General features: G+C 37.5%; 1 protein-coding gene and 1 pseudogene across 2 annotated transcripts; both read left to right on the top strand.

Annotated features, from left to right (window-relative positions):
• The first annotated feature begins 29,663 nt into the window (after positions 1–29,663).
• On the top strand, positions 29,664–33,887 carry LOC140837921 (callose synthase 9-like). Of its 2 annotated transcripts, XM_073204001.1 has the most exons (7): positions 29,664–29,738; positions 30,278–30,479; positions 31,392–31,489; positions 31,788–31,951; positions 32,191–32,314; positions 33,151–33,261; positions 33,339–33,887. In XM_073204001.1, exons 2-7 carry the CDS (start codon positions 30,281–30,283, stop codon positions 33,474–33,476), a joined length of 834 nt encoding a protein of 277 aa, XP_073060102.1. In that variant the 5' UTR covers positions 29,664–29,738; positions 30,278–30,280; the 3' UTR covers positions 33,477–33,887. The 2 variants fall into 2 exon arrangements, with proteins under 2 accessions (XP_073060102.1, XP_073060103.1); XM_073204002.1 differs by lacking the exons at positions 33,151–33,261; positions 33,339–33,887 and adding an exon at positions 32,578–32,722.
• Positions 33,888–38,039: 4,152 nt separating this feature from the next.
• Positions 38,040–47,838, top strand: LOC140839465 (protein NRT1/ PTR FAMILY 7.1-like; annotated as a pseudogene).
• Positions 47,839–72,089: the final 24,251 nt, after the last annotated feature.

Here is a 72,089-nt window from a genome sequence, read left to right as displayed (position 1 = left end):
ACAGTCGTTTCAGTATCCTTCAGAATCGACGATTGGAATGACTGAAACCTCCTCATCTGTATTTCCATCGGATTTTCTGACACATCCATCGTATCAATCAAGATACTACCCTGTTCAAGGATTCTTTGAGGAGATCAATCTGATTATCAAAAGGGTTAGTAACCAGATACAACAAACCTGTTTCAGCCCTCCTCTGATCATCTTACTGCTGATCAAGAATCGGTTCTGATTCATTTTCAATAATACACATTACCATATCAAAATCAGATAATCAGGTAAACATGTATTAAATCAGTAGATCATGCTAGCAATCAAAAGCAAGGAAAGAAAACATCAATCTATCTCGCTCACTAGCTTCTATCTCAGTCTAAAGGATCTATCGCTCTGATACCACCTGCTGTGGGGACCCGGACGCTAATTCATGTCTTAATCATTATTAATGTCAAATATAACAATTAAGAAAAGTGGGACTAAATTTTTTTCTTTTTAAAATACAAATGCGGAAACGTAATTGTAATCTATTTGATATATATATATATATATATATATATATATATATATATATATATATATATCAATATCAAATTACAAATCATGTATTACATGTCTCTATCTTAACTAGGTTCAACAGCTATACATCAAGTGTTGAATCCTATTCTGCTTCTGGGCCCGAATCTCCACGCTAACTATAATCTCTCATCATCTTCCTGATCCTGATCCTGTCCCACATGTTTTCATGCACACATACAAATAAGACAACATCCGGATACTCCAGAGAATTATATTCTCAGTATAAATCAAGTATACATGCATCTCATATTAACAAGTATAAAAGCATAAAACAGATAGTCATAACATGTATCAAATCAGAACATGAAACACACTCTGTGACTCTTAGACTCCGACTCAACTCGTCCTAATCTAGGGATCCCGAGTTGTGCAATCCGCATCAACATCAATTTATACCTTTCATTTCGTTCTGTCGATCTGACTCTGTCGACGTCTCGAACTTACTGTCTTTCAATACTCAATCTGGCAATGACAATATCAAATATATTGTATCAATATACAACTCAGTTCAAGACCTGTTCTGATCAATACTCATATCAAGACATAATCTGATCAATGTCAATGTCATAACGATACAATCTCAATCAATACTGAATCTGATCAATATCAATTTATTGATGTTTCGACGGCATAACAACACAATCTCGATAACCCCGTCAATCTCAACATCACAGATATAATACCACAACTCATAATCGATATCAATACAACTCATAATCTTAACAATAACAGATCATAATCTCAAATCTGTACAATCTCAATCAATATAATCTGAAAAATCATAACAATTCCAAAATCAATCTTTTCTTCGATCCGATTTCGGTTATACGATATCTAGTATCACAAGAACACCATATATGAATTATATCCAATTCCATCAATGTCATAATTTCAATAGATATCAGAAATCAATAAGACTTACGTCCTGTAGTAGCTCGTGTCGAGAAGATCTCAGAACTGTGCTCGGATTAAAAATCGGATAATCGAATCGTATAAAATCACAATTCTAGTGCAAGGTAGAGCTTTGAAGATTTCTTGGAAGCTTTCCTCGTTTCTGCTGAAGAACTAAGGGAGGAAAGATGAAGGTTATATATATCTCGAGCATTCCAAAACCAAGTGGCTTATTTTCATTATGCATGTCGCGCGCATATGTGCGCCCAAGGCCCGCGCATATGCGCCGGAAGTTCTGTCCAGCGCTTCTCTTCTCGGCAGCTCGCGCATATAAGCGAGACCTACTGTCTCGGCGTACTACAGCTTGCGCATATGCGCGCCTTTACTCGGCGCATATGCGCCAAATTCTCTGGACTTCCGCTTGGCTTCTCGCACATATGCGTGCACACTTCTCGCGCATATGCGGGAGTTCCTCTGCCGCTGTCGCGCATATGCGCGGCTCTTTGTCGCGCATATGCGCGAGATGTTCTGTCCTCGTACATATCTCGTGTTTTCTTCCATCTTTTCTGGTCCAATCATTTCCGTCAATAATTACATCTCAATTATCGACAAATCATATCAGATTACAATTATTGAAATCTCGGGCCTTACAAAAGTTGTCTCCAAATTATATCGGTCCGTATGAGATTTTTGAGAAGATAGGTGATCGTGCCTATCGACTCGCTATTCCTCCGTCTCTATCTGGAAAACATGATGTCTTTCATGTTTCTATGCTACGGAAATATCTTCCTGATGCTTCTCATGTTCTTCAGCCTGATGAGGCCGAACTCGATGAAACTTTGAGTTATTTTGAAAAGCCACTTCAGATTCTCGATCGTAAAGAAAAGCAGCTCAGAACGAAGACTATTCCACTTGTGAAAGTTCAGTGGAGTCGTCATGGCATTGAAGAAGCTACCTGGGAGACTGAATTAGACATGAGACAGAAATTTCCAGAATTGTTTCAATGATGTGAGTTTCTTATTTAGCTTCTGTTATATATTCTTATTGTATGTGAGTTGATTGTCTGTGATTTCGAGGACGAAATCATGTCTCAGAGGGGGAGAATTGTAGGGCCCGAGATTATATTGTGGTAATCCGAGATTATTTATGTAGAACCCATAAATTGGAATGCGTATAAGCCATGCATAATTTCTAGTATTCAAATTAAAATGATTTTTATTGCACAAGTATTTAAATTCTTTTCTTTAAATTTATTTATTTTACGCAGTAGTTTAATAGTTACCTGTTCAGTTAAATAAGTGAGACCGGACTGGAGATGGAGTATTGAGATAAGTTAATAAAGACTTATTTAAGAAGTGGTATTTTAGCATATTTATTTCATTAATTTATGTTTAATTATTTTATGCATTTTAGGCATAATTCATGCATGATAGGATTTGTTTCATGAAATTTTAAAAGTTCGTGCATTAAGATTTTTAAGTTACATTTCACGTTCGTACGAGGATCGGAGACTGGATAATTTTCAGAAAATTATTTTTAATTACACGATTTATTTTTATAAATTAATTTAGAGCATTTTAAGTGTATTTTTCAAACATGGGAATTTTTGGGTATTTTTACCCGCAGGATTTTTAACGTTACGCTAATTCAGCACCAAGGCACGTCGTGTACATTCTTTCATGCATCATACACGTCAGTTATTTTGTGTTTTGTACCATGTCTTATTGAAATTGTTCGGATTTTTGCTTATACACAGTCAACCTTCTCGGTTATGCCAGGAAGCTCACGGTTTCAATTCAAACTCACGTTTTTCTTGTCTGTGTGCAAAGGGGCTGCCGATAGGTGGTTGTCTAAGGGTGATCTTGCTGTGTTAAGACGATAGTATGAAATGGGACCAGAGAATAACCGGCTGTAGGTGAGAGCCGAAGAGTTCACGTGTGATGCTAGGATATCGGGTGGTTCGAAGGTGAAAAGGCAAGGGCTGCGGCTGTGCATGGGCTCGACCCCAGCCGTGTATCAGCCTTTGTTATGTCTGGTAGGAGACTAGGAGAGGACTAGGGGCACTTGAACGAGGGAGAAGTTCAGAATCTTGGAGGTGTAGATCGATAGGGAAGAGATGCAATATCTTGCTCGGGTTTTCGTATGGTAGCACGGCAGCATCTCGCGTTGGTTTTGGCCTAGTTAAGGAGGTCTGTTAGAGCCTTAAGAAGAGATTTAAAGGGGTGGAAAGGTGCTGAGATTAGAGGGGACCGAAAGGGAGTGAAAGTGGGGGGGGGGGGGGGGGGGGGGGCGCATGTGTTGCAAGAAATATGGTTGAGGTGTTGGCCGAGAGTTTTGTTCATGTTATTAATTAATAGCTGAGAGTTTTGGGTCTAATATTGTGGTATTAGGAGCTTCATAGTATTTTTAAGATAATATAGTAAGTTGGGAAAATTTCGGGTAAATTTCGAGCCGTTTCGGATTAAAATCGGGACCCGGTCCAAGTTTTAAAACAGATCGATTAACTTTGGTTTTGGGCTCTAATTACATCTAGGAATATTTTTAATTATGTTTTGGGATATTTTAATGAGTTTGGTAAGCTTCGGGTCAATTTTAGAGGTCCAGGGGTAAAACGGTAATTTTTGGGTTATAGGGGCAAAATGGTCATTTTGCACCCGGGGTGAGGTTTTAGTCCTAGCAGCGCCCTGAGAACAAATCATGATATTTTTAAATGTTCATGCATCACGTTTATGATTTTTACGCTATTATAATAATTATGGTGCATGCTTAATTTAAAGGAATTAAATGAGAAAGTGAAGAGCACTCCGTCTCCGCCGCGCCGCGTCGTTGTTTCGTTTGTTTTCTGTCAGAACAAACCAAGGCATGTTTATATCTTCTTTCACTCTTCAATCTAGTCATATAGGTATTTTTAAGTATCGCAAGTAAATGATTTTAATGCAAGAAGATCGAAATTGTTCATATTTAATGATGTTATTTAATTATATTACGTGCAAAATATTCATTTTTGAGATTTATGCGATATTGCTTGTGGCCATTTCACTATCATGGGAGCATTATTTTACCCGGTCGTCAGTTACCGGTCATGGGAGCATTATTTTACCCGATCGTCAGTTACCGGTCATGGGATCATTACTAAACTCGGTCGTCAGTTACCGGTCATGGGATTATTACTTCATCCAGTCGCCAGTTACCGGTCAGTTCATTTCAGTGCAGGGGCCACTTGCGTAGACCATAATCTCAACAGAAAATTATAACATGCTATTTCAATACAGGGCTCCGAGGAGCAAACATTTTCACTATGATTTTCAATTCAGTTATGCACGTATTATAATTGCTCATGATAAATTATTTTCACGATTATGCCTCATGACATGATAATTTTACTCCCATGCAAATTTTATTATATTAATTACTCGTTATTTACGATATATGCATGCTGAGTCTTTAGGCTCACTAGACTTGATTGTTGTAGGTACTGATGAGGTCAGGGCCGAGGGCGGGGACCAGTGAGCTAGCTTGGGTCGGCAGTAGTGGAACCCGAGGACCTCATTTCAGCATTTATTATTTTTAATTCAAACCAAGTTTTTATGTTGCTGAATTATTTTAAGTCATTATTTTGCAAACATTAGATTTCTTCCGCTGCTATTTTGAATATCAAACATTTTTACCAGTTTAACTTATGATTGAGACATTTTAATTATTTAAAAAGAAAATTTTTAATTTTCCACAAATTTTCAAGCACAAATTTTGGGGCCTTTAGAGTTGGTATCAGAGCCAGGTTCTTGTAAAGGGTTACACTACTACTGACCACGAGAAGCTCACGAATCCACATCTTCGGTCTGTAAGTTTTACATTTCAGCATTTTATTTAAAGCATGAATTATTTTAACAGCATGCCTCCATGAAATATTTTACATTCAGATTCTTTAATTATTTCAGTGTTTATTTAAAATAAATTATGGAATTATGCATGTTAGTTACGTATGGGTTTTATATGGAACAGTATGCCTCCTAGACGCCAGGTTGGACGCCCGAGAGGTGGTGGTGAGCACCGTCATGAGGACGGGAATGATCAGAGACAAGAGAGGCAGGGACCTCCACCCCCTCCTCCGGATATGAATGCCCAGATGTTAGCTGGGATGAACCAGTTCTTCGCACAGTTTGCGGGGAACAATGCCGATGTGGCAGCTAGGCCGACCGGGCCTGAGGCTAGTTATGAGAGATTCATGAAGATGCGTCCTAAGGAGTTTTCAGGGACGACGGACCCCATGATTGCCGAGGGCTGGATCAAGTCTCTCAAGGTTATCTTTGAGTTTATGGAGCTTGGAGATGCAGACAAAGTACGATGTGCCATCTATCTGTTCAGTGGAGATGCCCGCTTATGGTGGGAAGGAGCGTCAGTAGCCCTGAACTTGGATACGCTGACTTGGACACGCTTCACAGAGGTATTTTACTCCAAATATTTTACTGATTAGGTGCGTTCACGTTTGACCAGGGAGTTTATGACCCTGAGACAGAGAGAGCTGACTGTTACGGAGTTCATCCTTAAGTTTGAGAGGGCTGTCACTTTGTGCCCTTGATTGTGAATGATGCAGGTGCCAAGCTGTAGTGCCCAAATTTAATACACGTATAACCCATGCATTCATTTAATTATTAAATCATTTAAATTAATTTTAAATGAGTTTTAGCGATGCATGATTTATTTAAATGCATTATTTTAAATTATTCATGATTATGTAATGCACGTTAAAATGTCTTTCGAGTTTCATGTTTCAGGCGATTATTCGAGGCGGGATTAAGGAAAAGACCCGGGGACGATTTTTTTGGCAATTTTAAATATGGTATTTTATTTTAAGTTGAGTTTGGGGGCATTTTAAATAATTTAGTGAGTTTTAGCATTTTTGAGCCTAAATAATCATTTAGTGGTTTTAAGAGTTTAAAACTTTTAAAATGTAGTACTTTGTGAGATGTTAGTATTTTGAATCCTAAATTTAATTATTTTTGTGAGTTTTTGATTGTAGAACTTTTAAAAGTCTAGTTTGGTGTGTTATATTTTAATTATAGAGTTTCACTTAAAAGGTATGGGGAAGTTAGTGTTTGATTAGTAAATAATTATTTTAATTAAGCAATTAGTCTCCTAATTTATCTAAAACACACGCCACACACACACAAACACACTTTTACACACACTAACTCACGCCTAAACACACACACACAAGTTTCATTCTAGTTTTATTATTTTAAAAGAGAAAACTAGGGTTCTTCATTAGCCTAGCAGCCGCCCCCCTTCCCTGTATTTCCCAGCAAGATTTCGCTCAGTTTATCGCAAGAAAACGGTGCCACGTTCATCCCGGATCAACCTCGCATCCTTCGCCGCTTCGATATCGCCGGTTCGGTAACGTTTATCATTAAAAAGGCACGTATAATCTGTTCTTTCTGTATCGATCAAGTCATATTATGCGTTGCGTTGTTTTTATGCGTAAAAGTTATGTATGATGCTAGTAGTTTGAGCGGATCATGAATCGGATCAATTTCGAAGGAAAATTTTTAGATCTAAAACTCGTTTTTACTGTTCATGTCAAAACTGCGATTTTTCTGTTCATATTTTGGGAAAACTTTCAATGGAAAAAACGTAGAACTTTTCGATACCTTCGATTTGATATATGATTCGAAATTTTTGGACAAAAATTGAGGGAGTTATGGCGTTTTTCGTGGGACTGCTCAAACTGCGTTTTCAGAAAAGTTATGATATTGATGTGTTCTTCAAGTTTAATTGTTGCAGGCTTCGTTGGGGATCAATGGGTGACCGTGGCTGCGTATAGGTATATTATTTATGATGTTGGGATGTTTATTGAAGCGTCATTTCTATTCGTTAGGTGCTTGGGGGATTGAATGTCGCATAAAACCGTTTTGTGTCAAAAAGTCTGGTTCACGGGTTTTGTTGGGTTGATTGTGATTTGGTTGTTTTGGGACAATTGTTTAGGCTTGGGTCATTGAATTAGTAGCCTAAGATGAGCTCGTAGTGTTGATTCTTGGTCTGTGCAGTCGAGTCGAGAGAGTTAAGCATATCACGTTCAGAATTTTCGTAAGTTTCGAATCAACGAGCGAGCACGGACCCAGACACGGACCCTGGCACGGGGTCCGTTCCTTGTTTTCTTCGCGGTGTCAAATTTGCGCACGGACACGGACCCTTACACGGATGCAGGCACGGGGTCCGTGCCTTCCCCTTCCTTCGAGTCACATAATTCACGCACGGACACGAACCCGCACCCGGACCTTAGCACGGGGTCCGTGCCCATTCCTCCATCCGAGTATCACAGCACCGCACCTAGACGGACCTGTACACGGACCCGGGGTAGGGGTCCGTGTACTCACGTTTTTGGGAAAATTAATATTGTTGCTTTTAAGATTGATGTCCTGGTTTAGTGCAAGGGTTATCAAGGTCATGTCATGGGAAATTATAGAATGTCCTAAGTAATGATTGAACTCGAGAGTAAGTATGATTTCTACGTTAAGTTATGCAAGTTAAGTATGCAACTTCAAGCTAGTATGTACCGCAGCGATGGCCCCATTCGAAGTCCAACGAATCCCTCAACGCCAAGTAAGTGTGTATGACGTGCAAGAAAATATTTTAAGTTTTGAGGTATGCTAAATGTCTTGTGACCAAATTATGTTTAGGATTGGAAAGCGTTAAATTATGAACGGGGACCAATCCGCCCGTTAAATTATGAACGGGTTAGATCGTGGTTGTGAAGCGTTAAATTATGAACGTGGATCAACTGGCCTGTTAAATTATGAACAGGGATCTTATGTATGCGGCAGTGGATACGTCCCTGTCAGCCCAGTACTGTGGTATAGTCTGATCAGGCTCATTTATGTTACGGGTCACTTGCTTTGAAACATCCTCTACGCAAAATGATGAAGTTATGTATGTTTACGTATGCAGTATGTTTATGAAAGTTTAAGTTATGGCACGTCGAAGTATGTATGTACGTATGTTCAAGTTTTTATGCGCAAGTTCAAGTTTCAAATTATGTATGTCCTATTTTAAAGTTGCATGCGACCTTATTACTTAGTACTAGTTATCCCAGTTTATACGTGTTGAGTCTTTAGACTCACTAGACTTGATCGATGCAGGTGAGTACGATGAGCAGGAGACAGGAGGTGGCGACCAAGGGGCAGGCTTGGGCTGAGCGGCAGGCTAAACCCGAGGACCGCAAGTTTATGTTTATGCAATCTTTTAAAATACTCTGATGTTTTGATTTGAATGTGAGACGTTCTGAGACAGCGTTCATTTAGCAAACTTTTATTTGGTGATGGACTACTTTAAAGATATTTTATGAATGTTGAGTGACGACCGTATGAATGTTTTTATTTAAGAAAATTTCAAATTTTTCCGCAAATTTTAAGTAGTGTAGAATACGGTTCGTTACAGTTGGTATCAGAGCCAGGTTCTTGTAAAGGGTTACGCCTACTGCCAGTCGCAAGAAGCTCTCGAAGTCACACCTCAAGTCTGTAAGTTTTAAAGTTTTGAGTTATGCTATGTATTATGCATTAAGTCAGGATTTCAGCATGTATATGTTTTCAGTTCAAAGTACGTGCATCTTCTGATATTGGTATTATAATCATGCATGTTGGGTTTACGTGTTGGGTAAATTATTGGAACAGTATGCCTCCGAGACGTATGGTTAACCAGGAAGATAGGACTGAGGACTTGGAGCACCGGGAGGAGGAAAGAGCCAATCCTCCGCCACCACCACCTCCAGACATGCAGGCACAGATGCTTGCAGGCATGACGCAGTTCTTCGCACAGTTTGCGGGGAACCAGGCTGCAGGAGCAGGTGCAGGGGCAAGGCCCCAACCAGAGGCCGTTTATGAGAGGTTTAGGAGGATGAGTCCTAAGGAATTTTCAGGTACCACCGACCCGATGGTAGCAGAGGGATGGATTAAGTCCATAGAGGTAATCTTTGACTTTATGGAACTGACCGACGCAGATAGGGTCAGATGTGCCACGTTCCTTCTGACAGGGGACGCCAGATTGTGGTGGGAGAGTGCATCAGTGGCAGTCAACTTACAGGTACTGCCATGGAATGGGTTCAAGGAGGTCTTTTACTCCAAGTACTTCACTGAGGAAGTACGAACCAGACTCACCAACGAGTTTATGACGCTGCGACAGGGAGACAATAGCGTGGCAGAATTCGTGAGGAAGTTTGAGAGAGGGTGTCACTTCGTGCCCCTCATTGCAAATGATGTGCAGGCAAAGTTGAGGAATTTTCTGAATGGTCTGCGGCCGATTCTGCGCTGTGACGTGAGGGTAGCTGGCCCTACTTCTTATGCAGTTGCTGTCTCTAGAGCTCTGGCTGCAGAGCAAGACCAGCGGGATATTGAGGCGGACAGACAGGGCAAGAGGCCCTATCAGGCTCCACCGCAGCCACACCATCAGCAGCAGAACCAGCGACCCCACTTCAAGAAACCGTATCAGGGGCCGCCAGGAAAGAAACCTTTTCAGGGACCGCCGAAGGGCAAGGGTCCAGTTCAGCAGCAAGGGGCGCCTCAGAAGCCCGTTGCCTTCCCCGTGTGTCCTAAATGCAACCGCCAGCATCCGGGACAGTGCCTATATGGGTCAGGCAAGTGTTTTAAATGTGGAGCTACGGACCACATGCTGAAAGAGTGCCCACAGTGGAAGCAACCAACCCAGGGCAGGGTATTCGCCATGCATGCCCAGGAGGCGGATCCAGACACTACTTTACTGACAGGTAACCTTTCTACCTAAGCTCGATTTTTCGCCGCCTTGCATGTGGAATTTTATTTGGGATAAGTAGGATGCTAATATTGTTTGAATATATTTGGGTTACTATCTTGTTAGTGTTTTGGGATATAAGCTGTGTTGTGCTAACGCATCTCAGGGAATATTTTCATAAAGAGATTAGCTACAACTGCACTGATAAATTCAGGAGCCACTCACTCCTTCATATCGGAGACTTTTGCTAATCACTTGGACCTCAAGTCCATAGGCCTCGACGTGAACTTTTCAGTGACAGTCCCGTCAGGGGAAGAGTTGTTGGCTACCAGCATGATCAGGGATATTGATCTAGAACTGCATGGCCACCTAGTATACGCAGATTTAATCCTATTGCCGATGCCAGAATTCGACATCATATTGGGAATGGACTGGCTGACTAAGAACAGAGTTCTTATCGACTTTCAGAAGAGATCAGTGTTAGTCAGACCGTTAGGCATGGAGCAATTTCTTTTTGAGCCAGCCAGATGGAGAAGCTTTTCTCGCATGATTTCATGCTTGCAGGCGAGGAGTTTGATCTCCAAGGGATGTCAGGCCTTTTTGGCTAGTATTATTTCAGCACCTGACGTGTCCACTCCATCCTTATCAGAGGTGCCAGTAGTCAAAGAATTTCCAGACGTCTTTCCTGATGACGTCACCGGTCTTCCACCAGAGAGAGAGGTGGAGTTTGCAATCGATCTCGTGCCAGGCACAGCGCCAATCTCTAAGGCGCCATACAGATTAGCTCCAGCTGAGATGTTAGAGCTCAAACAGCAGATTCAGGAGCTCCTCGACAAAGGATTTATTCGCCCTAGTTTCTCACCGTGGGGCGCACCAGTGCTCTTTGTAAAGAAGAAGGATGGGAGCATGAGGCTGTGCATCGATTACCGTGAGCTGAACAAGGTAACGATCAAGAACAAATACCCGTTGCCTAGAATCGAAGACTTGTTCGATCAGTTGCAGGGAGCTACCGTGTTCTCTAAGATAGATCTTCGATCAGGGTATCATCAGCTGAAAGTGAAGGATGCAAATGTTCATAAGACAGCTTTCAGGACCAGATACGGGCATTACGAGTTCTTAGTAATGCCGTTTGGATTGACCAATGCTCCAGCTATTTTCATGGATCTCATGAACCGAGTATTTCAGCCGTTTCTCGATCAATTCGTCATAGTATTCATTGACGACATTCTTATTTACTCGAAGAGCCATGAGGAGCACAACCAGCATTTGAGGACAGTTTTGCAGACCTTGCAGAGTCGCAAGTTATTTGCGAAGTTCAGTAAGTGTGAATTTTGGCTACAGAAAGTTGCATTTTTGGGGCATATAGTATCCAGCAGTGGTATTGAAGTGGACCCATCGAAGGTGGCAGCCGTTAAAGAATGGGTTGAGCCAAAGAACGCATCCGAAATCCGCAGCTTTTTGGGTTTAGCAGGCTACTACCGTAAGTTTATTAAGGGATTTTCGTCCATAGCAGTGCCGCTCACCTCACTAACCAAGAAAAATGCAAAGTTTGTGTGGAGTGAGGAATGTCAGAAGAGCTTCGACACCTTGAAGCAAGCTCTTATTTCAGCGCCAGTGCTAGCCATGCCGACAGGGCAAGGCGAGTTTGTGCTTTATACCGATGCATCCAAGCTCGGATTAGGCGCAGTGCTGATGCAGCAAGGTCGGGTGATAGCTTATGCTTCCAGACAGTTAAAGGTGCACGAGAAGAACTACCCGACGCACGATCTTGAGTTAGCCGCCGTCGTCTTCGCACTGAAAATTTGGAGACACTATCTATACGGCGAGAAATGTCAGATTTTCACCGACCACAAGAGTCTCAAATATTTCTTCACACAGAAAGAGTTGAATATGAGACAGAGACGGTGGTTAGAACTTGTGAAAGACTATGATTGCGAGATTAGCTACCATCCGGGAAAAGCTAACGTCGTGGCAGACGCTTTGAGCAGAAAGGTGGCAGTCATAGCACAATTGTCAGTTCAGAGACCACTTCAGTCTGAGATTCAGAGGTTTGGTCTAGAGATTTATCTTAAGGGCAGAGCTCCTAGACTGTCTAATCTGACAGTCAAATCTGATTTACTAGACCGCATTCGATCAGGACAGTCTTCAGATGAACAACTACAGAAATGGAGACTGAAAGACGAAGCCAAGGGCAGTGTGCTGTACACAGTTTCAGACGGCATTGTGAGATACAGAGGTAGAATGTGGGTGCCTAGTGTTGGTTCGATCAGACAGGATATTTTGACAGAGGCACACGCATCTCCGTATTCCATTCACCCAGGAGGCACCAAGATGTACAAAGACCTTCAGTTATTGTATTGGTGGCCAGGGATGAAGCGAGACATCCGTAGGTTCGTATCAGAATGTCTCACTTGTCAGCAAGTAAAAGCTGAACATCAGAGACCAGCAGGGTTGGTAAAGTCACTCCCCATCCCCGAGTGGAAGTGGGAGAACATTACTATGGATTTTGTTGTTGGGTTGCCGAGATCAGTCAGAGGATCGAATTCCATTTGGGTTATAGTGGACCGACTCACTAAGTCAGCGCATTTTCTGCCAGTGAAGACGACTTTCTCCATGACGCAGTATGCGGATCTTTATATCCAGGAGATCGTCCGGTTGCATGGTTTCCCAGTCTCTATTGTGTCCGACAGGGACCCGAGGTTTACATCGTCCTTCTGGAAGAGCTTACATGCAGCCATGGGGACGAAGTTGCTGTTCAGTACAGCTTTTCACCCACAGACAGATGGCCAGTCTGAGCGAGTAATCCAGGTTTTAGAGGACTTGCTAAGGGCGTGCATGATTGATTTTCAAGGAACTTGGGAGTCTAGACTACCTCTAGTGGAGTTCACATACAACAACAGCTTCCAAGCATCTATTGGTATGGCTCCCTATGAGGCGTTGTACGGGAGGAAGTGCAGATCACCAGTTCATTGGGATGAAGTTGGTGAGAGGACAGAACTTGGTCCAGAAATAGTTCAGCAGACTGCAGACGTGGTGGTCAAGATTCGTGACAGAATGAAGACCGCTCAGAGCCGACAGAAGAGCTATGCAGATAAAAGGAGGAGAGATCTCGAGTTTGCCGTAGGAGATCACGTTTTTATCAAGATAGCACCTATGAAGGGTGTTATGAGATTTGGAAAGAGAGGCAAGTTGAGTCCGAGGTTTATTGGACCGTTTGAAATCTTGGACAGAGTTGGGACGCTAGCTTATCGTGTAGCCCTTCCGCCGAATCTGGCCGGGGTGCACAATGTGTTCCATGTCTCGATGCTGAGAAAATATTTGGCTAATCCTTCTCATGTGCTGAGTTATGAGCCGTTACAGTTGACTCCAGACCTGTCTTACGAGGAGAAACCAGTCCAAATCCTAGACAGACAGGAGCGCAGACTTCGGAACAAGACGACTAAGCTGGTCAAAGTTCAATGGCTGAATCAATCGGTGGAAGAAGCCACTTGGGAGTCAGAGGCCGACATGAGACTTCGTTACCCGGAGTTGTTCGGTAAGACTTAATTTCGAGGACGAAATTTTTTTTAGTGGGGGAGGAACTGTAGTGCCCAAATTTAATACACGTATAACCCATGCATTCATTTAATTATTAAATCATTTAAATTAATTTTAAATGAGTTTTAGCGATGCATGATTTATTTAAATGCATTATTTTAAATTATTCATGATTATGTAATGCACGTTAAAATGTCTTTCGAGTTTCATGTTTCAGGCGATTATTCGAGGCGGGATTAAGGAAAAGACCCGGGGACGATTTTTTTGGCAATTTTAAATATGGTATTTTATTTTAAGTTGAGTTTGGGGGCATTTTAAATAATTTAGTGAGTTTTAGCATTTTTGAGCCTAAATAATCATTTAGTGGTTTTAAGAGTTTAAAACTTTTAAAATGTAGTACTTTGTGAGATGTTAGTATTTTGAATCCTAAATTTAATTATTTTTGTGAGTTTTTGATTGTAGAACTTTTAAAAGTCTAGTTTGGTGTGTTATATTTTAATTATAGAGTTTCACTTAAAAGGTATGGGGAAGTTAGTGTTTGATTAGTAAATAATTATTTTAATTAAGCAATTAGTCTCCTAATTTATCTAAAACACACGCCACACACACACAAACACACTTTTACACACACTAACTCACGCCTAAACACACACACACAAGTTTCATTCTAGTTTTATTATTTTAAAAGAGAAAACTAGGGTTCTTCATTAGCCTAGCAGCCGCCCCCCTTCCCTGTATTTCCCAGCAAGATTTCGCTCAGTTTATCGCAAGAAAACGGTGCCACGTTCGTCCCGGATCAACCTCGCATCCTTCGCCGCTTCGATATCGCCGGTTCGGTAACGTTTATCATTAAAAAGGCACGTATAATCTGTTCTTTCTGTATCGATCAAGTCATATTATGCGTTGCGTTGTTTTTATGCGTAAAAGTTATGTATGATGCTAGTAGTTTGAGCGGATCATGAATCGGATCAATTTCGAAGGAAAATTTTTAGATCTAAAACTCGTTTTTACTGTTCATGTCAAAACTGCGATTTTTCTGTTCATATTTTGGGAAAACTTTCAATGGAAAAAACGTAGAACTTTTCGATACCTTCGATTTGATATATGATTCGAAATTTTTGGACAAAAATTGAGGGAGTTATGGCGTTTTTCGTGGGACTGCTCAAACTGCATTTTCAGAAAAGTTATGATATTGATGTGTTCTTCAAGTTTAATTGTTGCAGGCTTCGTTGGGGATCGATGGGTGACCGTGGCTGCGTATAGGTATATTATTTATGATGTTGGGATGTTTATTGAAGCGTCATTTCTTGTCGTTAGGTGCTTGGGGGATTGAATGTCGCATAAAACCGTTTTGTGTCAAAAAGTCTGGTTCACGGGTTTTGTTGGGTTGATTGTGATTTGGTTGTTTTGGGACAATTGTTTAGGCTTGGGTCATTGAATTAGTAGCCTAAGATGAGCTCGTAGTGTTGATTCTTGGTCTGTGCAGTCGAGTCGAGAGAGTTAAGCATATCACGTTCAGAATTTTCGTAAGTTTCGAATCAACGAGCGAGCACGGACCCAGACACGGACCCTGGCACGGGGTCCGTTCCTTGTTTTCTTCGCGGTGTCAAATTTGCGCACGGACACGGACCCTTACACGGATGCAGGCACGGGGTCCGTGCCTTCCCCTTCCTTCGAGTCACATAATTCACGCACGGACACGGACCCGCACCCGGACCTTAGCACGGGGTCCGTGCCCATTCCTCCATCCGAGTATCACAGCACCGCACCTAGACGGACCTGTACACGGACCCGGGGTAGGGGTCCGTGTACTCACGTTTTTGGGAAAATTAATATTGTTGCTTTTAAGATTGATGTCCTGGTTTAGTACAAGGGTTATCAAGGTCATGTCATGGGAAATTATAGAATGTCCTAAGTAATGATTGAACTCGAGAGTAAGTATGATTTCTACGTTAAGTTATGCAAGTTAAGTATGCAACTTCGAGCTAGTATGTACCGCAGCGATGGCCCAGTCGAAGTCCAACGAATCCCTCAACGCCAAGTAAGTGTGTATGACGTGCAAGAAAATATTTTAAGTTTTGAGGTATGCTAAATGTCTTGTGACCAAATTATGTTTAGGATTGGAAAGCGTTAAATTATGAACGGGGACCAATCCGCCCGTTAAATTATGAACGGGTTAGATCGTGGTTGTGAAGCGTTAAATTATGAACGTGGATCAACTGGCCTGTTAAATTATGAACAGGGATCTTATGTATGCGGCAGTGGATACGTCCCTGTCAGCCCAGTACTGTGGTATAGTCTGATCAGGCTCATTTATGTTACGGGTCACTTGCTTTGAAACATCCTCTACGCAAAATGATGAAGTTATGTATGTTTACGTATGCAGTATGTTTATGAAAGTTTAAGTTATGGCACGTCGAAGTATGTATGTACGTATGTTCAAGTTTTTATGCGCAAGTTCAAGTTTCAAATTATGTATGTCCTATTTTAAAGTTGCATGCGACCTTATTACTTAGTACTAGTTATCCCAGTTTATACGTGTTGAGTCTTTAGACTCACTAGACTTGATCGATGCAGGTGAGTACGATGAGCAGGAGACAGGAGGTGGCGACCAAGGGGCAGGCTTGGGCTGAGCGGCAGGCTAAACCCGAGGACCGCAAGTTTATGTTTATGCAATCTTTTAAAATACTCTGATGTTTTGATTTGAATGTGAGACGTTCTGAGACAGCGTTCATTTAGCAAACTTTTATTTGGTGATGGACTACTTTAAAGATATTTTATGAATGTTGAGTGACGACCGTATGAATGTTTTTATTTAAGAAAATTTCAAATTTTTCCGCAAATTTTAAGTAGTGTAGAATACGGTTCGTTACACAAGCTGAGGCACTTTCTTGATGGACTAGGGCCGATCTTACCCCGCGATGTTAGGGTTGCTGACCCTACTACTTATGAAGTTGATGTTTCTAGAGCTCTGGCTGCAGAGCAAGATCTTATTGATATTGAGAGAGATCGCTTTGGGAAGCGACCAGTTCAGGTACCACACCGCCCTCCTCCTCCGCAGCAGCAGCAGCACCAGAACAAGAGGCCGTATCACGGCCCGCCCAGGAACAGAGGAGGACCTCAGCAGCAGCAGCAGGGATGCGCAGTCCCGAGGCCATTTGAGCGCCCAGTCTGTCCCAAGTGCTCACGCCGCCATCCTGGAGCATGTAGGTTTGGCTCCGAAAATTGTTACAAGTGTGGCAGTCCAGACCACATGTTGCTGCAGTGCCCTCAGAGGAATCTGCCTACCCAAGGCAGAGCTTTTGCTCTCCATGCCACGGAAACGAACCCGGAGACCATGCTTATGACAGGTACATTTAAGCCTTAAGTTTATATTTGAATTTCAATATTTTGGGAACCGAGATTAAGATTTTTGAACTTAGAACTGCGATAGGATTGCATGCTCTACTCAGTATTATTTTGGGAATATAAGTTAGAAAAACTTTGGCCTCTGCATGTCTATAGGGTAGTTCTTGAGATTTTTGGTTTCAGCTTGATGTTCCAAACTTTCAGGAAGAATTTTTATAGCGGGGTCAGCTACGAAAGCCCTGATAGATTTAGGGGCTACTCATTCCTTCATTTCAGAGACCTTCGCTAATTTTCTCAAGGTCAAGACCATCGGGCTAGACATAGCCTATTCAGTAGTGTTGCCTTCAGGCGAGGAGATGGCAGCTACCAATGTGATCCGAGATATAGACCTCGAGCTGCATGGAAATCTTGTTTATGCGGATCTTATCGTGTTGCCGATGCCAGAGTTTGACATTATCCTAGGGATGGACTGGCTATTGAGGAACAGAGTGTTGATAGACTTCCAGCGGAGATCTATTCTAGTCCGACCGTCTGGAATGGAGAAGTTCTTATTTGAGCTAGACATGTACTTTTCTTTACCGCGCATTATACCATATGTTCAGGCTAGGAAGCTCATGCATAGAGGGTGTCGGGCATTTTTAGCAACTTTTATATCTGTCCCCGATGCACCCAGTCAGTCAGCCGCAGATGTTCCGATTGTTAGAGATTTCTTAGACGTTTTTCCCGAAGACATATCTGGTATGCCACCCGAGCGAGAGGTGGAGTTTTCTATTGAGCTTATGCCCGGTACGGCTCCGATATCCAAAGCGTCGTACCGATTAGCGCCGACAGAGATGGCAGAGCTTAAGAAGCAGATTCAGGAGCTACTTGACAAGGAGTTCATTCGCCCGAGTTTCTCACCTTGGGGCGCGCCAGTCCTGTTTGTTAAGAAGAATGATGGCACGATGAGGCTTTGTATTGTCTACCGGGAGTTGAACAGGGTTACAGTGAAGAACAAATACCCACTTCCGAGGATTGAGGATCTGTTTGACCAGTAGCAGGGAGCTTTGATTTTCTCCAAGATTGATCTGCGTTCAGGTTATCACCAGTTGAGGGTGAAAGACGCCGATGTTTCAAAGACAGCTTTCGGGACTCGTTATGGCCACTACGAGTTCATTGTGATGTCGTTCGGTCTGACGAATGCGCCAGCGATCTTCATGGATCTCATGAATCGCGTATTTCAGCCGTATCTTGACCAGTTTGTGATAGTATTCATAGACGACATTCTCGTCTACTCCAAGAGTCAAGAGGATCACAGCAGACATCTGACCACAGTGCTGCAGACCTTGCAGAAGCATAAGTTATTCGCAAAGTTCAGTAAGTGCGAATTTTGGTTAGAGAAGGTGCCGTTCTTAGGCCACATTGTTTCTAGCAGTGGTATTGAGGTAGACCCAACGAAAGTTGCCGCAGTCAAAGATTGGATTGTGCCGCAGAATTCATCAGAAATCCGCAGTTTTCTTGGGCTAGCAGGATATTATCGGAAGTTCATTAAGGGATTCTCATCTATTGTCGTCCCACTCACATCATTGACCAAGAAGAATGCTAAATTTGTGTGGAGTGAGGAGTGTCAGAAGAGCTTCGATACTTTGAAGCAAGCTCTTATCCCAGCGCCAGTTTTGGCCATGCCGTCAGAGCCCGGTGAGTTTGTTCTGTACACCGATGCTTCAAAGCTCGGTTTGGGCGTAGTATTGATGCAGCATGGGAAGGTGATATCATATGCTTCTCGTCAGCTGAAAACTCATGAGAAGAATTACCCTACCCATGATCTAGAGTTGGCCGCCGTAGTTTTAGCCTTGAAGATTTGGAGGCATTATCTGTATGGAGAAAAGTGTCAGATCTTTACCGACCACAAGAGCCTCAAGTATTTCTTTACGCAGAAGGAGTTGAACATGCGTCAGAGGTGTTGGTTGGAGCTTGTGAAGGATTATGACTGTGACATTAGCTACCATCCGGGTAAAACTAATGTAGTTGCGGATGCATTGAGCAGAAAAGTTGCAGTGATGGCTCATTTGACGATATAGAGACCTCTTCAGACTGAGATGCAGAGGTTTGATCTAGAGACTTATCCTCGAGGTAGAGTTCCTCGTCTATCTACCTTGACTATGCAGTCCTCTCTTCTAGACCGTATTCACAGTGACCAGTCAGCAGATGAGTAGTTAGCAAAGTGGAAGCAGAGAGATGTGGCCAAGGGCAGTGTCTTGTATTCAGTTAGCGACGGTATTGTGAGATACCGAGACAGGATGTGGGTTCCTAGCAGTGGTTCTATCCGAGCAGATATTCTATCAGAGGCCCACATGTCCCCGTACTCCATTCATCCAGAGAGTACGAAGATGTACAAAGATCTGCAGTTGTTGTATTGGTGACCTGGGATGAAGAAGGACATCAGACGTTTTGTATCCGAGTGTCTGACTTGTCAGTTAGTGAAGGCGGAGCATTAGAGACCAGTAGGTTTGCTCAAGCCTCTTTCTATTCCCGAGTGGAAGTGGGAGAATGTTACCATGGATTTCGTGACCGGATTGCCGAAGTCAGTCAGAGGATCAAATGCCATCTGGGTGATTGTTGATCGTCTCACCAAATCAGCGCACTTCTTGCCTATTAAGACGACTTTCACCATGGTTCAGTATGCAGAGTTGTATATCCGGGAGATAGTCCGACTTCATGGTATTCTAGTTTTGGTCGTATCTGACAGAGATCCTAGATTCACTTCCTCGTTTTGGAAGAGTTTACATTCGACCATGGGTACGAAGTTGCTGTGCAGCACAGCTTTCCACCCACAAACAGATGGTCAGTCAGAGCGAGTCATTCAGATCTTAGAGGATCTTCTCTGTGCTTGTGTGATTGATTTCTCTGGGAGTTGGGAGTCGAATTTGCCGTTGGTAGAATTCACATATAACAACAGTTTCCAATCTTCTATAGGTATGGCTCCGTATGAAGCACTGTATGGCCGTAAGTGTAGATCTCCTGTTCATTGGGATAAAGTAGGAGAGAGAGCAGAATTGGGTCCAGAAATTATTCAGCAGGCCGCCGATGTAGTAGTCAAGATCCGTGACAGGATAAGGACTGCTCAGAGTAGACAGAAAATTTATGCAGATCAGAGGAGGAGAGATCTAGAGTTTGCCATTGGCGATCATGTCTTTGTGAAGATAGCACCTATGAAAGGTGTTATGTGGTTCGGAAAGAAAGGAAAGCTCAGTCCGAGATTTATGGGACCGTTTGAGATCCTTGACAGGGTTGGGACGTTAGCTTATCGTGTTGCCCTTCCGCCGAATCTGGCCGGAGTACACAATGTGCTCCACGTCTCTATGCTGAGGAAGTATATGGCAAATCCTTCGCATGTTCTGAACTTCGAGCCGTTGCAGCTTACTCCAAACCTGTCTTATGAGGAGAGACCGGTGCAGATCTTAGACAGACAGGAAAAGAAGCTTCGAAACAAAATGGTACAGCGAGTCAAAGTCAAATGGCTTAACCATTCAGAGGAGGAAGCTACGTGAGAGTCTGAGCCAGAGATGAGGAGTCGCTATCCAGAGATATTCGGTGAGTTTTAATTTCGAGGACGAAATTTCTTTTAAGGAGGGAGGATTGTAGAACCCATAAATTGGAATGCGTATAACCATGCATAATTTCTAGTATTTAAATTAAAATGATTTTTATTGCACGATTATTTAAATTCTTTTCTTTAAATTTATTAATTTTACGCAGTAATTTAATTGTTACATGTTCAGTTAAATAAGTGAGGCCGGACTGGAGATGGAGTATTGAGATAAGTTAATAAAGACTTATTTAAGAAATGGTATTTTAGCATGTTTATTTCATTAATTTATGTTTAATTATTTTTATGCATTTTAGGCATAATTCATGCATGATAGGATTTGTTTCATGAAATTTTAAAATTTCGTGCATTAATATTTTTAAGTTGCATTTCACGTTCGTACGAGGATCGGAGACCGGGGAATTTTCAGAAAATTATTTTTAATTAAACAATTAATTTTTATAAATTAATTTAGAGCATTTTAAGTGTATTTTTCAAACATGGGAATTTTTGGGTATTTTTACCCGCAGGATTTTTAACGGTACGCTAATTTTATCGAGTCGGGAGACTTTTTAAGAGTTCGGCTAATATTTTCAAAAATTTTTCAACACGAAATATTTTTCGAGAGTGTGTTTGAATTTAATGGGTCTATTTTTAAGCTCGTTGGGCTAAAACGCTAAAACTCTTTTAAGATTTTGATTAATCAAATTTATGGCCCATTAACTACTAATTTATTTTATAATTAGGCACCTAAATCATTTTTAATCTAAACCTAAAGCATCTAGCCGACACCTCCTCCACTCACAATCCACCCTCGTGAATGGCTGCTGCAAGTTGTCGGTGACTTCATCCTTCCCCTTCAATCAAAAGCTTTTCCCTTCGGTCGTGTATTTCTCGATCGTTGGTTCAAGATTCAGCACCAAGGCACGTCGTGTACATTCTTTCATGCATCATACACGTCAGTTATTTTGTGTTTTGTACCATGTCTTATTGAAAGTGTTCGGATTTTTGCTTATACACAGTCACCCTTCTCGGTTATGCCAGGAAGCTCACGGTTTCAATTCAAACTCACGTTTTTCTTGTCTGTGTGCAAAGGGGCTGCCGATAGGTGGTTGTCTAAGGGTGATTTTGCTGTGTTAAGATGATAGTATGAAATGGGACCAGAGAATAACCGGCTGTAGGTGAGAGCCGAAGAGTTCACGTGTGATGCTAGGATCTCGGGTGGTTCGAAGGTGAAAAGGCAAGGGCTGCGGCTGTGCATGGGCTCGACCCCAGCCGTGTATCAGCCTTTGTTATGTATGGTAGGAGACTAGGAGAGGACTAAGGGCACTTGAACGAGGGAGAAGTTCAGAATCTTGGAGGTGTAGATCGATAGGGAAGAGATGCAATATCTTGCTCGGGTTTTCGTATGGTAGCACGGCAGCATCTTGCGTTGGTTTTGGCCTGGTTTAGGAGTCTGTTAGAGCCTTAAGAAGAGATTTAAAGGGGTGGAAAGGTGCTGAGATTAGAGGGGACCGAAAGGGAGTGAAAGTGGGGGGGGCATGTGTTGCAAGAAATATGGTTGAGGTGTTGGCCGAGAGTTTTGTTCATGTTATTAATTAATAGCCGAGAGTTTTGGGTCTAATATTGTGGTATTAGGAGCTTCATAGTATTTTTAAGATAATATAGTAAGTTGGGAAAATTTCGGGTAAATTTCGAGCCGTTTCAGATTAAAATCGGGACCCGGTCCAAGTTTTAAAACAGATCGATTAATTTTGGTTTTGGGCTCGAATTACTTCTAGGAATATTTTTAATTATGTTTTGGGATATTTTAATGAGTTTGGTAAGCTTCGGGTCAATTTTAGAGGTCCAGGGGTAAAACGGTAATTTTTGGGTTATAGGGGCAAAATGGTCATTTTGCACCCGGGGTGAGATTTTAGTCCTAGCAGCGCCCTGAGCACAAATCATGATTTTTTTAAATGTTCATGCATCCCTTTTACGATTTTTACGCTATTATAATAATTATGGTGCATGCTTAATTTAAAGGAATTAAGTGAGAAAGTGAAGAGCACTCCATCTCCGCCGCGCCGCGTCGTTATTTCGTTTGTTTTCTGTCAAAACAAACCAAGGCATGTTTATATCTTCTTTCACTCTTCAATCAAGTCATATAGGTATTTTTAAGTATCGCAAGTACATGATTTTAATGCAAGAAGATCGAAATTGTTCATATTTAATGATGTTATTTAATTATATTACGTGCAAAATATTCATTTTTTAAATTTATGCGATATTGCTTGTGGCCATTTCACTATCATGGGAGCATTATTTTACCCGGTCGTCAGTTATCGGTCATGGGAGCATTATTTTTTACCCGGTCGTCAGTTACCGGTCATGGGAGCATTATTTTACCCGGTCGTCAGTTATCGGTCATGGGATCATTACTAAACCCGGTCGTCAGTTACCGGTCATGGGATTATTACTTCATCCGGTCGCCAGTTATCGATCAGTTCAGTTCAGTGCAGGGGCCACTTGCGTAGACCATAATCTCAACAGAAAATTATAACATGCTATTTCAGTAAAGGGCTCCGAGGCGCAAACATTTTCACTATGATTTTCAGTTCAGTTATGCACGTATTATAATTGCTCATGATAAATTATTTTCACGACTATGCCTCATGACATGATAATTTTACTCCCATACAAATTTTATTATATTATTTACTCGTTATTTACGATATATGCATGATGAGTCTTAGGCTCACTAGACTTGATTGTTGTAGGTACTGATGAGGTCGGGGCCGAGGGCGGGGAGCAGTGAGCTAGCTTGGGTCGACAGTAGTGGAACCTGAGGACCTCATTTCAGCATTTATTATTTTTAATTCAAACCAAGTTTTTATGTTGCTGAATTATTTTAAGTCATTATTTTGCAAACATTAGATTTCTTCCGCTGATATTTTGAATATCAAACATTTTACCAGTTTAACTTATGATTGAAACATTTTAATTATTTAAAAAGAAAATTTTTAATTTTCCGCAAATTTTCAAGCACAAATTTTTGGGCCTTTAGAATGTAATTGACGTATTGATGTGATCATGGAAGGACAAGCCCCGAGGAAGACATGGGATACGTGTGAGGCCATAGTACGTCGTGCATATGCGCGGTGATGAGGCGCGCATATGCGCGAGCAGCCAAATGCGGATGCAGAAGACCTCACACATATGTGCGAGACGAGGCGCGCATTTGCGCGAGCAGGTGAGAGTTGGTCCAGAAGACCTCACGCATATGCGCGGAAACGGGGCGCGCATATGCGCGAGCAGGTGAATTGCCAAGTGCTGAGACAGAAAGTCTCGCGCATATGCACGAGCACCAGGCGCGCATATGCGCGAGAAGTGCTGGATAAGAAAAAATGACACATGTCTTGCCATGCATTTAAACATGTAGACAACTTCTTCCTCCATTTCATTCAGATTTCAGCCAAGAGACCGAGACAACCCATGGAAATTCTCAATCTTTCTTAGATCTTAGATTGTTGATTGTGAACGATCCGGCCATCCGATTTTCAATCCGAGTTTAGTTTTGTGCTTCTCTTGTGAAGAGCTTCGAAGGGATGTAAGTTTTCTTACTTTCCTGTATGGTTCGAAAATTTGGTGTGGGAGGAATTATAATTTGATTGGTATTATGTGTTCTTGAGATTATGATAAGAGTATAATTCAAAAACTGATCGAAGAACGGATAGTGTATGCAATTGTTATTATTTTCCAGCTTATGTTGAATGGAATTGTGCAGATTATGGGAATTATAGTTTGTGTTTGTTATTGGTTATGAGTTGTGGTTTGTATCTATTGATGTTTGAGTTGCCGGATATCTCGAGATTGTGCCGTTATGTCGTCGAAAGTAATTAGATTGAGTATTGATCAAATCAAGTCTTGTTTTGAGTCGTATATTGATGTTATGCCTCTCGAATATGTCATTCCAGATTTGGTATTGAAGGCTTCGAACTCGAGAATTTGACTTCAGAACTGATAGAAGAACGAACAAGCAATATTGAGATTGGTTGCGTCAAACCAAGAACTACGAAAAGAAATGTATAAATCAATGTTAAACCGGGATAGATAACTCGAGTAAGATATAACTTGAGTTTCCCAAAACCACATACTAAATTGTTATTGCTTTGATGTGTTCGAAATTCTTGAGATTAATATGCTTAGTCTATTGAGTTATAGAAAAGCATATATTATGAGATAGACATCTTGAATGAGTCTTTGGCAGAGGTGCCAAGTCACTGGACGTTTTGTTTATATCGATGCGCTTAGCAGAAGATCGACTCCTATTGTAGATACTCGATATAGTGTGCTGAAATCCGGGAATAAGAACGTACCACCATCTAGAAGGGGAGAGTAGGTGGGAGACTTGTTACGTTTTTTTTCAAACCGGGATCCCTAGATAAGAGTCGAGTCAAATATTAAGAGTTCAAGAGTTTGATTTTAAGTTTTGTATCGATTTATGTTTTCCTAGATTATAATACATGTTGTTTGACACATATTTTATGCTTTTATATATGCTTGTATGAAATGCATGTATATATTGGTTATACTGAGAAATATATTTCTCACCGGAGTTATCTGGATGTTGTTGTGTTTGTATGTGTGCATGACAACAGGTGGGACAGGATCATGGTCGAGAAGATGATGAAAGATCAAGATTAGAGTGATGATCCGGGCTTAGATGTAAAACTGGTGGTTCAACACTTGAGATGTAGTTGATAAACACTAGTTTGTTATGACTTTATTTTGAACAAGTTTTGTATCTTTGATCATGTTGTAGATATTGCACTTGATCTTGTAAATTGAATAAAATGGAGCATAACTTGTTGTAATATTTTGGACACTTGTTTAGAAGGTGCTCAACTTTAAAAAAAAAAAAAATCGACCTAACTTATTTAATTGATCCATTTAATCCCAACGATGAGTTAAGAAAATGAGTTACCGTCCGGGTCCCCACATTGTATGTATGGATTGTAATCTTTTCAAGATAAATAGATCATGACTACTTTTGTAAGGTCCAGGAAATTTAGATTTACGTAACCTAAATGCATGCAATCTAGGGTTTTTTTATTTAAATTATGTATTTAATGCTTTTATGCATTTCATGCATGTTTATTGCCTGCATTAAGATTTAAGTTGTTTTCGCGCTTGATCGAGGAATGGAGACCGGGGATTATCAGGAAAAATATTTTTATGAAATGATTAATTTTAATTAATTAATATGAGGTGTTTTTAAGGGTGTTTTTCGAAATGAGCTTTGATGGGTATTTTTACTCGTCGGATCGTATTTTAATCAGTACGCAAATTTTATCGATTCAGATGACTTTTTGAGGGCTCGAGGAATATTTTAAAAAATGTATAAAAACGAAATATTTTTCGAGAATTTTTTTGGGCTTGATGGGTTGGTTTTATTTTAAATAGGCTCAAAACCCTTTTAATTTTTAATTAGGGTCCATTAGTGTAATAACCTTTGTCTTAAATTTTACTAAACCTAACCCTAACCCTACTTATGTGTCTCGGCCGCCCCTCCCCTCACATAGCAGCCTCTCCTTCGGTTTTACAGAAACAAAAACAGTAGCCACCTTGTTTCCTCCATTAAAATTGAAGCAAGCTCCCTCCCCGCTCCTCCGGTGCCTCTCCGACGCGTACATCTTCACGTTTGTAAGCATAAAAAACGATAAGGCATGCCTTGTAAACCCTTTTCTCATCATTCACATTGTATAGCTGCTGATATGAATATATTTGCATGAGGATGTTTCGATCTAGTATGAAGCATGAATCTTTTTCAGTTTTTACATGATCTCATGCATTCTTTTGATCACAACTCATGTTTTTCATGTACATGTGCAAGGGACTGTCGGTTGCTGTTGCTATGGGGCTGAAACATGTCAAGGTTTAAGGAAAAATAGGCTGGAGTCGAGTGAAAAGTCCAGGTTTAGGTTGAGGGACGTGCATGTTTCTTGTGGTTGTCTTTGGGCGAGGCTAGCTTGGAGGGTTGTAGGGTGCCGACTGCGCAAGGGTTGACCCTAGTCCTGAACCAGACCCTGGTGGGTTTGAACCATGGCCTAGGGTGGCTCGAAAATGGCTGGGACTAGGTTAGAGGCCGCTTGAGCGAGGGGCGCTAGGGTTGGCTCGGGTGTGCTTCGAGTGGAGCTAGTGGGTGTGTGCATCGTGTGGGTTGCATGGGGCAGCAAGTCACAGTCAGGTGGGTTCAGTAGGGTCTGGTCTTAGTCTTGGGTGGTCTGGTTCAGGTCTGGTAGGGGTGGTGATTGAGCTAGGGCCGAGAGTTGCACCTAGGGTTTCGAATGGGAGTTGCAAAAATTTCCAGCAGATTTTTGGGCACTTTCATGAGCCTTAGTGGGTCGGTTGTGGGAGGTTTAGGGGCTGTTAGAGTGTGTTCTAGGTATGTTAAGTTCTGAGAAAAATTTGGTTAAGTTTCGAGTCGATTCGGGTTTAAACTGAAACCCCGGTTCAAGTTTTAAAACGAATCAGTTAAGTTTTGAAACAGACTCGATTTTACGTATAAGAAATACTTTTAATAATGTTTTGGGATGTTTTAAGGAGTTTGGTAAGCATCAGATCGAAATATAGAGGTCCAGGGATAAAATAGTCATTTTGGGTTTCCAGGAGCAAAATAGTTATTTTGCACTCGAGTCGAGATTTTAGTCCTGGCAGTGCCCTGAACACAAATTGATCATGTTTTTAAATGTTTACACAACATGTTTATGATTTTTATGTAATTATGAAAAATTCGGTGCATGCTTGGTTTTAAGAAAAATTACGTATATGCATGCTTTTATTAAGTGATGAATATAATGACACGTTTTTAAGAATGAGAGTTGGTTGTGACTAATACGATGACATGATGATGAAAAAAGATTTACATAGTTTATAAACACGAGAAAAGATCATCATTACTTTAAAATTGAATCCTTGAAACTTATCAAAAAAAACTCACACAAAAATGTTGAGTGATCATAATTACATTTTATTATTTAAACTTTTCATTTTTCAAAAAAGTATTTTTCGAAAAATTGATATACTCGTGGTGGGGAATATTTAGGAAAATTAATCTGGTCAATTTTTTTTTTTAAAATGACGTCTCAAGTGTATTTAAAATATATTATAAAAGATCATTTTTATAGAATAACAATATTGGTCTTAACAATAAATATAGAATAAGTCTTTTGAATATATAGATTTGTTCCCTTTTTACAACATCTATAGAATGAAGGCATTTAAATATTTCTATATTTAATATTTTCACACTGTTTCACTACAATCCACTTTAGTGGTTAAGTATTCTAGTGCTTTTTGGCCGTGTGTCAGTGGGATTATATGGATTATATATATATTTTTATTTTTAAAAATAATATCGCGTTCACTGTGCGTGCAATTAGGTTCAAGATAATTACGTCGATTAAATTTTTGATTGACCACAAAATATAAATATTAAAAAAGAATTCAACAAGGGAATAATATTTCATTCTAATCCGAAAAAAAAATACAATTCTAACATAATAAACTACACATTAATAAATCTCTTCATGCCATTCTTGCATGGCGTATCCCACATGCATTGCACAATGTCTGCACGTACAATTAAAATTAGATACGATTTCATAAAAATCTAAAAATATATATATTTATAAATACACACATACATACATACATACATATGTAATTATGTATACATGTATATGTTATTACTTACTCGTGGGTGTTTGATATATCTGCCACATACTAGGCCTGTTTTTACCCCATCCACAGGGTTTGCCGGAGGCCTGTCCTACAGAAGCTCAGATTTGAATGGGTTGTTCACCTTGTACCAATAATTATTAAATTATATGAGCCAGATTATTTTAACTTATTGGAATACTATAAAAACACGATACTTATATTAATTGTAGTACCTGGCCTTGTTGTATTCTTCCATTGTTATCTTCTAATCTTAGCCTATCGTAGTTGGGAAGACCCAATCTTAACGAAAGATCGATGTTGTTACCTGTGGCAATGTTGCTGGGGATTTGGTTTCTGTTGTTCTCCATTGCTTGTAGTCAATTAGGATTGAGGAATTACCTGCATGAAAAATTATATATAAAAATAAATATATATTAATTTTGTTAAGTACTTTGGTGCATGGTCTATATTGTTATATATGGGTAGATGAAGGATAAAAAATTAATTAAAAATAAAATTCAGATCAGGTAATTTTTTCGTTCATGTAAACAAAATTTGGATTTGAAAAAAAAACTGGTAATAAAATTTTCTACAAATATTTTGACCATATTGCATGTGACAACAAAAATAATAACATGAAATCCACAAAAAAATGTATTGGAAAACAAATCAATAAAAAACAAGTTCGCCGACATAAATCGACCAAAACAAGTGCCGACAATTTCAGATCGATAAACGTTCGAGTATCAAACTTCCATATAGATTTTTCAATTATCAAGATCAAGAAAAAAAATAGATACTGATCATGTATAGATCATACATATAAATGAAAAGAAGTTGTATTTATGGATTGTAAACTTTTCAAGATAAAAATATTATGACTACTTTAACTTCTACACTTTTGAAAAAAAGATTACATAGTTTATGGAGTGGGTCTCATGTGAGACCGTCTCACGGATCTTAATTTGTGAGACGAGTCAACCCTACCCATATTCACAAAAAAAAAGTAATACTCTTAACATAAAAAGTAATATTTTTTCATGGATGACCCAAATAAGAGATCCGTCTCACAAATACGATCCGTGAGACCGTCTCACACAAATTTTTGCCTAGTTTATGAACACGAGAAAATATCGTCATTATTTTAAAATTGTGATCCTTGAAACTTATCAAAAAGAACTCTCACAACAAAATATTGAGTGATAATTTAATATAATTATATAAACTTGAGAGTTATATATTTTGTTACTTCTTTGTTAATTATATTTTATTATATAAAATTTTCATTTTTCAAAAAATTGATATACTTACATTGGCATTTGAGTCTGTAATAGAGAAATTCGTTTGACGTAGTGGTGAATCGCCCGCCAGATCCCCCCCGGTGAGCTTAATTAATATCCTCAGTTCTAGGGTTTCTTTTTTTTATCCATATTTGTACTTTCGTTTTTTCTAATGCGCGTCTAGTCGTTTATTTTATGATGTTCTTTTTGACAATGTTACAGGCGCTAGGTGTTTAGAGGCGTTTAGTTTCAAGTCGAATTAGTAGTTTGGTTGGCTGGTTTTTAGAGATGATGCCGCTGATTGGGCAAGCAATTGAAAAAATTGCGGCTTAGTGTTATCTTTTTGTAAATTTGGAACGTGCTTTGTTTATTGGCATGTCGATCTTTGATAAATTATTTTGTCGATTGAGCTGGTTTTGTAATTCTGTGGTCTGATTATAATTGTTGGAACTGGGATTATTGTTTTCACTCAGTTCATTAGGGCACACACTATAGGAATGTCTTATTCTGTATGCTGACGAGTGTTCTTTTGTCCGCATCAGCGTTTGATTTTATTTTTCGGCCATTAGTTTTTTGCAAATTTTATTCTACTTGAACAATGACTCATTAAGATTCTTCTTTAATTTTTGACGTCATGTAGGACATGTCTCGAGTGGAGGGATTGTGGGAGCGGTTGGTGCGTGCAGCACTACGTGACCGAAGAGTGAGCGGGGATGTATTTGGACAGCCTGACACAGGTTTTGTTGCAAATGTTCCATCGTCACTTGGTAACAAAGACATAGACGACATTCTAAGGACCGCAGATGAAATTCAAGCCGATGATCCTAATATTTCTAGAATTTGTATGTGTCGTTATTTGTTTTTCTTTTATCATGCTGAGACATATTCTTTTCATTCTGAGACGATTATTTTTTTTATGCAAACTAGTTAGATAATTTTTGACTCGGGACTTCCATTTCATCTTAGGAGTATCTCCTTTAGAAGTCAAACCTCCCTCAATATCTGCTTTCCATCTCTTATACTCCTCCGATGTTACTTCCTTTAGAAGTCAAACCTCCCTTAGTATTCCCTTCCCATCCCTTACGGGGTGATGCCTTACTGCTTCGCATACTTCTACCAATTACCAGGAATTGACATCAAATGGTTTCTTGGACTCAAGTGCTGGTGCCAACGAGGACTATATATCTAAATGTGGGCTTGTGAAACCTTTAAATTTTGTATTCAGGAATATCTTTTAGTTCTTTTCCTTTTAAGTTGCATTTATTTAACATTACTATAGGGAAACTGTTTGAAATGGAGTCCTAACTGTATCTATCTGAATTACAGTCATACACGCGATCATTTTGAACTTTTTTTTTAATTTTCACTAGTTGTTTTTCTTGGGTGCCCAATTTGTGTACTTGGCTCTGTATGAGTGAGAATTTACGCTACTAGAGTTGATTGCCTTGTTAAGTAAGTTTGTCACTGAATAACACTCTTGACTTTGTTATGCATTAAAACTGCTGTCATAATTTGAATTTGAGATGGTATCTAGGGATTCCCAAGTGGAAAATTCGCCGAGTCATGCTAGACTGTTAGCTTGTGAGAGAATAATATCATTAAAAAGGCTCGATTAAACCTTGTTGAAGAATGAGTATGCTTCTAACAGCTAGATGCTTAATAAATATAAATATGGATGTCCGTTGCTTAATGGCTTCCTGTTTCTTTGACTTTTTTTTTCACCCTGTATTTTTTTCTTCCTCTGATCTTTTCAGTATGTGAGCATGCATATTCATTGGCTCAAAATTTGGATCCGAATAGTGAGGGAAGGGGTGTACTACAGTTCAAGACGGGTTTAATGTCTGGCATCAGGGTATCTCTAAAGAGGAATGTTACTAATGCAACACTTATACGCTCATTCAATGTTTTCCATGTTGCAAAATTGAATAGTTTGATCATTAATCATAGTACTTTATTTGTGCTCCTACATGTATTGATGTATTTGGAATTTCTATGACTTGCATTTGAGAAATTTATGGTCTGTGATAGGCATGGTTGCGATAAATAGAGCTGTTGACTTTAACATTTTTCTAAACTTGTACTTGTGTAGATTTCTTTTATTATACATATGTGCTGCATTCTCCTTTTGTGATGTTTATGAAATCTTGCAGCAAAAGCTAATGAAGCGGGAAGGTGGAACCATAGACAGAAGTCAGGACATTGCCCGCTTACAGGAATTTTATACACACTACAGAGAGAAGCATAATGTGGACAAGCTTCGAGAAGAGGAGATGAAGTTGCGGGAATCTGGTTTCTTTAGTGGTAACCTTGGAGAGTATGTGTTCTTAAACAAGGCACTTTTTTCTAGTTGCTATCAGATGTTTGTTTGTGGTAGGGTTTTTTGGCCTTGTTTTTTGTGCTGTTTTCGAATTAGGCAGCATGCTTGTTCTTGAGCACTTTTATCTCTTTGTACTCTTGCATACAATTGGTTTTAGTAAAAACTTGGTTGTTAGTTTCATATTTTGGCTGTCTTTTAATTTTTTCTCGACTATTGTCTTCCGCCATTTTTATCAGGTTGGAACGTAAAACACTGAAAAGGAAAAGAGTTTTGGCTACTCTTAAAGTTCTTGGACATGTTTTAGAGCAGCTGACAAATGAGGTTTCCCCTGAAGAAGCTGAAAGATTAATTCCTGAGGAGGTTTGTCTATCTTTTAAAATTTTTGTTGCTTGTGTTCATATAGACATATGAATTTTGACGGAAGGTATTTCTATCTTTTGTTATTTTTAAAAAAATTATAAGCATGGAGAATTTGGTATTTGTTTTTTTTTTATAGTCATACAAAGTAACTAAATCATACATATACTTAAATGAGTGTACTTGAATTATGCATTAGTTTCTTTGTCTCGTATTAAGATGTTACCTCCTATCATAGTCCATTTATATGTGTATTTGTTTTTCAGTTTATTTTAAATAATGAGGCACATGACCTATCTTGGCGAAGCCCACAAGATACTGTGATTTTGCTCAGTGGCAGGATAAGCTATTTCACAGTTTCACCATTTTAAAATTTTTATATTTTCCTTTAATTTTTTGTGTTTGTATTGACCAAAAAGGAGATGCATGAGTTCACGTGAAACTTATGACTGCTGAAACCACAGGAACGCCCATGTTCTTTTTCCAACTTTGTTTTCACTTATTCTGAAGCCAGCTGCTTACAGTGATGAGATATTTTTCCACTATTACTTTTAATTTATTTTGTAACTTTGTTCAGCCCGTGTTCTTAAGATGGATAAGGAGATGCTTTTAGATAGGGTAGGGGTCCATGCTAAGCGCTTGCATGTCTTTGGATTTATGGAGTGTGTAGTTAATTGGTTCTCTTAATGGATTCTATCTGTAGTGCTTCATCAAGATTCAACTCCAGATTATATCCCAGGCACCTACTGTGTTGAATTATTTTCACTCTTTTCCCTGGATTGCCCCCGTTGTCAAGTTGATGAAATTTTAGTTTTCCTCATGGTTGCTCTCTACTTCAGCTGAAACGAGTGATGGAGGTGGATGCAGCTATGACAGAAGATTTAGTGGCCTACAATATAATTCCTCTTGATGCTCCGACTCTTACAAATCCCATTGTGTCTTTTCCAGAGGTGACAGGTTATGTTTCTGTATCTAATTACTATTTCAATGGTATACAGTCGTCTGGAGTGGTTGGATTTTAAATCAGGTACGGGCAGCGGCTTCATCTTTGAAGCACTTCATGGGACTTCCAAAATTACCTGGAACTTTTCCCGCACCGGCGACGAAGAGTTTAGACGTGTTCGACTTTTTGCAATATACTTTTGGCTTCCAGGTTAGTGCGTAATCATCTATATCTATAATTTTTAGTTGTTATTTCTCACCAGCATGTGATTTGATCTCCATTGTCGTTTGTTTCTGCAAACTTTCTTGTCAACTTTTCTGTTCTCTGTCCTATCCCGAAAAGAAATGTTATGAGAAATCTAATTAATTGCTTGCACTAAAAAATCGGTTTTTCTGCTTGCACTTTAATTTAAAATTAACTGCATTTGTCAGAAGAAGGGGTGAGAATGCACTCATTATAATGTGGACCATAATGCTCGGTTAGTATGTTAGTCAATGAAGTTGGAAAATTCGGTAAATACTTAGTGTTATAAGAGGTTTATTTGCATGTCATCTTGGAGAAGCTGAACAATTAGATGTCATGGTAATTAGGGCCTACTGCAACTTTAGAAAAAATCTTGTTTGCTGATATCAACAGACATTCATTTATATTTGGTGTACCATTAACTTTGAAAACCTTTACGATAAGATTGATATTTTAAAGAGTTTTCGATATAACAAAATTCTTATCAAGCTCCTATCTTCACTCAGCTTCCCAGGTTCCAGTGTGAATCTTTCAAACTCTTGGTGACACTTGGACTCAAGAAATAGGAAATAACAAAGTTAAAAGAAAAACAAATTTATTTGAATTTACACATATGGAAAACTATGCAATAAATCGAAATGAACTATATTTGTAAAGAGAACTTTTTAATGTTTTATAAATATCATATTATCATACAAGAATACCGAAATTTAATATTCCAAAACATCCAATTTCTTCGTGGAATACATTTATATTCAGTGTACCATTTACATTCATTTACATTCTTATATATATATATTTACTCGTATATATCTTATTCTTAACTTATATACATTTACTCGTATATATCTTATTCTTAACTTTTCGAATAAAATAAGTAGTACTAATTTTAAAAATAATTAAACATAGTAGATAGATGATACGAGCCACCACTTGGAGACCATGCAATTGCAACCACTTCCATACTCCATGCAATTGGAGTGAATCAAAGATTTCTCTGTAATAATGGACATGAAATAATTATTAGATATATATGCAGTGTCAAATCATAGATTACTAAGTTTTCAACAAATCAAAATATTCGGTCAGATGAATATATATGTTACATGGAGTTTTGTCGTGCCTTGAATGGAAAGAAGCAGGAAACTGCTCTTGAAGAAGCTTGGCAAACAAATGCACATTTATACACAAACATAGCAGCAAGATTGGAATTTGGGTAATTTTCATTATTATATTTTTTGTGGAGACATGATAATTTTTTACCTAAACAAGGAGATGCTGATGAACGAATACAAGGTTAAGAGTTCAACAGGAGTTGGGGCCATAAAATGTGTCACTTTCTTGAATCGTTTTCGAATATTTAAGTGGATTTACACAGTTTCATGAAAAGGAAACCACTGTGTTTCTCATCTTTTATCTTCTTTCAAAGGATCAACAAAACACATATATTGTTTGCATGTTTTACTTTATATGTATGTTATGTTATGTAACTCATATTTTAGGGAAAATAACCAATTTGATATGTTTTCTGTTTTCATCATCTGACTTGTCGTTGTTAGACTTATTCCTGTAATTTTGCTTTTTTGGTTTTAGTTTCTGACGCAGAAAGTAATTAACTTGCATAAAAAAACTGTATTCTTGAAAATTGAAACCCAAAATAAAAAAATAAAAAAATATCAATGTATTTATTTTGAAGGATATTTCTAGTAACACCTCAACATATCAAAGTAATTACTCTGCAACTCTTGCCTAATAATATATATATTCAGCATAAATACTAGCAGTCAAATATAATACAAATTTCAATCGTTTTTATATATCATAAGCACTGTCATGCACGGTTTTCTTACAATATATCCAACAAATATTTAATTTTTACAAATATGTGGCAGAAAAAAAATTCAATATAAGATTGATTTACATTTTCCTGAATTTGACGAGAGATAGAACAAGGAGCTCTGGTATGGTACCGGATTCGAGGGAAGGTGAAGATCTCGCGTCGATGATCCACGGTGGTGATGTTGGCCGTAAAATCGCTCCACTCAACACAAAGAATTCAAAACCAGTGATACTTGTTGTCATTTGTGGTGCAAAAGAGAGAGAAAAGCAACTTTTTTTTACTTAGCTAGTTGACGTAGACAAATTCTAAAACTTTAATATTAAATGTATTGTTGAATCCAAATATCTCAAAAAGTAGTCGAAGAGAAAGAACTCTTTCGTCTGGAACAATTTTCAGAGCAAGTATATTACGAACCAGAATATGAATGAACCTTTATAATAAGATCGGTATTTTATAGAGTTTTCGATATAACAAAGTTCCTATCAAGCTCCTGTCTTCACTCAATTTCTCAGGTTCCAGTTTGAATTTTTCAAACTCTTGGTGACACTCTGACTAGGACTTTACAAAAAATAGGGAATAACAAATTTAAAAGAAAAACAAATTTATTTGAATTTATACATATGGAAAAATATGCAATAAATCGAAATGAAATATATTTGTGAAAAGAACTTTTTAATGTTTTATAAATATCATATTATCATACAAGAATACCAAAATATAATATTCCAAAACATCCAATTCCTCGAGGAATACAAATATATTGGATGTTTTGACATTGAATATAAATATATTCCTCGAGGAAAAATATATTGGATGTTTTGACACTGAATATAAATGTATTCCTCGAGGAAATTGGATGTTTTGGAATATTATATTTTTGTATTCTCGTATGATAATATGATATTTATAAAACATTAGAAAGTTCTCTTTACAAATATATTTCATTTCGATTTATTGCATATTTTTCCATATGTATAAATTCAATTAAATTTGTTTTTCTTTTAACTTTGTTATTCCCTATTTCTTGTAAAGTCCTAGTCCAAGTGTCACCAAGAGTTTGAAAAATTCAAACTGGAACCTGAGAAACTGAGCTTGATAGGAACTTTGTTATATTGAAAACTCTTTAAAATACCGATCTTATTATAAAGGTTCATTCATATTCTGGTTCGTAATATACTTGCTCTGAAAATTGTTCCAGACGAAAGGGTTCTTTCTCTTCGACTACTTTTTGAGATATTTGGATTCAACAATACATTTAATATTAAAGTATCAGAATTTGTCTACGTCAACTAGCTAAATAAAAAAAAGTTGCTTTTTTCTCTCTTTTGCACCATAAATGACAATAAGTGTCACTGGTTTTGAATTCTTTGTGTTGAGTGGAGTGATTTTACGGCCAACATCACCACCGTTGATCATCGACGCGAGATCTTCACCTTCCCTCGAATCCGGTACAATACCAGAGCTCCTTGTTTTATCTCTCGTCAAATTCAGGAAAAGGTAAATCAATCTTATATTGAATTTTTTTCTGCCACATATTTGTAAAAATTAAATATTTGTTGGATATATTGTAAGAAAACCGTGTATGACAGTGCTTATGATGTATGAAAACGATTGAAATTTGTATTATATTTGACTGCTAGTATTTATGCTGAATATATATTATTAGCAAGAGTAATTGCTTTGATATGTTGAGGTGTTACTAGAAATATCCTTCAAAATAAATACATTGATATTTTTTATTTTGGGTTTCAATTTTCAAGAATACAGTTTTTTTTATGCAAGTTAATTACTTTCTGCCTTAGAAACTAAAAGCAAAATTACAAGAATGAGTCTAACAACGACAAGTCAGATGATGAAAACATATCAAATTGGTTATTTTCCCTAAAATATGAGTTACATAACATACATATAAAGTAAAACATGCAAACAATATATGTGTTTTGTTGATCCTTTGAAAGAAGATAAAACATGAGAAACACAGTGGTTTCTTCTTCATGAAACTGTGTAAATCCACTTAAATATTCGAAAACGATTCAAGAAAGTGGCACATTTTATGGCCCCAACTCCTGTCGCACTATTAACCTTGTATTCGTCCACCAACATCTCCTTGTTTAGGTAAAAAATTATCATGTCTCCACAAAAAATATAATAATGAAAATTACCCAAATTCCAATCTTGCTGCTATGTTTGTGTATAAATGTGCATTTGTTTGTAAAGCTTCTTCAAGAGCAGTTTCCTGCTTCTTTCCATTCAAGGCACGACAAAACTCCATGTAACATATATATTCATCTGACCGAATATTTTGATTTGTTGAAAACTTAGTAATCTATGATTTGACACTGAATATAAATATATTCCTCGAGGAAATTGGATGTTTTGGAATATTAAATTTTGGTATTTTTGTATGATAATATGATATTTATAAAACATTAAAAAGTTCTCTTTACAAATATATTTCATTTCGATTTATTGCATATTTTTTCATATGTTATTTCAAATAGATTTGTTTTTGTTTTTCTTTTTAACTTTGTTATTCCTTATTTCTAGTAAAGTCCAAGTGTCACCAAGAGTTTGAAAGATTCAAACTGGAACCTGAGAAACTGAGTGAAGATAGGAGTTTGATAGGAATTTTGTTATATCGAAAACTCTTTAAAATATCAATCTTATTATAAAGATTTATTCATATTTTGGTTCGAAATATATTTGCTCTGAAAATTGTTCCAGGCAAAAGGGTTCTTTCTCTTAGACTACTTTTTGAGATATTTGGATTCAACAATACATTTAAGATTAAAGTTTCAGAATTTGTCTACGTCAACTAGCTAAGTAAAAAAAGTTGTTTTTTTCTCTCTTTTGCACCATAAATGACAATAAGTATCACTGGTTTTGAATTCTTTGTGTTGAGTGGAGTGATTTTACGGCCAACATCACCACCGTTGATCATTGACGCGAGATCTTCACCTTCCCTCGAATCCAGTACCATACCAGAGCTCCTTGTTCTACGTCTCGTCAAATTCAGGAAAAAGGTAAATCAATCTTATATTGAAGTTTTTTCTGTCACATATTTGTAAAAATTAAATATTTGTAGGATATATTGTAAGAAAACCGTGCATGGACAGTGCTTATGATGTATGAAAACAATTGGAATTTGTATTATATTTGACTGTTAGTATTTATGTTGAATATATATATTATTAAGCAAGAGTTGCAGAGTAATTACTTTGATATATTGAGGTGTTATTTGAAATATCCTACAAAATAAATAAATTGATATTTTGGCTTTTTTTTTTATTTTGAGTTTCAATTTTCAAGAATACAGTTTTTTTATATAAGTTAATTACTTTCTGCATCAGAAACTAAAACCAAAAAGCAAAGTTATAGGAATAAGTCTAACAATGACAAGTCAGATGATGAAAACAGAAAACATATCAAATTGGTTATTTTCCCTAAAATATGAGTTACATAACATACATATAAAGTAAAACATGCAAACAATATATGTGTTTTGTTGATCCTTTGAAAGAAGATATGTGCATTTGTTTGCCAAGCTTCTTCAAGAGTAGTCTCCTGCTTCTCCTTGTTTAGGTAAAAAATTATCATGTCTCCACAAAAAATATAATAATGGAAATTACCCAAATTCCAATCTTACTGCTATGTTTGTGTATAAATGTGCATTTGTTTGCCAAGCTTCTTCCAGAGCAGTTTCCTGCTTCTTTCCATTCAAGGCACAACAAAACTCCATGTAACATATATTCATCTGACCGAATATTTTGATTTGTTGAAAACTTAATAATCTTTGATTTGACACTGCATGTATATCTAATAATTATTCTATGTTCATTATCACAGAGAAATCTTTGATTCACTCCAATTGACTCCCTTGCCGTGATCATGGAAACTGCACTAAAGGTTATAACAGCATCCCTTTAATGATCTTTTTGTCTAAATTTTAAGTATATGTTATCATTAATTTATATTCTGATCTTTCAGGGAACTCGAGCACCAAAAGTTCAAGAGTCGCGTCCCCCTGTAAATAGCGAAGATAATGGAAAAAAGGCTGGTTGTTATAAACTTTTTATCAGCAAGAACACTTCAAAAAGAGGCTGGGGCATAACATTTATTTTGCTAGGTTAATTTTCTTTTCATCGAATCCGCGGATTTTACCTTTTTTTTCTACTATCTTAATTTTTTTCGATAAATTCGACTCTTTCGGTGGTGCAGCAAATCAAAGCCTCGCAACTCTAGCTTTCTTTGCTGTTGGGGTTAACTTGGTCTTGTTCTTAACTCGAGTTCTTGAACAAGACAATGCTTCTGCCGCAAATAATGTCAGCAAATGGACCGGCACTGTTTATTTGTGCTCTTTAATAGGAGCATTTCTCAGCGATTCATACTGGGGCCGTTACCTCACTTGTGCAATTTTTCAATGCATATTTGTCGTGGTAACATATATTATTATCATTGGAACAAAATAATTCATTAAAAAAGTTTTGATTTATCAAAAAAATTTCGAAATTCCAGGGTTTGGTGCTTGTATCCGTGTCATCCTGGACTTTATTGCTAAAGCCTGAGGGCTGTGGAGATGGCAAGCAAATCTTTGTGCCGGCCGTTACATACGGTTCTGCTGTATTCCACTTGCTATATACATGGTAGCATTTGGCTACGGTTGATGAGTCAAACCCGTTGATGAGTCAAACCCGAAACAGAGAAAGTCTAGAGCCTCTTTCTTTTGCTACTTCTACTTTGCTCTCAACACCGGCTCTCTGTTTTCAAACACTGTAGTGTATTACGAGGATACTGGGAACCAAGTGGCTTCAGCCGTTTTGGCACTGGCAGGATTTCTTCTAGGTTCGCCTTGTTACCGGAATGTCAAGCCGTGTGGGAACCCGATACCGCGAGTTCTGCAAGTCTTGGTTGCTGCAACAAAGAAATGGAATGCTACTCTTAGAGAACGTGAGGTTTTATATGAGGTTCAAGGGACTGAATCTAGCATCAAAGGAAGTCGAAAAATTTGTCATACCGATGATTTTGCGTAAGCGTCATCGATGGCCAAAATTGTTAAACCTGATCTCACTAAGATTTTTCAAACACTCATATTCTTGTTGGCTAGAATCATTTTATACCTCTAGAACTTAAAAGTTTTATACATCTGCAGCGTGCTCGTCTGCACAGGAATATACAGCCACATCCTGGTCCCTTTGGCCGGCAGACTGGGCGGAAACCCCAAAGGCCTAACTGAGCTCCAGCGCATGGGCGTAGGACTCGTGATCGGCATGCTAGCCATGGTCGCTGCAGGCTTAACAGAACTCGGCAGGCTCAAACAAGTGATACCCGGAGAGCATATCAGCTCAATGCACATATTCTGGCAGATTCCGCAATACGTTCTAGTCGGGGCCTCGGAAGTTTTTATGTACGTGGGGCAGCTGGAATTCTTTAACGGGCAGGCCCCGAATGGGATCAAGAGCTTCGGGAGCTCTCTGTGCATGGTGTCGATTTCGTTAGGGAACTTCGTGAGCAGCATGCTGGTGAACATGGTAATGGGAATCACTGCAAAAGATAACAAGCCTGGTTGGATTCCAGAGGATTTGAATACGGGGCATATGGACAAGTTTTATTTTCTGATTGCAGCGCTAACTGTTGTGGATTTTGTGGTTTATGTGATGTGCGCCAAGTGGTATAGATGCGTGGATGTTGAGGCAAGTACTGCTGGTTTTGATGAACAAGAGGGGAAGTTGAATTTCAAGGGTGAAGTTGTGAATAAGGTTTGAGTAATTATAGGGACGATTAATCCGTATGATTTATAATTTTAATTAATTAGTTATCTTTTTGTAAATTTGGAACGTGCTTTGTTTATTGGCATGTCGATCTTTGATAAATTATTTTGTCGATTGAGCTGGTTTTGTAATTCTGTGGTCTGATTATAATTGTTGGAACTGGGATTATTGTTTTCACTCAGTTCATTAGGGCACACACTATAGGAATGTCTTATTCTGTATGCTGACGAGTGTTCTTTTGGCCGCATCAGCGTTTGATTTTATTTTTCGGCCATTAGTTTTTTGCAAATTTTATTCTACTTGAACAATGACTCATTAAGATTCTTCTTTAATTTTTGACGTCATGTAGGACATGTCTCGAGTGGAGGGATTGTGGGAGCGGTTGGTGCGTGCAGCACTATGTGACCGAAGAGTGAGCGGGGATGTATTTGGACAGCCTGACACAGGTCTTGTTGCAAATGTTCCATCGTCACTTGGTAACAAAGACATAGACGACATTCTAAGGACCGCAGATGAAATTCAAGCCGATGATCCTAATATTTCTAGAATTTGTATGTATCGTTATTTGTTTTTCTTTTATCATGCTGAGACATATTCTTTTCATTCTGAGACGATTATTTTTTTTATGCAAACTAGTTAGATAATTTTTGACTCGGGACTTCCATTTCATCTTAGGAGTATCTCCTTTAGAAGTCAAACCTCCCTCAATATCTGCTTTCCATCTCTTATACTCCTCCGATGTTACTTCCTTTAGAAGTCAAACCTCCCTTAGTATTCCCTTCCCATCCCTTACGGGGTGATGCCTTACTGCTTCGCATACTTCTACCAATTACCAGGAATTGACATCAAATGGTTTCTTGGACTCAAGTGCTGGTGCCAACGAGGACTATATATCTAAATGTGGGCTTGTGAAACCTTTAAATTTTGTATTCAGGAATATCTTTTAGTTCTTTTCCTTTTAAGTTGCATTTATTTAACATTACTATAGGGAAACTGTTTGAAATGGAGTCCTAACTGTATCTATCTGAATTACAGTCATACACGCGATCATTTTGAACTTTTTTTTTAATTTTCACTAGTTGTTTTTCTTGGGTGCCCAATTTGTGTACTTGGCTCTGTATGAGTGAGAATTTACGCTACTAGAGTTGATTGCCTTGTTAAGTAAGTTTGTCACTGAATAACACTCTTGACTTTGTTATGCATTAAAACTGCTGTCATAATTTGAATTTGAGATGGTATCTAGGGATTCCCAAGTGGAAAATTCGCCGAGTCATGCTAGACTGTTAGCTTGTGAGAGAATAATATCATTAAAAAGGCTCGATTAAACCTTGTTGAAGAATGAGTATGCTTCTAACAGCTAGATGCTTAATAAATATAAATATGGATGTCCGTTGCTTAATGGCTTCCTGTTTCTTTGACTTTTTTTTTCACCCTGTATTTTTTTCTTCCTCTGATCTTTTCAGTATGTGAGCATGCATATTCATTGGCTCAAAATTTGGATCCGAATAGTGAGGGAAGGGATGTACTACAGTTCAAGACGGGTTTAATGTCTGGCATCAGGGTATCTCTAAAGAGGAATGTTACTAATGCAACACTTATACGCTCATTCAATGTTTTCCATGTTGCAAAATTGAATAGTTTGATCATTAATCATAGTACTTTATTTGTGCTCCTACATGTATTGATGTATTTGGAATTTCTATGACTTGCATTTGAGAAATTTATGGTCTGTGATAGGCATGGTTGCGATAAATAGAGCTGTTGACTTTAACATTTTTCTAAACTTGTACTTGTGTAGATTTCTTTTATTATACATATGTGCTGCATTCTCCTTTTGTGATGTTTATGAAATCTTGCAGCAAAAGCTAATGAAGCGGGAAGGTGGAACCATAGACAGAAGTCAGGACATTGCCCGCTTACAGGAATTTTATACACACTACAGAGAGAAGCATAATGTGGACAAGCTTCGAGAAGAGGAGATGAAGTTGCGGGAATCTGGTTTCTTTAGTGGTAACCTTGGAGAGTATGTGTTCTTAAACAAGGCACTTTTTTCTAGTTGCTATCAGATGTTTGTTTGTGGTAGGGTTTTTTGGCCTTGTTTTTTGTGCTGTTTTCGAATTAGGCATCATGCTTGTTCTTGAGCACTTTTATCTCTTTGTACTCTTGCATACAATTGGTTTTAGTAAAAACTTGGTTGTTAGTTTCATATTTTGGCTGTCTTTTAATTTTTTCTCGACTATTGTCTTCCGCCATTTTTATCAGGTTGGAACGTAAAACACTGAAAAGGAAAAGAGTTTTGGCTACTCTTAAAGTTCTTGGACATGTTTTAGAGCAGCTGACAAATGAGGTTTCCCCTGAAGAAGCTGAAAGATTAATTCCTGAGGAGGTTTGTCTATCTTTTAAAATTTTTGTTGCTTGTGTTCATATAGACATATGAATTTTGACGGAAGGTATTTCTATCTTTTGTTATTTTTAAAAAAATTATAAGCATGGAGAATTTGGTATTTGTTTTTTTTTTATAGTCATACAAAGTAACTAAATCATACATATACTTAAATGAGTGTACATGAATTATGCATTAGTTTCTTTGTCTCGTATTAAGATGTTACCTCCTATCATAGTCCATTTATATGTGTATTTGTTTTTCAGTTTATTTTAAATAATGAGGCACATGACCTATCTTGGCGAAGCCCACAAGATACTGTGATTTTGCTCAGTGGCAGGATAAGCTATTTCACAGTTTCACCATTTTAAAATTTTTATATTTTCCTTTAATTTTTTGTGTTTGTATTGACCAAAAAGGAGATGCATGAGTTCACGTGAAACTTATGACTGCTGAAACCACAGGAACGCCCATGTTCTTTTTCCAACTTTGTTTTCACTTATTCTGAAGCCAGCTGCTTACAGTGATGAGATATTTTTCCACTATTACTTTTAATTTATTTTGTAACTTTGTTCAGCCCGTGTTCTTAAGATGGATAAGGAGATGCTTTTAGATAGGGTAGGGGTCCATGCTAAGCGCTTGCATGTCTTTGGATTTATGGAGTGTGTAGTTAATTGGTTCTCTTAATGGATTCTATCCGTAGTGCTTCATCAAGATTCAACTCCAGATTATATCCCAGGCACCTACTGTGTTGAATTATTTTCACTCTTTTCCCTGGATTGCCCCCGTTGTCAAGTTGATGAAATTTTAGTTTTCCTCATGGTTGCTCTCTACTTCAGCTGAAACGAGTGATGGAGGTGGATGCAGCTATGACAGAAGATTTAGTGGCCTACAATATAATTCCTCTTGATGCTCCGACTCTTACAAATCCCATTGTGTCTTTTCCAGAGGTGACAGGTTATGTTTCTGTATCTAATTACTATTTCAATGGTATTCAGTCGTCTGGAGTGGTTGGATTTTAAATCAGGTACGGGCAGCGGCTTCATCTTTGAAGCACTTCATGGGACTTCCAAAATTACCTGGAACTTTTCCCGCACCGGCGACGAAGAGTTTAGACGTGTTCGACTTTTTGCAATATACTTTTGGCTTCCAGGTTAGTGCGTAATCATCTATATCTATAATTTTTAGTTGTTATTTCTCACCAGCATGTGATTTGATCTCCATTGTCGTTTGTTTCTGCAAACTTTCTTGTCAACTTTTCTGTTCTCTGTCCTATCCCGAAAAGAAATGTTATGAGAAATCTAATTAATTGCTTGCACTAAAAAATCGGTTTTTCTGCTTGCACTTTAATTTAAAATTAACTGCATTTGTCAGAAGAAGGGGTGAGAATGCACTCATTATAATGTGGACCATAATGCTCGGTTAGTATGTTAGTCAATGAAGTTGGAAAATTCGGTAAATACTTAGTGTTATAAGAGGTTTATTTGCATGTCATCTTGGAGAAGCTGAACAATTAGATGTCATGGTAATTAGGGCCTACTGCAACTTTAGAAAAAATCTTGTTTGCTGATATCAACATACATTCATTTATATTTGGTGTACCATTAACTTTGAAAACCTTTACGATAAGATTGATATTTTAAAGAGTTTTCGATATAACAAAATTCTTATCAAGCTCCTATCTTCACTCAGCTTCCCAGGTTCCAGTGTGAATCTTTCAAACTCTTGGTGACACTTGGACTAGGACTTTATAAGAAATAGGAAATAACAAAGTTAAAAGAAAAACAAATTTATTTGAATTTACACATATGGAAAAATATGCAATAAATCGAAATGAACTATATTTGTAAAGAGAACTTTTTAATGTTTTATAAATATCATATTATCATACAAGAATATCGAAATTTAATATTCCAAAACATCCAATTTCTTCGAGGAATACATTTATATTCAGTGTACCATTTACATTCTTATATATATTTACTCGTATATATCTTATTCTTAACTTATATACATTTACTCTTATATATCTTATTCTTAACTTTTCGAATAAAATAAGTAGTACTAATTTAAAAATAATTAAACATAGTAGATAGATGGTACGAGCCACCACTTGGAGACCATGCAATTGCAACCACTTCCATACTCCATGCAATTGGAGTGAATCAAAGATTTCTCTGTGATAATGGACATGAAATAATTATTAGATATATATGCAGTGTCAAATCATAGATTACTAAGTTTTCAACAAATCAAAATATTCGGTCAGATGAATATATATGTTACATGGAGTTTTGTCGTGTCTTGAATGGAAAGAAGCAGAAAACTGTTCTTGAAGAAGCTTGGCAAACAAATGCACATTTATACACAAACATAGCAGTAAGATTGGAATTTGGGTAATTTTCATTATTATATTTTTTGTGGAGACATGATAATTTTTTACCTAAACAAGGAGATGCTGGTGAACGAATACAAGGTTAAGAGTGCAACAGGAGTTGGGGCCATAAAATGTGTCACTTTCTTGAATCGTTTTCGAATATTTAAGTGGATTTACATAGTTTCATGGAAAGGAAACCACTGTGTTTCTCATCTTTTATCTTCTTTCAAAGGATCAACAAAACACATATATTGTTTGCATGTTTTACTTTATATGTATGTTATGTTATGTAACTCATATTTTAGGAAAAATAACCAATTTGATATGTTTTCTGTTTTCATCATCTGACTTGTCGTTGTTAGACTTATTCCTGTAATTTTGCTTTTTTGGTTTTAGTTTCTGACGCAGAAAGTAATTAACTTGCATAAAAAAACTGTATTCTTGAAAATTGAAACCCAAAATAAAAAAATAAAAAATATCAATGTTTTTATTTTGAAGGATATTTCTAGTAACACCTCAACATATCAAAGTAATTACTCTGCAACTCTTGCCTAATAATATATATATTCAGCATAAATACTAGCAGTCAAATATAATACAAATTTCAATCGTTTTTATATATCATAAGCACTGTCATGCACGATTTTCTTATAATATATCCAACAAATATTTAATTTTTACAAATATGTGACAGAAAAAAATTCAATATAAGATTGATTTACATTTTCCTGAATTTGACGAGAGATAGAACAAGGAGATCTGGTATGGTACCGGATTCGAGGGAAGGTGAAGATCTCGCGTCGATGATCAATGGTGGTGATGTTGGCCGTAAAATCACTCCACTCAACACAAAGAATTCAAAACCAGTGATACTTGTTGTCATTTATGGTGCAAAAGAGAGAGAAAAGCAACTTTTTTTTACTTAGTTGACGTAGACAAATTCTGAAAATTTAATATTAAATTTATTGTTGAATCCAAATATCTCAAAAAGTGGTCGAAGAGAAAGAACTCTTTCGTCTGGAACAATTTTCAGAGCAAGTATATTACGAACCAGAATATGAATGAACCTTTATAATAAGATCGGTATTTTAAAGAGTTTTCGATATAACAAAGTTCCTATCAAGCTTCAGTCTTCAATCAATTTCTCAGGTTCCAGTTTGAATTTTTCAAACTCTTGGTGACACTTGGACTAAGACTTTACAAGAAATAAGGAATAACAAATTTAAAAGAAAAACAAATTTATCAGAATTTATACATATGGAAAAATATGCAATAAATCGAGATGAAATATATTTGTGAAGAGAACTTTTTAATGTTTTATAAATATAATATTATCATACAAGAATACCAAAATATAATATTCAGTGTCAAAACATCCGATATATTTGTATTCCTCGAGGAAATTGGATGTTTTGGAATATTATATTTTGGTATTCTTGTATGATATTTGTCGTGGTAACATATATTATTATCATTGGAACAAAATAATTCATTAAAAAAGTTTTGATTTATCAAAAAAATTTCGAAATTCCAGGGTTTGGTGCTTGTATCCGTGTCATCCTGGACTTTATTGCTAAAGCCTGAGGGATGTGGAGATGGCAAGCAAATCTGTGTGCCGGCCGTTACATACGGTTCTGCTGTATTCCACTTGCTATATACATGGTAGCATTTGGCTACGGTTGATGAGTCAAACCCGAAACAGAGAAAGTCTAGAGCCTCTTTCTTTTGCTACTTCTACTTTGCTCTCAACATCGGCTCTCTGTTTTCAAACACTGTAGTGTATTACGAGGATACTGGGAACCAAGTGGCTTCAGCCGTTTTGGCACTGGCAGGATTTCTTCTAGGTTCGCCTTGTTACCGGAATGTCAAGCCGTGTGGGAACCCGATACCGCGAGTTATGCAAGTCTTGGTTGCTGCAACAAAGAAATGGAATGCTACTCTTAGAGAACGTGAGGCTTTATATTAGGTTCAAGGGACTGAATCTATCATCAAAGGAAGTCGAAAAATTTGTCATACCGATGATTTTGCGTAAGCGTCATCGATGGCCAAAATTGTTAAACCTGATCTCACTAAGATTTTTCAAACACTCATATTCTTGTTGGCTAGAATCATTTTATACCTCTAGAACTTAAAAGTTTTATACATCTGCAGCGTGCTCGTCTGCACAGGAATATACAGCCACATCCTGGTCCCTTTGGCCGGCAGACTGGGCGGAAACCCCAACGGCCTAACTGAGCTCCAGCGCATGGGCGTAGGACTCGTGATCGGCATGCTAGCCATGGTCGCTGCAGGCTTAACAGAACTCGGCAGGCTCAAACAAGTGATACCCGGATTGAATCTATTAAAAAAATTTATTCGAATTAAAACCATGAAGATTGAAGATAACAAAAATAAAATACCCAAGAAAAACAAACCTAAAAAATGATGTGCATTGTGTTTGCAATTAAGACTAATCTCATCTTCTAGTCTTCACAAGTCATAAAAAGGCAAACCTAGTCTCAAAGAAAGATCGATTTTATCATATATCTTGCGCTTTGTTGTTCGTATCACTTGCAATTGATTGAAAATTGAGAAATAAAATACACATATAATTACATATTTTTTGTTGTGCCTTAATATTTTTGTTAGGAATTATGCATATGATCTATATCAATCAGCAAGTGAAAGTAGTTTTGATTTATTCTTTCTTTTTCTTTTCAAATAGAGATCAATCAAAATTTTCGTAGAAATTAGGGCAAGTGACAATAACCCATCTATAAAGATTATTTTAATTAAAATCAGGTTAAATAAAAGGAAAGATCAATACCCAAACATGATATTATAAATTGGCATATATTTTTATAAGTTGGCATGTATAAAATAATGCCAAACTTCGGCTATTGAATCAAAAAATGAATTAAAAAATAAAGTTAGATATGTTGGATATGTTCAAATAATTAATATTACGAATTTATTAAAACTAACCATATCAAAACGATTTTACACACTAAAGTATCAAAAATTATTAAATATATAAGGAAGTTATATAATAAAAAAAAAAGTGAAGAAAAGTATACCAAGGTGTGCAAAAATGCAAGGAGTCGTAGAAGTATGAACCGAGTGTGGTGATCGGGGATCTTGCAATGGTGAAAATACAAAGAGATGATGAGTTTTTTAAAATGAAAAACATTTTGTACGACGACTCACTTTCTTATTCAAACAAGTGTAAATAAACTTAAAATTCCCTTCCGAGGCTTTTTGGAGTCTAGAAAGAATCAGCCATTGAATGAGTTATAGTAAAAACCAGTTTAACCAATTTTTTCTTAAGGAGATATTAACTTTTCGTTCAAATTCGAACCATGAAAAAAATAGCAATCAATCGTCGTCTAATTTTAGCCTCTCATAAAAGGGCCAACCTAGTCTCAAAGAAAGATCGACGTTATCATATACACGTTATTGTTGGGAATCTGGTTACCGTTGTCGTTCGCCATCACTTGCAAATTATTAAGATTATGAAATTGTCTGCATAAAAGAATTAAAGGAATAAATACATACGGTTATGTGATTATTTTGCATGCATTAATATTTTTGGGCATATATCATTGGCATAAATGGAAATAAGTAACATGCATGGAGTTTGTAATCATTAATTTAAAGATGTAGAACTAGAAAAATTTATACTGCTTTTGAAATAATTTATGTGATCAGCGAATGCAACCAAGATCACCATTTCCTTAAACTTGCAATCCTTCACTTGAAAATGAACATAAAGATATCAAAAGATTTTTCGTATAATTAAAAGTAACATTCTTAATTATACAAGGGATATTGTTAAAAAAAAAATAAAAAAAGTCTACCAATGTGTGAAAATATTAAAGGTGTTGTAGAAGTATAAACAGAGAGTGATGAACACAGATCTTGCAATGGTGAAAAATATACAAGGAGTTTACGAGTATTTATTGAGATTTTTTTTAAAAAAAAAAACTTTACATGACAACTCACTTGCTTATTCAACAATAAGTGTAAATTTTTAGAATCTATAAAGAATCAATCATTTAATTAAAATGAAGAAAACCAGTTTATCTTAGTAATCCTTATCCATGTTGTGGTTTTGGATATAACACAAACCATGCAAACGTATAGTTTAGAAATGAAAGAAATATGACACATGTTAAAAGAAATATCGTGTAGAAATTGACGACGGTCATTGCCTACATATTTTGACGAAACTTGCATACGCAACCTCAACTTTAGAAAATTGAGATGCGTATATGTTTCTTCTTTTGACATTCAGACTCTCAATTTTTCTCATTGATGGTATGAGATGCTTATAAATAGAGACGATTGAGGTCCCTAAGCACACACACCTCATAAGAAATATACATCATCTATCGAGAGGATGGAGTGCTTAGAAGGCTTCAACCGAGAGGAAAAGCAGAGAAATCAAAAAATTTCAATGGCCAGAGGTAATACTCGATCTATTTCCGCATATTGATTATCATGTTTATATATGTGCAGAAACATGATTTTTAAGAAAAATTATAACATTTGGTATCAGATCACTGATACCTCTGCCTTGAAAATATTTGTTTTCATATCATGAAATTTCAAGAAAAAGAATTTTAAGTTTTACGTAAAAAAACTTCAAATTTAGAGATCGGACATAATAATATTAAGAAATTTACCTTAAAATTGTGTTCTCGATCGGAGTTTGAATTTCTTCCTTGAATCTTGAAAAATAAAATAAGAATTTTAGGGAGGAAAATATTTTCGGAGAAAGTGCTACTGGTTTTTTCTGAAAATTGTAGAAGATGAAGACTTGCATGTAATGAATAATGCAGATTAACGTGTATGCATTTAATATTTAAGAACTCACTCATTCAATTCAAATAAATGATTGCCGGCAATTGATTTGAAGACAAAGGATTAAATTTTTTTAAAAAAAACTTATAAATAATTAATGCGGAACCCACAATTAATGTTGAGGGACCCACATATTTTGACAATTGCTTGAATTGTCGGTAGTTTAAAAAATATTATTTATTATTTTTAATAATAATAATAAATAAATCATTAATTAATTAATGTGTAATTAAGTTATATGTATAATTTAGTATACATATAACATTTAGTTAAATAATTTTTACACATTAAAAATAATTCCAAATTCGATGTAATTTCTAATACATGTCTAGAAATTATTTTTGCATGTTATATATAATGTCAAATATTATGGATAAGTGTTTGATGTGTACATACATATTTAATATTATGTTAGTATTTATTCTTGAAATCTAAAATGCAAATAATATTGAAAAATAATTGGTACATCAATATTCATATTATGTTCATATTGAATTATATTAAGTTGTTTATAATTTGAAATTACATATCAAGTAAGATGTGAATATAATATTATAAAATAAAATATTTCAGATGTTCACAAATGAACAAATAATCCTCACTTTATCACTACTCTGATAAAAAGAGAAAAACTGATGAGTAGCCCACATTTTCACGTAAATGTGATCCTCACTTTATCACTATGATTGAAGAGAAAAAAAATGATGGGGAACATCTTTGTTCATATTAAGTAAAAATGTGAATATAAAGTTATTTAATTAAAATATTTGGCTTATAAAAATTCACTAAATGTGGATGATTAAAGTGAATAATAATTATAAGGTGACATGAGAAAATATGATCTGGGGGAGTTCTTCATAGATCGGTTTAAATTGCCTTGACTGGCCACTGGTCTCCCTGAGGAATGTTGCACTGAGTAGGAGTTAGGTATTTAAAGAGCCTTAGCACTACCTATCTTTCTTGTGAGCACTCTTGGAAAATATTGATTAAGTTACTAAATAATTATTATATAAAGTATTAAAGTAAAGCCAAAATTTCGTCCGGTGAACCGTATAATTTAAAATAATTGAGGAATAGCCACAACATCCTTAATTATGAAAAATTATGCATTAAGTGGATTTGTATCACATAATGGACATCAATTATAATTAATTATATAAACATAATAAATTTTACCCCACAGAGATTTTTATTATATTTATATAACTAATTAGGTTAAAATATCAAATTATATTTTACTTACTTTACCCACAGGAGTTAAGGAAAATACATTTTGATAGTTTTATCGTAAAGTTACAGAAAAATCTTATTGAATTAAAATTTTAGCTCACAGGTAAATTTTGTCACTAGATTTTTTAAAACATGAATTACATGGGTAAAACATTATATTGTCTCAAAATTTTAAGCATATGATATTTTGTGCAGTTATGCAACCTGCGAGTTTTTCTGATATAAAATGTGGCATTCCCGAACTAAAGGGCGATAATTATAAAATATGGAAAGAAAGAATTCTTCTTCAATTAGGGTGGATGGATATTGATTATGATATATGGAAAGACGAACCATCTGCTATTACTGAAAACAACATTCCGGATGATGTTGATCTTTATGAAAAATGAGAGCGATCTAATCGACTCTGCGTAATGTTCATAAAGACCAAAATCTCTGCTGGTATGTGTGGTTCTATCGATCAGCATAATAATGTCAAAGAATTACTGAAGGCTATTGATAAACAATTTCAGTCTTCAAATAAGGCACTTGCTGTCACGCCCCGGGACGGGGGTTGGTTGACACCGGCGTTGTTCTCAAATTTACATTCGAAAACAACAAGCCTCATAAGTACAAAAATTCAGAAACCAGCCTTTTATTCATAATACGAAATAATTCATGATCTGTTACAACTCGAATTGCTAATGTTTTACAGCGGAAATGTAAAACCAAATATTACAGTATCTTAACAGATGCAGCGGAATAAACATAAACTATAACTAATAAACAACTGTCTTTATCACCAGCCCCAGAAATGAATCTGCTCTTCTTCCTCTAACTTTTCCTCCTCGCTTTTATCTGAGATGAGTTTAGTGGGTGAGTGATATGGTTGTCACTCAGTAAGCAGGGGCGGGAATAACTCCCAGTGTTGGAAACTAAATTCTGGAGTTTGACAAAACATAAATCAATCGACCAAATCAACTAATACATGAAAGCAAATTCGGCAGCTGGACATTCAACTGAAATCAGTTGACACAAACTGATCAGTTGAGAACTGATCAGTTAAAACATTCAGCCGAAAACATTAAAGCTTCTCAACTGAAGATACATCGGGAAAGATCATTCAACAGACAGAAAGACATATCAGACAGCAACTGAATATGGAAAGCCGCACTGCATAGAACAACGTATTTCGGCTATCGAGATTAATACGCCGTCTTACAATCAATGATGAAGCGGCAATCAAGAACATTGTCTAAGAAATGATGAGGTGACAATCAACGGATACGTAAATTCAAAATTACCGTTGAAAGATAAGTCTATAAATATGACTAAAGAGCAGTTGACAGAAAACACGATCGATTAATCTCAAACTTGCTATTACTCTGTCAAAATCTCAGCTCACACTTATTAGATCTATTCGTAGCAATCAAGGCTACACATTGAGCAAACTAGCACTCTGTAATATTGATAATTCGATAAGTGCTAAGTTCAGTTACTCACAGAGATCATTGTATTATACTAAGAGTTTCAGTTCAGGCAATATATAAGTCTTAACTGAAGTGGGTCTGTACAAGTGTTGAACTCGATCAAAGTCTTTTAGTGAATATCCTATCCTTGAGATAGAAGGGGTGACGTAGGAGTTATTCAATTCTCCGAACATCCAGAAACATATTGTGTTATCTTTACTTCAGCTTTTCATTTCCAGTTAGATATTCTATCTTTCAATCAGTTTATTTTCCGCAACTGCTTATTCAGTTTAACTGATTGACATTGACCGACGGGATACTTAGTTCAGTTTGTAACAAAGCTGAACTACCTTTTTCGAAGAACATTTAAATTCCTAGAAGTGTTTATTCAACCCCCCCTTCTAAACACTCCTTAGTCAATAACCGATCCTAACAAGTGGTATCAGAGCGGGTGTTCTTGAAAGAACATTGAAACTGATTTTGATGTTTAAAATTCGAAATTTCAGATTTTTTACACATATATATGCAAAACTGAATTTTCGGGCAGCTTGCAGCGACCGTAGGAAAAATGGCACATCTCCTTGCTCGAGTGTCCAAATGACAAACCGCTTTTTGCGTTGCAAACTAGACTCGTAGAGGTTTACATCGGTATAAAATTTGCAGCCTAATTAAGCTCCAGAAAATACAGTTTATTCGTTGAAGGCATAGCATATGTGCTGCGACAGAAAATGAGTCATGGAGAAAATTGGTTAGTTATCCTTCTTCTTTTATAATTTTCAAAATTTCAAAAATATAGAGGGAGAACTCATTGTAATTTTAATGGAGTTATTATTTTTAAATATTGAGGGGGAGAAGACTTTGTTTAAAAGGTTTTGAAAATATGACTTTTTGATTCACACAAAAAGGGGGAGAAATATGTTAGTTGAGTTGATTGTTTATCCAAGTTTTGTGATCATCAAAAATGGGGAGATTGTTGGAACATTTCATGTTCACAATCTTGATTTTGATGTTAACAAAACTTGTTATTGTGTTTCTAAGATATTTACTCAAGTGTGAAGTTGCAAACACAAGAAGCAAGCTGAAACTGAATTCTGCACAAACTGAATTTCTGGCGAGCTTCGGTGTTTTGATGATATCTCTCAGCTGGATGATCCAAATGACAATCCGCCAATTGGACTGATCAGAAAACGCAATTTGAAACAAGTCGTATTTCACGTCCGTTGGGCAAAATCGGATGTTATCATGGTCTAACTGATCGCTCAATTATCGAACTGATCACACGAAAACAGCAATCAGTTGTGCTTGAGCAGCTGTCGTATTTTGGTCATATCTCTCAGCTCGGTTATCGAAACGAAGCGATTAAGTATGCGTTGGAAAGATAAGACAAAGATCTACAAATCATTCTCATAAGTCAAAGTCTGAATCGAAGCTTACGATGCTGATAAATGACGATGAAGTTACTAGTTCTGCACAAACTGAAACCAGCTAGGCTGCTTTCAGCACACCAGCTGAAACTGAACCAGCTGAAGACCAGTTGAACCAGTCCAACTGAACCAGTTGAACTGAACCTGACCAACTGAACAAGTCCGACTGAATGACCAGTTGAGTTGACCAGAGTTGACTAGTTGACCAGAGTTGACCAGTCGGGAAAATGCCCAGCAAGCTGAATTTGACCGTTGCATTCTCGGAAACAGTACAGAAACTTTTCAAACGGTCATATTCTTGTGTCTAACATATATATCAGTGTTGGAGCCTATAAATACAATATATTGAAGATCAAACAAGAGCTTTTGAAGGGGATTCAAAGCATGGGCAGTTAGCATGAAGAAATCAGCTAGTTGAGAGCACAAACCCTTGTGTGATGATACATTTGAGATGTGCACTGTAAAAGATATATTCCTCACACACACAATCACTCACACATATAGAAGAGAGTTGAAGTTCAAATATTAGTTGAGTGAGTCTTGCACAAAGACGTAAAACTTGTGTATGTAGTCTTTGCATATGAGACATTAAACAATATGCTGATTGTGAGGTGCTGCCTACAATCGTGAGTGCTAGGAGTTCAGTTTAGGCAGTGGGTAAGTCCTAGCTGAATGGGTTTGTACAAGGTGTTGTATAAATCAAAGTCTTCTAGTGGATCCTTTCCAAGGGGAAGAAGGGGTGACGTAGGAGTGTTGAAATCTCCGAACATCCATAAACAAATTCGTGTCTATTTGTTTATTGCATTTACTTATCATTTCCATTAGTTTTAAAGATGCATTGTTGAAGCATTTTATGTGTTCTTCAAATACCAAAATATTGTATACCAAATGTTTGATAAAATGCTTCAACCGAAAATATTTTAACTCATTCAACTTGCATATATTTTAAATGCTTTACCAAATATTTAATCAGTTTCTACGAAGGATTATTTCGAGTATCTTCCGCTTGGTTTTTAACCAAACTCGATTTAATTCATCGGTGTTCAATATTTCAAGAACCGAGCTATTGTAGCTCAACGATTACCCCCCTAATCGATCCCAACAATTGGTATCAGAGCGAGGCATATCCTATCAAAGACTATCTATACTCAATCTAATCACTATGTCCTCATTCAATAAGATTCCAATATTCTCCAGAGAAGATTTTGATGATTGGAAAATCAGAATGCAGGCTCATCTAGCTGCACAAGACGATGACATGTGGTACGTTATAACCGACGGACCCATGAAAATTTTGAAAGCAAACACAGCTGTTGCTATTACTGAAGGGGCACCTCACCGAATTGAAAAGCCTCGAGATAAGTGGACTACAGAGGACAAGAGAAAGGCAAATCTAGACAACGTTGCAAAAGACATATTGTATAAGACACTGGACAAAGTAACGTTCAGTAAGATCAAAATGTGCAAAACCGCCAAAGAAATTTGGGAGAAGTTAATTCAACTCTGCGAAGGCAATGATCAAACCAAAGAAAACAAACTTTCAGTTGCTGTGCAGAAGTTCAATAACATCAGAATGAAGATGGGAGAAACAATGGATGAATATGATGAAAGAACAAGCTGTATCATCAACGAACTGAATGCACTTGGCAAAGTGTATACAAATAAAGAAGTAGCGTTGAAAGTAATCAGAGGACTTCCCAAAGAGTGGGATGTCAAAACTATGGCAATGAGGGAATCCAAAGATCTTAACAAAGTTGAACTTCATGACTTATTTGCTGATCTAAAAGCATATGAGTTTGAACTTCAAACTCGAGAAGGAGAACCATCTACCCCAGCAGCAACTACTGCCTTGACTGCTGTTAGAAATGAATCAACTGGATCAGTTGAGAAAACTGCTGATCAGCTGAGCAATGATGCCATGTCACTATTCATTAAGAAATTTGGAAGATTCATGAGGAAAAATCAAGGAAATTTTGGGAAGGATTATCAAAGAAACAACTCTAGAGAAGAGTCTAATGTATGTTTCAACTGTGGCAAATCGGGTCACTTTATTGCTAACTGTCCAAAGCCTAAAAAGGACAATCAAACCTCAACTGAAAGAAAGAAGAAAGTGTATGAGCACAAAAGGAGATCTAAGGACGAAAAGAAGCCTTACAGAAAGAAACATGAAGTACTCCTAGCTGAAGATAGCAAAGCCAAATGGGCAGAAACTGACAACGAGGAGTCAGATCCAGAAAGTTCTTGCAGTTCAAGTGAGGATGAGGAAGAAGTAACATGTCTAATGACAGATAACATAGAATATCAATCAAGCTATGAGCAGGTATTTGATTTTAGCTCTATTGATTTTACACGAGAAGAACTCATCTCAACTCTTCATGACATGGTCAGTGAGTATCAAAAACTTGCTTTATCATTTGAAAAATTCAGGGCAAAGCAAGATGATCCCAAAGACAATAAAACAAAAACTGATGAATCAGTTGAAATGTTGAGTCTAAGAAGGGAGATTGCTGAACTCACTAATGAAAGAAGCAGGAATCAATCAATGATTCAAAAATTGTCGCTTGAAAATACAAAGCTCAATGAGCTCATTCAAGTTTGGAACAAATCATCTAAAGCTTTAACTAATATACAGAATTCTCATAAATCAGTTGATGATAAAACTGGTTTAGGATTCTGTAGTAAAGATGATTTGTCTTCCCAAGATACTCAACCAAAACTGAATATGAACAAAGGGAAATATATTCACTTTGTAAAATCAGTTATGGTACAAGATCAAGAAGAGTCGAGCAAACTGATTGAACAGCCATCTCAGAATATGAATAAAGGCATGAGATGTGGGATTGGATATAATCCAAAGGGTAAGACTGACTCATGGAATCAGCAACCAAAAACTCTCAGCAGAAAATATTCATATGGCTACTCAAACTACTACAACAGTAAGCCAATTCAGAAAAGATATCGGCTGAACAATCAGTTGAAAAAGGACAAAACACATGTCGTATCATCCACACATCATACACCAAGCACACACAAACAGGGAAGGACCATATGGAATACAGCAACAGGACGGTCAGTTAGACTGATTCAAGTCTGGATTCCTAAAGGACTAATCAACTTTGGACCCAAATAGAAAAGGGTACCAGAATCTTATTTTGTGTTTAATTGCAGACAATAGGAACAAGCATTGGATCAATATGGTATCTGGACAGTGGATGTTCATGACACATGACAGGAGATTCAAACTTATTGTCTCAACTGGTCAAATACAATGGTCCAAACATCAGTTTTGGGGATAATTCCAAAGGTAAAACTGTGGGTAAGGGTAAGCTTATCCATGATAACTTCACCATTAATGATATTTTATTAGTCGAGAATCTTAAGTATAATCTGATAAGCATTAGTCAGTTATGCGATAATGGATTCTCAGTTCAGTTTGACAAACACTCTTGTTCAGTCAAAAACTCAACTGAAGAGATTATTCTAACTGGCAAAAGGTGTGGAAACACTTACAAAGTCAGCTGGAATGATCAACCTTATACACCAGTATGCTTTATTGCGTCTAAATCATCTCAAAACTGGTTGTGGCATAAACGGTTAAATCATTTAAATTTTAAATCTCTTGCCTATCTGAGTAAGCATGAATTTGTAACTGGTTTGCCCAAAATAAATTTTTCAAAAGAAAAACTTTGTTCAACATGTCAGTATGGAAAACAAGTTCGATCCTCTTTCAAAAACAAAGGCTGTAAATCTTCATCCCGATGCTTAGAATTATTGCACATGGATCTCTTTGGTCCAATACCAGTCATGAGCTTAGGGGGAATGAAATACATCTTGGTGGTCGTAGATGACTTTTCAAGATTTACTTGGGTTATATTTCTCAAATCCAAAGACCATACTGCTGCCCAACTGATTAAACTCTTCAAAAGACTTTTAAATGAAAAATCAGTTGGGATTGATCGAATCAGATCTGATCGAGGAACTGAATTCATCAATCAAACACTTTCAAACTTTTTAGAAAATATTGGAATCAAGCATGAGTTCTCAGCAGCAAGAACACCTCAGCAAAACGATGTAGCTGAGAGAAGGAATCAGACTCTTAAAGAAGCTGCTAGAACAATGCTTGCTGATTCAGGTATTTCTCAAAGATTTTGGGCAGAAGCAGTAAACACTGCATGTTACACTCAGAACAGATCAATGATTAATAAAAATCACATGAAAACACCATATGAGATCTGGCTTGGAAGAAAAAGCAGAATCACTTACTTCAAAATATTTGGCTGTAGATGTTTTATTCATAACAATGGTAAAAATTATCTAAAAGCATTCGATGTAAAATCTGCAGAAGGAATATTCCTTGGATATTCATCAGTTAGCATAGCTTACAGAGTATTTAATAAGAAAACCTTGAATGTTGAAGAATCTGCACATGTTGATTTTGATGAAACTGCACTAATCGATAAGCCAACTGATCAAGTTGAGCTAGCTGATCGATTCAAAGATATCAGTCTGGAAGATGATGACTCAGACGAAAGTCGTAATAATCAGAATATCTTTCATACACCTGAACCTGAGATATTGGATCAACCAGCTGAATTGGAAGCAAATCTTGACAATCAGTTAGTGGAGCAAACTAATGGAAATCAATTAACAACTGAATCAGCTCCAACTGAAACTGAGAACATTCAGTTACCTTTGAAGAATTTGCTGGCTGTGAAGCAACCAATGCTGAACTTAGATGGAAGAAATCACATCCTCCAGAACTGGTAATAGGTAACCCATCTGATCCAGTAAGAACAAGAAATCAGATGCTCAATTTATTTATTCATTCAGCTTTTGTATCTCAAATTGAACCAACAAAAACTGCCGAAGCTCTTGCTGATCCTAATTGGATTAATGCAATGCAAGAAGAGCTAAATCAGTTTGTTCATAACAATGTCTGGAACTTAGTTCCAAGACCAGTTTCTAAAATTGTTATAGGTACAAAATGGGTGTACAGAAACAAACTGAACGAAGATGGTTCAGTTGTGCGCAACAAAGCAAGGCTAGTGGCACAAGGGTATAGACAAGAAGAAGGAATTGATTATGATGAAACATATGCACCAGTTGCAAGACTGGAGGCAATCAGAATATTTCTTGCCTATGCATCCTTCAAAAACTTTAAAGTCTATCAAATGGATGTGAAAAGTGCATTCCTAAATGGACAATTGCAAGAAGAAGTCTACGTTGAACAACCTCCAGGTTTTGTCAATCATAATTTTCCTGATCACGTTTATCATTTGAACAAAGCATTATATGGTCTCAAACAAGCTCCACGAGCTTGGTATGAAACCCTCTCAAAATTCCTAACTGATCATGATTTTTCTGTTGGATCAGTTGATAAAACTTTGTTTAAATTCTCGAAAAATGATCATATCTTACTTGTTCAAATTTACGTTGATGATATTATTTTTGGGTCAACTAACCCCAAATTATGCAAGAAATTTTCCAAGTTGATGCAGGATAAATTCGAGATGAGCATGATGGGTGAGCTGACATTCTTTCTTGGTTTACAAGTGAAGCAACTGGATTCAGGAACATTTATCAGTCAAACCAAATATACCAAGGAATTGCTAAGAAAATTTGGCATGGAATCTTGTTCAACAGCAAGCACTCCAATGAGTTCATCAGTTAAATTAGACACTGATCAAGGGGGAATATCAGTTGAGACGACACTATACAGAGGTTTAATAGGTTCTTTATTGTACCTAACTGCTAGTCGTCCTGATATTATGTTTGCTGTATGTATATGTGCAAGATTTCAAGCTAATCCTAAGCAATCACATTTTTCTGCGGCCAAACGTATCTTGAGATATCTTAAAGGCACGGAAAATGTTGGTTTATGGTACTCTAAAGACTCATCTTTCAATTTAGTTGGCTATTCAGATGCAGATTATGCAGGATGCAAGCTTGATCGTAAAAGTACAAGTGGATCATGTCAGTTTCTTGGAGACAGACTGATCTATTGGTTTAGTAAAAAGCAAACATCCATAGCAACTTCCACAACTGAAGCAGAATATCTTACTGCTGGAAGCTGCTGTGCCCAACTACTCTGGATTCAGCAACAACTGAAAGATTATGGTGTTGATGCAAAGGAATCACCAATGTTTTGTGACAACACGAGTACAATTGCTATTACATACAATCCAGTTCTTCACTCCAGGACTAAGCATATAGATGTCAGACATCATTTCATCCGAGATCATGCACTGAAGAAGAACATCAAATTAGAATACGTCTCAACGGAACAACAAGCAGCAGACATCTTCAAAAAACAATTACCAGAGGCTAAGTTTTCTTATTTCCGAAATATTCTTGGTTTAATTGATTTATCTTAAGATATTATTCGTAATATAACTTCACTAACAGAATTAAGTGCAGAAAATAAGAATACAACAAGTTGAGAATAATATTTAATTAAGAATACCAACGTTCCCAATTTACAGAAGAAATCATAGATCCGTATCTAGCCATGCCCTAACCCAATCATTCAACTCATAAATTCGAACTCCAGCAAATGCCCTTGATTTTGAAATCTTATCAACAACATGCCACTCCTTCCATAGCATTGCTTCTAAAAGACATTTGTCTTCAACCAAATCATTAACGTGGCTAACCTCAAAACGAGTGAGGTATTTCAGTGCTCTTCTCTCCTGAGCACTAGTAGGAATGACACCACTGTCACTCACCATCTTCAACTCATAAATCTTTTCCCAGGTTGTCAATACCTTCTGAAAAACATATTTTTCCATTCTTCTTTTAATTTCAGCTAAACGAGGGGCTGACTGATCAGTCACATGAACGTGAGTGCTACTGCATGCATCAGAATCAGACATGTTGAAATAGTTTTGAACTGATCACATTTTCACCACTATCATCTCATTTATAAGAAAAAAGTGTTGAAGAAGTTGAAGAATCACAAGTCAATTAAAGCGACTCTCACATTTACCGAGGACATTTAAGATATCAGTTAATAACAGTTTGAATTTTATTAGTTGTTTATCAATTTATAAAAAGATTAGTATTTCACCAGTTCATTTGTTTACTTATCAAAACTAATGACTGTTAGCATGTCATTAGATCATATAACAGGATAATTGTATGAAGAAATAAAAGCAAAACGATAAAATAAATATTTCATTCATCCATAAATATTTGACAGGATTACATGATCATTGGTCGTAATTTGTTGTTAACCTTTATTGCTGTTTTACTGAATATTTAAGTGAGTTGCTTATTCTTATGAGTTCTTAACTGATGTCAGCAAGTGTTTGTGATTATATCTCTTACAGATCATTGCAGGCAGAAATAAATGAACAAAGACGATAAAACATAATAAATATTTTATTAAGAAGAGGAGCCGGTTACGATTTCATATTCTTTCTCCACAGCAATTATCCACAAACTCATCCATGCAGCTAGTGCTGAGGAAGAGGTTTTGCAGAAATTGTGGGAGGCAGCGATGCGGCGGAGGATCTCTAGCTCCTTCAGAAGAAAGAGCTTGTAGAGATAACCCTCTTTAAAAAGGTCCACCCCTGCAGGAACCTCTAGGAGCTCTCGCACCTCTCGAAGTTGGGCCTTTCGCCTGAAAGTAGAGACCCGCCCAGAGTAATACAGGAACTCCAGTTCCTGCATCTCTTCCCAGTAAGGCAGGCTAGCATAGAAGACTTCATCCTCTATGAACTGCTTCCTGGCCTGCAGTGTAAACTGAGCGTCGCTTGAGCTTCCAGCTTCTGCCATTTTTCTTATCTTTGAAAGTTACTTGCTGAGATAATTTTGGCTAACCTCTTCACTCTTATTTATAGGCCAAGAGAGAAACGAAAGGAAACTTCGCTCTGTGACGTTTGCTATAGCACCATACTCATCTTTAATCATTACTGTCTATTGCCGTCATTTTGCGTTAATGCATTTATTAAGGGGGAATAATGGTTCAAGAAGTTAACTGAGAAGACAGTTGTTAGTGAACTCTCGACTGAAAGAACCCAGTCTTATCAACTGATCAACCAGTCAAATTTTCCACTAATCTTCTCATATAAGTTAACTAATTCAATCAATTATATTCCAAATCAAATGACGTGACTGTCTGCTAAACTAATGATGAATTTTGATTTATGACGTGGATTCATTTTTAACCACTCAAATTTTACACAAACGATTACAGCACACGTACACATATTTTTACTCAAAAATTTTACTGGACTGACACGTGTCCAAAAATTCAAACAGTCACAAACATTAGTACAATTACCCGCTTCATTTCAGTTTTACTTTTCGACTACTTCAAATTTTCTTTAGAACAAGAACTACCTCATCCTTCGAATTTTCTTTCAGGAAATTTTTCAGTTATCAATGGCGACTCAAATTCCCGCTTTCATGCTAAACGCTATGGCCATCAATTTTGGATCTATCTTATCCTTCGGCGATGCTGAAGTCCAAAAAGTATTTCAGAAACTTGAAGCTGCTGGTCTAAGAACATTTTTGGGACAATCTTCTCAGGATATCTATCCCAAAGAACTTCAGGATTTCTACTCTACTGACGTGATTGATTCTGAGGGAAATATCAATTCTACTATCAATGGTCAGTTACTGATCATCTCTGAAGATTCTCTTGGTGATTTATTTCTCTTACCTTCTGAAGGTATGGCACAACTTTCGGATGTTAAAGCATCTGATATTGAGGAAATGCAAACCCTTCTCTCTGCTGATGGACAGAAAATTAAAGTTTCTGATCCTAAAAAGGAACTCAAGCATGAAGTTCAATTGCTGGCTGATGTAATTGCTAAAGGGCTTTTGGCAAAAGCTGGATCATTTGCTGCCCTAACTTTGGAGAAATTTCAGGCAATTACTGTTATAATGGCTAATCACAAATTTAACTGGAAGCATCTCATATTTAATGTTTTGAAGAATATGTTTCTGTCTTCTAAACAATCCAAGGGTTTTGCCGTTCAAATCAGTTATCTGCTGAAAGCAAAAGGTTTAGTGGCTGAGGACTCTGAGAAGACATCGAAATTTAAGGTGTTCAATGCAAAGAACACGATGTCAATCAAATCCAAAATGGACATATATCCTACTCAGTTTGTGCGAATCAAACAGGAAATTGGGACTCAGTTAGCTGCTCCCAAAACAGTCAAGAAAACCAAAACGTTGGCTCAACTGAAGGTTGCCAAAATGAAGTTGATTTTGAGTACATCAGAGTCAGAAAAGATTTCGTCACCTCAAATTGCGAAGAAGCCAAGAACTCAAAGGGTTAAAACAACTTCTGAGGTATCCATTCCCACTGACGAAATGATTTCCTTCACTGATCAGCAGCCTATAGAAGCAATTCCTCTACAGATTATTCCACAAGCTGATCCAGTTAGTACCATAAAGAAATCAGTTAGGACCCAAGCTCCTGTTACTCAAATATCTCGACCAATTGGTGTAGCACCTGCCAGACCCAAAGGAATAAAGTTTGTAGAACAGATTGAATCAACTCGAACCGGACTGGAAATTCCTCATATCATGAGTACTGATAAAGGGAAAGGGAAATTGATTGTAGAACCCAGACCCTCCAACCCGATTCAGACTCATATTGATCTTGTATGGGGAAAAGTGAACAGTTTTGCTGATGCAAAGACTAAGTCCTATGATGCTTGGGTAGCCTATCGTACTGAGATTTTTGCCAAGCAACTGAAGGAAAAGTCCGAGCTCAGAAAATTCATCAAGCTGGAGGCCTTTGTTCTTCGAACTGTCAAAGCTGCCTCTATTGCTCAAGCCTTGGAGAGGAAAAGTTATTTCTTTGATCAGATGAGAGCGAAGAAGTTGGCTCAAATTGTTGCTAAGCTTAAAAACAACTACTTGCCAACTGGCCCTACTGCATATGCTGATCAAGCTGTAATTACTCAGCTTGACACTGACCTTATAGGGCTACTATCTCGAATCAAATTTTGGGAATTGGATCAAGAACTGGTAGTCTACCAAGAAGATTCAGATGATGACGATGTGGAACTAGTTGAAGAAGCACCCTCTAACAAAACAGAACCATCATCAGCTTTAGTTCTTGTTCCAACTGAAGAGACAGTTTCTGATAAGCTTCCTTCACCGCCTGTTGAACAACAACTATATACTGAAGCTGAGCTGTCTTTCGCTCATATTGATGAAGTAATTCAAGCCGTGGTAGAGGAATCCCACCTTAGTGCACCAGTTAATGATAAAGTTGATCACTCTGTTGATCAAACCAATCCAGAGGTCACTATTCCTTCAGTGGAAATTGTTCCACCAGATCAATCTGCTGATCAGGTCATACCAACTGATATGCCAGATGACTCAATCGATCATTCCCTAGAGACATCAGTTCAGGTTGTGTCACCATCAACTGAACAAAATCCTTCCTCACCACCTCGGGATCAAGCAGAAATCCCTGCTGTTGATATTTCAGTTCGAAATGTTACTGAAACAATTTCAACTGATCAAGCCTTGATCGTTTCTGAACTTAATACAAGCAAACCAAGCACTTCTCGACAATCCAATCCTCCATCTTCAGCAGATTTTGATCTCATTTTTGAAGAAGTCCAACATATGCAGGACAGTATGAGTCAAATAATTACTGCTATCTCCAAGATTCAAAATACGCAACTTTCGCACAGTCTGAAGTTGGATGATAATCAGGAATCCTTGAAAAGACTGAAGGATATCCAATCTGCTGTTACCGCTCTCTCTTTTGCAGTTGGTGATATTCAGAAAAATAGAGGTATCATGTCCAGTCTGACTGCCACTCAAGAATTAATTACCCAACGCGTCAACAGTGTGGAATCGCTTGTGTCTCGGAAAATTGAACTACTGCAAGTCACAATGTCTACTGCTATTGAAAGTATGTCATCCTCTGTCACGGTTCTTTCTTCTCACGTTCGCAAGCTATCTGACAAGATGGATGTATTTGACAAAAAAGGGGAAAGCAGCTGAAGCAACTGATATCATTTGACCAATTATTTTATGATTCAGTTATGCTGAAGAATTAAATGAAGAATTAATCAGGCTATTATTATCAACTGATATCATTTTCTCAGACTTATATATTATCTACAAGAAATCCAGATATTCTATGATTCAGTTGCGTAATCTATTACCAACAAAGAGCTGAGTTAAATCTCTTGGTTTTGTCAAACACCATAAAGGGGGAAATTGTTGGAAACTAAATTCTGGAGTTTGACAAAACATAAATCAATCGACCAAATCAACTAATACATGAAAGCAAATTCGGCAGCTGGACATTCAACTGAAATCAGTTGACACAAACTGATCAGTTGAGAACTGATCAGTTAAAACATTCAGCCGAAAACATTAAAGCTTCTCAACTGAAGATACATCGGGAAAGATCATTCAAAAGACAGAAAGACATATCAGACAGCAACTGAATATGGAAATCCGCACTGCATAGAACAACGTATTTCGGCTATCGAGATTAATACGCCGTCTTACAATCAATGATGAAGCGGCAATCAAGAACATTGTCTAAGAAATGATGAGGTGACAATCAACGGATACGTAAATTCAAAATTACCGTTGAAAGATAAGTCTATAAATATGACTAAAGAGCAGTTGACAGAAGACACGATCGATTAATCTCAAACTTGCTATTACTCTGTCAAAATCTCAGCTCACACTTATTAGATCTATTCGTAGCAATCAAGGCTACACATTGAGCAAACTAGCACTCTGTAATATTGATAATTCGATAAGTGCTAAGTTCAGTTACTCACAGAGATCATTGTATTATACTAAGAGTTTCAGTTCAGGCAATAGATAAGTCCTAACTGAAGTGGGTCTGTACAAGTGTTGTACTCGATCAAAGTCTTTTAGTGAATATCCTATCCTTGAGATAGAAGGGGTGACGTAGGAGTTATTCAATTCTCCGAACATCCAGAAACATATTGTGTTGTCTTTACTTCAGCTTTTCATTTCCAGTTAGATATTCTATCTTTCAATCAGTTTATTTTCCGCAACTGCTTATTCAGTTTAACTGATTGACATTGACCGACGGGATACTTAGTTCAGTTTGTAACAAAGCTGAACTACCTTTTTCGAAGAACATTTAAATTCCTAGAAGTGTTTATTCAACCCCCCCTTCTAAACACTCCTTAGTCAATAACCGATCCTAACACCCAGTTTTCGAAATCGTTTTCAACATAAACAATAATACAATAATATCCAGAAAACTTGTATTTTCATAACAGAATCAGAATTCAGAATTTACAGGTTTCAGAACAGAAATCAGAATTAGTAAGCACTGAGCACGTTAGTGAATTTCATGGCTAAACTGATATCAGTCCCCTATATGTTCTCTCCTCTAAGGGGTGAGGCAAGAATCAGAATCAGAATTCAGAAATGTTCAGAATATATATGCCTACCATTAGTTCACTAGGAAGTTTCAGTGTTTCAAAAACATATATCAGAATCAACATACAGAAACTGAACTTTAAAACAGAATTATCAAACGGATTTCAAGTTATTTATATATAAGCCCACTTCCCGTAATTTGCTAGAGTTTCGGTTGAAGTCTACTGGAAATCTGGTTTGCTCTCGCTACTGGATTTTATAGCTCGAACAAGGCACTCCCTTAGCTCGAAAATTTCAGCAATAAACTCAAGATTTGTGTAACACCAATTCAGGGACTTGAGGCTGTTATTTATAGGCCGAAATCTGATTGTTAGGCTCCCTATTAATGGTCATAATCTGCATTTAACAGCCTTGATTCCGTTTTAAATGCTTCAGTTACAAGTCATGAGTTGGATTAGTAACTGTCTGCTGGAATCTCGTTCTTCTGTTGTTGGATTATATCTGCTGAAAAATATCAACTTCTGAATATCATCTGATGCTGGAATTGTTAGCTTCTGCTGGAATTTTTCCTTGCTACTGAATATTGCTAGCTGCTGGAAATATTAACTTCTGCTGGAGTTTTGCATAGCTGCTGAAATGCTGGAAATTCGGGTTCTCACATCCCTCCCTCCTTATGAGAAGTTTCGTCCTCGAAACTTGGCTATACATGATCCTCGAAGAGATAATGGTATTGTGCTCGCATCTTTTCTTCCAACTCCCAAGTAGCTTCTCTATCGGTGTGGTTGGACCATTGTACTTTGACATATAGAATAGTTCGTCACCTCAGTACTTGGTCTTTGAAATCCACAATTTGAATCGAAATTTCTTCATACTTCAGCTCTTCATTTAGATTACTCTCGACCAGAAGTGGTCCAGCTTCCAGAATGTGACTTGGGTCAGAAATATATCTCCTCAGCTGCGAGACGTGGAATACATTGTGAATTCTTGACATGTCGGGTGGAAGTGCTAATCTATAAGCAAGTGTTCCCACTTTCTCAAAAATTTCAAAAGGTCCGACGTATCTAGGATTCAATTTCCCAGTCTTATTGAATCGGATTACACCCTTCATGGGTGACACTTTCACATATGTTTTTTCTCCAATTTCGAATTCCACCGGTCTTCTTTTCAGGTCAGCCCAGCTTTTCTGTCGATTCTGTGCAGCTTTTAGTCGATCTTTGATCATAGAAACTTTATCCACTGTTTCTTGGATCAATTCGGGTCCAATGATGGCTTTTTCCCTACTTCATTCCAATACAGTGGTGATCGACACTTTCGTCCATATAGAGCCTCGTATGGTGCCATTCCAACACTACTGTGGTAACTATTATTGTAAGCGAACTGGATTAAGGGCAGATGTTCGCTCCAATTACCACTGAAGTCCAGAGCACACGCTCTCAACATATCTTCTAGAGTTTGAATTGTCCTCTCTGTTTGGCCATCGGTCTGAGGATGATAGGCCGTACTTAGAGTGACCTTAGTTCCCATTGCTTGTTGGAAACTCTTCCAAAAACGAGATGTAAACCTTGGATCTCTGTCTGACAATATGCTAGCTGGAACTCCATGTAATCGTACGATCTCATTCATGTACAGTGTGGCTAGCTTGTCCAAATTATAGTTCATGCGGACAGGTAAGAAATGCGCAGATTTTGTGAGTCTGTCTACGATTACCCAGATGCCGTCATGACTTTGTCTTGACTTGGGTAGACCAACTATAAAATCCATGGAAATATGTTCCCATTTTCATTCGGGATTTCTAATGGTTGAAGAAGTCCACCAGGTCTCTGGTGCTCTGCCTTAACTTGTTGGCACACATGACTTCTAGAAACAAACATTGCAACGTCTTTCTTTATTCCACTCCACCAGAAATTTTTCTTCAAATCTCTGTACATTTTGGTACTGCCAGGATGAACTGAAAATTTTGACTTATGTGCTTCAGACATTACTTCTTGTCGAAGATTGTCGATGTCTGGTACGCACAATCGTCCTTTCATCCACAAGATTCCTTTGTTGTCTATCTCGAAATCTTGTGATTTCCCTTCTTTGGCTTGCTCTTTTAGTTTCACCAAAGCGGAATCTCTATCTTGACTCATCTTGATTGTCTCTCGAAGACAAGGTTGTGCTGAAAGTGACGCTAGGATTACTTTGGTCATATCCTTCCGACTCAAAGCGTCAGCTACCTTGTTTGTTTTGTCTGGGTGGTAGCTTATCGTTAAGTCGTAGTCTTTCATGAGTTCAATCCACCGTCTCTGCCTCATGTTTAACTCTTTCTAAGTGAACAAGTACTTGAGGCTTTGGTGATCCGTGAAAATCTCACACTTGGCTCCATAGAGATAATGTCTCCAAATTTTTAGTTTGAACACCACTGCAGCTAGTTCGAGGTCATGCGTTGGGTAATTCTGTTCATACGGCTTCAGTTGTCTCGATGCGTATGCAATCACCCTTCCCTCTTGCATGAGTACACATCCTAAACCTCTTTTAGATGCATCATTGTAGATGGTGAAGTCTTTGTCTTCAGTTGGCAATACCAACACTGGAGTAGAGGTAAGCTTCTTCTTCAAAGTTTCGAAACTTTGCTCACATGCTTCACTCCATTGAAATTTAGAGTTCTTCTGTGTGAGATTGGTCAGGGGTATGGCTATTGAAGAAAATCTTTCAACGAATTTTCGGTAATAGCCTGCTAATCCCAAGAAACTTCTAATTTCAGTCACATTCATTGGTCTAGGCCAATCTGAGATTGCCTCTACTTTCTTAGGGTCCACAGATACTCCTCCTGCTGATATTATGTGTCCCAAGAATGCGACGCTCTCTAGCCAAAATTTGCATTTCTTGAACTTGGCGTAAAGTTCCTTTTCTCTCAGCGTCTGTAGGGTAAGACGAAGATGTTCTTTGTGGTCTTCTTCACTTGACGAATATACTAGAATATCGTCGATGAATACCACAACAAACTTGTCTAGAAATGGCTTGAACACTCTGTTCATGAGATCCATGAATACTGCCGGAGCGTTTGTTAATCCGAACGGCATCACTGTGAACTCATAGTGTCCATACCTTGTTCTGAAGGCTGTTTTCGGAATATCGTCTGTCTTGACCTTCAGTTGATGGTAGCCTGACCTTAAGTCGAGCTTGGAAAATACTGAAGCTCCTTTGAGTTGGTCAAACAGGTCATCTATCCTCGGAAGTGGGTATTTATTCTTGATTGTGATCTTATTCAGCTCTCTGTAATCAATACACATTCTCATGCTTCCGTCCTTTTTCTTAACAAATAGGACAGGAGCTCCCCACGGGGACGCGCTTGGTCGAATCTGTTTCTTATCCAACAACTCTTGAAGTTGCTCCTTGAGTTCTTTCAACTTTGCTGGAGCCATTCGATACGGTGCTTTTGAGATTGGGGTAGCATTGGGCACTAGTTTAATCTCAAATTCCACTTCGCGGTCGGGAAGTTCGCCAGGGAGTTCTTCAGGAAAGACATCCGGAAATTCTTGCAATACCGGAATATCTTCTAGTGTAGGTACAGTTTCTTGTTTTACGTCGCTTAACATGGCTAGGTAAACTTCTTCTCCACTTTTCATGGCTTTCCAAGTTTGAGAAGTAGAAAGAAGAGTCTTTCGTTCTTTTGTCTTACCCTGAAATAAAATTTTGTCTTGGTGTGGAGCTTGGATGGTTACCGTCTTTCCATGACAGTCTACTAAGGCATGATTCTTGGCTAACCAATCCATTCCAAGGATTACATCGAATTCCACCCTGTTTAGTTGAATCAGGTCTGCCTTGAAATTCTGATCTTCTATGAGAACACTAATATCCCGGTATAGAGTGCGAGTTTCTAAAATTCGATTTGCAGGGGTTGCTACTCTATATGGTTCTTCTAAGTCATCAGGCTTAGCTCCTAACCTCTTGGAAAATCTCTTAGACATGAATGAATGCGTAGCACCACAATCGAATAACACATAAGCAGGTATATTATTGATTAGAATGGTACCAGCTACGACATCATTGGAGTTGTCAGCCTCTTCTTGAGTTATAGCATAGACTCGAGCATTTGGCTTGTTCTCCTTAGGCTTGTTTGGAGTTGTTCCACCTGCTGGACCATTCCTTGGATCTGGAACAGGGCATTGAGCAATGCGATGGTCCATCTTTCCACAACATAAACAAGCTCCAGAATTCCTACGACATTCACCAGTGTGTGTGAATCCGCAAGTTTGGCACTTGTCTCCTTCTTTGCTTGATTGAGAGGAAGTGGTTCTTTTGGCTGGAGCACTGGTAAATTGGTTGCTTGAAAACCTAGGCCTCTTGAATTGTTGGCCTTGTTGGTACTGGCTTGACTGAGGACGCTTGAGTTTGTTCTCACCTTCCCGTCTCTTAATGTCATTCTCAGCCCTGATGGCGGCTCCCATCAATTCATCAAAACTGTTGGGTTCTATAACGGCAAGGGCAGATTGAATACGGTTGTCCAATCCTTTCTTGAAGCGATGCATCTTCAAGGCTTCGTCTCCCATGATGGTTGGGGAGTAAGTTCCCAACGAGTGGAACTTGGATGAATACTCCACCACTGTCATGTTTGGTTCTTGAACCAAGCTTTCAAATTCTGACAGCTTCTGCACTCGAACTGTTGTTGGAAAGTACTGCCTTAGAAATGCCTCTCGGAACCTTTTCCAGGTGATAAGTCCCGCCTCTAACATAGCTGGTGAGACTCCTTCCCACCATTTGGCAGCTTTATCCACAAGAAAAGGTGTAAACACATCTACTCGGATCCTTGGTGGAACCTCAAGTAGTCGGAGATGATTTTCCACCTCTTTCATCCAATTCTGTCCGACCTCTGGATCGGTGCTTCCATCGAAGTTAGGGACTCTTGCACTTCGGAGAGCCTCATAGTGCTGCTTAGTCCCATTCTGA

The sequence above is a fragment of the Primulina eburnea genome, chromosome 8, assembly GCF_022965805.1.
Source record: "Primulina eburnea isolate SZY01 chromosome 8, ASM2296580v1, whole genome shotgun sequence".
Classification (NCBI taxonomy): Eukaryota; Viridiplantae; Streptophyta; class Magnoliopsida; order Lamiales; family Gesneriaceae; genus Primulina; species Primulina eburnea.
This window is presented reverse-complemented; position numbering and strand designations above follow the sequence as displayed.

Excerpts from the sequence above, each read along its gene's own strand:
- LOC140837921 (XM_073204001.1), top strand. The coding sequence starts at position 30,281 with ATGTCTCGAGTGGAGGGATTGTGGGAGCGGTTGGTGCGTGCAGCACTA. Across the intron at positions 30,480-31,391 it reads TCCTAATATTTCTAGAATTT|TATGTGAGCATGCATATTCA; the intron begins GTATGTGTCGTT and ends TGATCTTTTCAG. Across the intron at positions 31,952-32,190 it reads TTTAGTGGTAACCTTGGAGA|GTTGGAACGTAAAACACTGA; the intron begins GTATGTGTTCTT and ends CATTTTTATCAG.